Source organism: Nicotiana sylvestris, chromosome 8 (assembly GCF_000393655.2).
Source record: "Nicotiana sylvestris chromosome 8, ASM39365v2, whole genome shotgun sequence".
In the NCBI taxonomy this organism is placed as follows: Eukaryota; Viridiplantae; Streptophyta; class Magnoliopsida; order Solanales; family Solanaceae; genus Nicotiana; species Nicotiana sylvestris.
This window is the reverse complement of record NC_091064.1, coordinates 43,479,682-43,551,770: the sequence shown is the minus strand read 5'-3', so window position 1 is coordinate 43,551,770 and position 72,089 is coordinate 43,479,682. Positions and strand designations below refer to the sequence as shown.

At 39.0% G+C, this 72,089-nt stretch overlaps 1 protein-coding gene across 1 annotated transcript; it reads right to left on the bottom strand.

The window, feature by feature from the left end:
• Positions 1-30,114: 30,114 nt before the first annotated feature.
• On the bottom strand, positions 30,115-68,931 carry LOC104214832 (heavy metal-associated isoprenylated plant protein 4). The gene is made up of 4 exons (XM_070155583.1): positions 68,799-68,931; positions 66,321-66,487; positions 30,729-30,816; positions 30,115-30,626 (listed from the first exon to the last, which is right to left on the bottom strand). The coding sequence occupies exons 1-4, from the start codon at positions 68,905-68,907 to the stop codon at positions 30,316-30,318; spliced, it is 675 nt and encodes a 224-aa protein (XP_070011684.1). The 5' UTR covers positions 68,908-68,931; the 3' UTR covers positions 30,115-30,315.
• Positions 68,932-72,089: the final 3,158 nt, after the last annotated feature.

Genomic DNA, 72,089 nt, shown 5'->3' with positions numbered 1-72,089 from the left:
TTTGACCTTTTTGATCATCTCTTCATGCTCGGGATTTTTGGGCGGTTTCTCGGTCTCTACCGGGATATCAAGATGAGGGGTGTAAGGATATGGTTCCGGAACTTTGAAGGTGGGTTCAGGGGGATAATACTGGTTGTCGTGAGTTTGGAACAGGGGTTCACTGGACGATCGGTGTAATGTGGCAGGTGGAGGTGCCACAAAAACAGGTGTAATTAGTGGGGGAGGGTATGGGACTTGTTTGGGTGGTGGAGCTTGAGAAGTATGGGAAGTGGCGCCATGACATTGTTGGTAGAGGGGAAAGGCTGGAGATGAGTTCACAGTGGGAGGCTCCGGAGGTTGGGCTGATGGTGGGATATAAGCAGGGTTGGCAGGATAAACTGGTGGTGGATGTCCCTTCGCCCAGGCTTAGTACATTTCAGCCATTTGCTGCTTCAGCTTATACATTTCTTCCCTCATCGCATCCATTTCTTCCACTTCTTTTGATGGGTTGATAATACTTGTTTCCGGCTCCTGGTCGACCATATTCAGCCTGTCTTTCGATCGGGTGTTGTAGGAGTGAGTTGCCAGAATACCGATCAACTAACCACCTGCCTGGACTTAATACATCAAACAACAACCTTGTTAGTGATTAGGCTTTAACAGATTGGTAACCGCACATTGGGCATGAGTGCACCTAAACAGTTAATCGTCTCTATTATGTATTTGATCGGTTGCATGCGTCATTCCGGCCTTTTCTTACTTTCGATTGCAAACCTCCCCCTTTTCTTTCCTTTTCTTTTCCTTCCTTTCGTTCTCTCTTTGTTTTTATTCTCTCTTGATTTTTATTTTCTCTCTTTTCTTTCTTGTTTTCCCGCTCTATCTTTCTCTCTTTTATTTGGTTACGGTCGAATCCTATGGAGATTGCCTACGTATCATGACCCTGCATGAATCAGACCAAGCGTAGTTCTTGGAGATAAGTGTGAAATAAAACATTTTAGGATTTTCAGTTTTCATAAAATAAAATAAAAAAACAACAAATGCTTCTATTACAAACTCAAAATTAATAAATTCCAAAAGACTAACAGATTTCGATGCAAAGATGAAATACAGACTCCGAAAATAGACCTCAAACTCCAACAGAAGAAAATACAGACTTGAAAACAACTCGACGGACTCTAGCAGAAAGAAAATACAAACTCAACATGACTGACAGACGCTAACCAAAGGGAAATGCAAACTCGACCGGAAAAATCATGAATACATCAATGCTCCTGGTTCCCGCGGGACATCATTCGGTCTCGCCGCGGGCCTATATGCAAGCTCCCTTTGAAGTCTACCCAAGTCGCTCATTATCTATTTAACAAATGTCATTACTGCTGCAAAGAAGGTAGTGCAGATCATATCCTCACAAATCTGGCACTTTCTAACGATGTAGTCGGCAATGCTTCTAATTCTCTCTCTTATGGCGCCCTTTTCTTGTAACAAAAGCCCAATCTACTGGGCTCTGGCTTCCAAATTTTGCTCAGCCGCATGATTTTGCTCCTGAAGTTGTTGCAAATCTATCTCTAATTGCGCCAATGTTGTATAACAATGTTCCCTTTCAACTTTGAAGTCTTTTGCCTGTTTGATCATTTTGTTTTCCGTGGCGATGACCCTTTTCTTTAACCCTGCGACTTTATCGTCGTACCTTTCTCTCAATTGCTTAACCAGGCGTACTCGTTCATCTGTGTTGTTAGCCAATTGCTTTCGAGCCTTGGCTAATTCACTTTCTGCTTTATTCAAATCAAAACTATAGTCATTTACTTTCTTCCTCAGGTTAGCTATGAGTTTTTCATCTCTGCCACTTCGGGCTGGATTTTCTGCCGCTACTTTCATTTTCTGACTTTGAACTCGAAGGGCCTCATTTTCTTTGGCTAGCTTTTTCTTTTCTCCTTCATCCGCCGCGACTTGTAGGCTATTCTCGAATTAAAGTTCTCTGACTTGCTTTTCCAATTTTCTTATGGTAGCCCTATACTCGTTTTCTTTGGTCAGCCAGTCCCATTGCACTTGTGCTCCGTCGGTGAATTGTTGGACATGGGGTCTCTTTGCGGGCCTGTCAGGTTCATATTGAACTCGGGATCTTTTACCATACCAAGCAGTGTAACTAGGCTCCACCTCACCTCTGGGTAGGTCTCGTACTTGAGTATTAGGCCCTAAGAATCTGCATTGATGCCAAATTCAGCGCACTTTCTCTTCTGGGAAGGCAACTTTTGGATCTAACTCAATGACTTGCTGGCTCAAATCTTCATCGTGTGGGATGGTCTGGCATCGGACCAACTGACACAAGACTCTGTGCGGAGCATAAGGCTGGATACTCTGAAGACCCATCAACAGCAAGAAACACACCTCAACCGACATATAGATTACTTCGTTGACCGTGAGCCACCCGAATGTCCATTCGATCTTATTTGCGGTCAAGGATCTCAAATGAGCATGCCATGCTTCCGTACCATTCGGAAGCTCATAACCCTCTATTCGCTTTTCATGTTTTTCAATGCACTCAAGGCCAGTCATACCGCAACTCAAGTAGTCGGGACGGTGGCAGAGGTGTTCCTCCATCCATATTTGTAATAGCATATTGCACCCTTCGAAGAATTTCGCTCCTTCACGGTAGAGAGTGAGAGCTCGGTAAATTTCTGCCAAGATCAGCGGCACTATGGCCCCATTTGCCTTTTTCATCATAAAGTCGGCTATCCCTACTAGTCCAATCTCTATGTTCCCTTCTTTTCTCGGGCAAACCAAGATACCCAAGAACGCCACTATGAAAGCTAATCCTCTACGAGCTTCCCACTTGTCTTGATTTCCAGTATGAGTAAGACCAATATCTGGCGTTTCGGAGCCACGGGGATTCCCGTAACGTCGATTCAGAAAGTAGAAGGTACAAAATCCTTTGGCTAGATTTCCGTCTCGGACATCCCGACTGATGCTTAACAAGTCCAAAAATTTGTGGGGGGTTACTGTTCTTGGTGCTACCAGGTATTGACTTCTGAGATTCCCTTCGAAACCGGCATAGCCTGCTATCTCTTCTAGCGTGGAGATAACTCGAAATCCGCAAAATGGAACATATTATGGGCTGGGTCCCAAAACGGTATCAAGTCCTTAATCATGTCTTTTCTGGGCTTGACCTTCAAAAGCCCAATAAGACCGCCCAATGCTTTTGTCACAACTTTCCTGTTCTCGCCTCCCAGATCATGCCACCACATATGTAGCTCCAAAAGGATCTCTTCACGGACTGAGAAAGGTTCATTTTGATTTGTGCTCATCCTGCACATTTATTAAGGTGATTTTAATTAAAAGAAAACTATAACTCATTAAGAGAAAAGACCGTTTTCAAAATTTTCTACAAAACATCCGGCCTTGCCAACACGGCCTTTCGCACTTCGAAAACGAAGATTTTAAGGCTGTGTCGGCTAACCAGTCAAAACTTTTAAAAGTGACCAAAAGTGGTTGTTCTTGCAAAAACAGCCTTCTGGCGCCCTTTTTAGGGACATTCGGCTATTTCTGACAAGAATGGCATCGCCTTGATTATTTTCAAATTAAAGTAGAATTTTTGGGCTTTTGGGCTATTTTTGCAAAAAGGAAGTTGGACCCGATGGGGGTTGCCTACGTATCTCACACCTTGTGAGAATCAAACTGGCGTAGTTCGGGCAGATAAAATAAACTGTTTTTTTTTTTGAAAATAAAACTCTTTTTTCATTGGCAAACAAAACAAACTGTTTTTTTTATTTTGAAAACAAAAACTCTTTCTCTCTATTTTCATTTCATAAATAAAAACAAACTATTTTTCCTCTTTTTTTTCTAATTATTTTCTCAAAAATTCGGCAGAGTTTCGACACTATTTGGACATTGGTTTTTTTTCAAAACAGGCGATTAACTCTCTTTAGCCATACTGCCATTTCTTTTCCAAATTCTCTCCTTTTATTCAAAAGCCTGTCAACATGCAAATTCGAAGCAAATAAATGCACAAGTAGCAAGTAAGATGCATCAGGATGGTCTTTTTGTTTCGGGTGCACCTGTCCTAGACAGACCCAACCCCTGTGTTGAGTCTCCAAAGTCAAATATGCACATGATGCAAACAAACGCTCCTACTAGGGATCCGGCATGAGGTATTGTTATACTAGGTTCAAAACCCTGGGTTTATTTGTTCTAGACCTGGCTTACCCGAGCGGACAACTCGAGCCGAGGAGGGGGCTGCTTACCGGTAACCAAAGGATCATCCGGCTTTGCAACGTGTCCGAGCCTCGTTTTATTTGGGATTTGACACTAACAGAAAGAAGTCACGACCAGCGTGCACTACTCAGGAGAGAGAAGAGAGGGGTTTCGTAGCAGTTTATATATATAATTCAGATAATATCAAAGTGGTAAAAAGCAACATTTAACACATTAGGCCCAAACATGTAACAAAATCAGATAAAGCCAAATATAACAATTCATCTAAGCTCGAATTCTGAACCCTGAACCAGAGATTCTGGGTTCGATCCCCAGCAGAGTTGCCAGAGCTGTCACACCTCCTTTTTACCTTACACCCCGGAAGGGTATAAATAAAGGAGTTTTTCCAATTAAAGGACAATCGAAACGAGATTTATTGTTTTAAAAAAATTTAGAGTCGCCACTTGGGATAATTTTATGGTGTCCCAAGTCACCGGTTCAAATCCCGAATCGAGGAAAGAATGAATCTGTATTACAGTCCGCGAACCAGAAATCTGAGTAAGGAATTCTGTTAACCCGGGAGAAGGTATTAGGCATTCCCGAGTTCCGTAGTTCTAGCACGGTCGCTCAACTGTTATATTTGGCTTAATTATCTGATTATAAAACACTTTTAAAACCTATGTGCACTTTTAACTTTTGAAAACCGCTTTTACTTATTTAAAGAATTAACACAAGGTCATTTAAAATATATCGCAAGCCACACCACATGAAATGCACCCGTGGTTCATGACACGCTCTATTTAACCTTGTTGGAAATTAGAACCGGGTCACATGAAATGCACCCCCGGATTTTAACATGCTTATTTCATTATTATTATCCAAAATTATGGCAGGGTCACATGAAATGCACACCCGAGCCCATTTAATCTAATTGACATAGTTCAGCAATCCAGTTTCTATACTGTGACAAAATCACGTTCAGCTATAACCAATTCAAGTAAACACGAGCAGATAACCGAGCGAGCAAATTCAAAACCACGGAGATCAATTACAAAATCAACGGGATCATGTCATTAAACAAATAATTAATACCAAACTTGCATAAAACGAATAGAGGGTGAAAGAGGTGAACCTCAATATAGCCGGTTCATTATTTTGAACTCAAAAATGTGACGAGCCGTAGACGGGACTCGAATTAGCACCGGAAACTCGGACTCGAACGCCTCAATAAATCTCACCCCAGTCGAACTCGAATCCTATTCTAGCACCTATCTCTTTCCCTCGCTCACTATTGACACACTCTTTAACAAGCTTTACCTTCAAATTCAATTTCCAGAACATGATTCTATTCAAACGATGCATTGGCTGATAAATGAACATCGACATGGAAATGAATGGTGATGTCCTTTCCCTTGGTACTGTTTTACATTTTTATTTGTCATTTTGTGTAAGCTCGGGAAAAAGGAAGTCCTTACAAATGGTTTTGCATTGTCAAGAAATTCACAGCAGTGTTCTTTACAGGAATTTCATCGAACAACACGGCGGCTCTAGGTAAACAATGTGACTTGGCACGCAAATCAACCAAAATAGAGAACACATACATGCTTAAAACAAACAAGAATATCCATGCAAAAGGGCGTGAATTACCTTCGAATTTGTAAGAACATGTTGCCCGTTTACAAAGAAACTCAGTCCTATGAAGCTAAACACAGACGGACCTGACCGGGAACCTCAACAAAATAAACTCGACTCTTCGGCGATGATTGAAACCAGATCGGACAGAACTCAACAACGAGTTCAACAATTAACAGCAGCAAATTTTCGACCTCAACAGCTTTTGGAAACAGATCGCGACCGAGATTTTCGAATGGCAGAATCTTCGATATCAGTCGCTTCTATTCGTCTTTTCTTTGAGTGGATTCGTCGCTGCCAGTTATTATGAGAGATGGGAGCTCCGTTTGGTTTCTTTTAAGAAGATGAAAGGCTGTATCGGATTGAAGAGAGGGGGTCAAGGTTGTGGTGGTGACGATGTTGGGCTGCTGTTGGTAGCGTTAAGCTTCTCACATGGCTGTTTCGGGTGCCTGAAGAAGAAGCAACGCTGGGGTCATCTCTGTGTTCAGCGACTAATTTTCTTGGTTGGGTTTTTGAGTTTTTCAGTGAAGAAGGTGATGGGTGTCTCGACGGAGACCAGTTCAGGGGGGGTGGGTTCGTTTGGGGAAGACGATGCGCGTGGGGGGGGGTCTCATTTGTGCGCGCAGGGGTCGTCGGAGACGATGGAGTCGGAGGGGTGGGGTCATTTTCTGTCAAGGCTGCGCAGCCTTTGTTTTTTCTTGTTTTCAGCCTTCCCCCTTCTTTATTTTTTGTTCTTTTTTTTTTTGTGTTCTCTTTTTCGTTTTTCAGATATCCGATGGAGGGGAGGGTCGTTCTTAGAGGTAGGGTTTTTAGTTAAAGGGGTATGGACCTAGGAACTATGGGCTTGACAATTGTGGGCTAGGTCCAAAATTAAGCCTAAAAATGGGTTGCTCGAGCCCAAGTTCTATTCTTTCGCTGCAAACAAGATTAAAACTACGGGCCCATTTATTAATTATTACTACTATTCAAATAATTATTTAAAATAAAACTAACCATTAAAACAAATCTATTTTTGGTATTTTCAAATATCATATTAAAATAAAAATACGATACTATTGTTGTATATACTTTTTTAAAGATTTGTTTTTTAGATTAAAAATGACTACAAAACATTAATGAACCTATTTTTGTGATTTTTGTTTTCTTGTAATAAAATAGAGTAAAAGAGTCAAAATTACTTAAAATATCTATATTATGCCTAAATTAAATATTTACGCGCTAAAATATGAAAAATCTTGGGGAGAGTCAAAAATCACATGTCTACAGCTGCTACTTGCGTTAATTGACTTACTTGCACCTTCTAATTGTTATTTACTAGACTTGTTTTGCCGTGTAGTATTACATATGTGAATTTCCAAGTGGGTACAAGGTTTCTTTTCTGATTCAGCTTTATATTCATCAATCGTAGAGGTTCTTGTGATTTGAATTATGGATTTAATCATACTTAGTGAATATTTGTACTGATATGGTGGGATCAGGTTGCACGATGCAACAAGTGAAATAATGGTGGATTGATATATTGGAATAAGGGTGAATTTGTACTGATATGGTGGGATCGGGTTGCACGCTGCAACAACTAAAATAAGGATGGATTGATATGGTGAGATAAGGGTGAATTATGATACTGGTTATGTTATATAGTGGGATCGGGTCGCGCGCCGCAACATGTATTTATTTGTTTTTGATTGTTGATATTATTACAGTGGAACAAGGAAGGATTGTTTTGTACGATGGGATTAGTTTGCGGGCCACAACAACCTATGTGTTTCTGTTTCCCTGTACTGTATTGGTTCTCGGTATTTTTCATATGGAACTCTAAGGATTTGGTAATTTTGACCGGCATTGGTTTTTTTTGAGGATTTTTCTATTATCTTCAGTTAATTATCTTATTTCATTATGTATTTTCTTCTCTCGTCTTTATTATATACTGCGTACAAGTTGTAGTGTAAGTGGCCTATCTTAGCATCGTCACTACTTCGTCGAGGTTAGGCTCGGCACATACAGAGTACATGGGATCGGTTGTACTCATACTACACTCTGCACTTCTTGTGTATTTTTTTGAGTTGGTCCCAGTGGCGGTTATTAGCGTGCTCGAATTTGCCAACTTTGTGGAGACTTGAGGTATATGCTCAGCGTCCGCAACTCCTAGAGTCCCCTTTCGTATTATTTAGTTGTGTATTTTCCTTCAGAAAACTTTACGTTTATTTCAGACCCTTGTTTGTACTATCCTGGTAGCTCGTGCACTTGTGACAGCGGGTCTAAGGTTGTATCAGATATTTTAGTTGTTATAACTTCCACACTTTACTTTGGATTATTACAGTTATTTCAGTTCTTTCTCATTATTTAATTTATACTGTTGAAAAGTTGATAAATTATTCTAACGTTGGCCTACCTAGCAAGTAAAATGTTAGGCGCCATCATGGTCTCGAAGGTCGGTATTTCGGGTTGTGAAAAGTTCGTATCAGAGCACTAGGTTGCATAGGTCTCACGAGTGACAAGCAAGCTTAGTAGATTCTGGAGGATCGGTACAGAGACGTCTGTACTTATCTTCTAGAGGCTATAGAGTTAAGGAACAATTTCATTTATATTCTTCTCTATCATGCAATTTTATTCTATCATTAATATTTGAACTTTTCTATTCTTGGTCTCTCACAGATGTCGAGAAGACGCATCGCATCTTTAGCTGGACAGCAGTCAAAGCCTTCAACAGTAGCTCCTACAAGGTGCAGAGGTCGAGGTCGAGGTCACTCCAGAGGCCGATGTAGGGGTAGAGCTCAGTCTATAGCTCGAGCAGCAACACCAGTAGTGGAGCCTCAGGTAGATGTTGATGAGGAGGTTCCAACTCAGACTGTACCTGTTGGACTAGCTAAGGTCCCGGATGGGTTCATCACCACCCAGTACTTCAGGACGCTCTAGTCCGTTTGATAGGCCTTATGAAAAGTGTGGCCTATGCTGTACATTTCCTGTGGCACCAGCCATCTCTCAAGCTGGGGAGGAGCATAGACTCCCGCTACTCACACTCCGGAGTAGGTGGCTCCCCAATATTAGACACCCGCTGCCCCCGCTAGTTGTTACGGCATAGGCCGGTGATAGGCCTGCCATATCTTCTTTGGGCTTATTGAGATTGGATAAGTTTACCAAGCTCTTCCCAGTTCAATTCAGTGGTGCACCTTCTTAGGACCCCAGGATTATCTTGACCACTGCCATGAAGTACTACGGAACATGGGTATAGTTGAGACCAATGGGGTTGATTTTGTTGTGTTTTAGACGACGGGTTCCGCCAAGAGATGGTGGAAGGATTATGTGTCTACCAGACAAGATGGATCGCCTGCTCTTACTTGGAACCAGTTCTCTCAGCTATTTTTAGAGCAATTCCTTCCGATCATACCGAGGGAGGATTACCACATGCAGTTTGAGCGTCTCCAGCAGGGCAGTATGTCAGTCACTCAGTATGAGACCCATTTTGTGGATCTAGCTCGTCATGCCCTTATCTTGCTTCCTACTGATAGGGGGACGGTGATATGGTTTATTGATGGACTCATTCATCCTATCAGGCTACAGAAGGACAAGGAGATCAGGGGTGAGATTTCCTTTCAGATGGCTGCAATGTTGTTAGGTGGATCGAGATGGTTCTTGCACATGAGAGAGGGCAGGGGTCTGATAAGAGGCCTCATCATTCCGGTAGTTTTGGTGGTGCCTCCTCTGGAGGCAGGGGTACTTTTGGTAGGGGCCATCCTCCCAGGCCATTTCAGTCAGTGCTTTAGGCATCCCATAGTGCTTCAAGGAGTCGTGGTCCTTATGTGCCTTATTATGGGCAGCCAGCCTACAGTGCACCATCAACTCCTATTAGTGCACCTCTCTTTCATACTTATCTCCATGATTATCAAGCTCTTTTGGGTCAATCTCAGTTTCAGGCAGCCAGATATAGAGGTCAGGCCGCTAGAGGTGGAGGTCAGGCCGCTAGGGGTGGAGGCCATCCAGCTAGAGGCCTTCGTAGAGATGCAGTTCAGAGTGCTAGGGCCCAGTCCCGATGTTATGCTTTCCCAGCCAGGCCTGTGGCTGAGTCATCTGACGCTGTTATCACAGGTATTGATCCAGTTTGCCATAGAGATGCTTCAGTTCTATTTTATTCGGGTTCTACTTATTCCTACTTATCATCCTATTTTGCTTCATATCTAGTTGTGCCTCGTGATTCTTTGAGTGCCCCTGTATATGTGTCCACACCTATAGGAGATTCTATTATTGTAGATCACGTCTATTATTCGTGTGTGGTTACTATTGGGAGTTTCGAGACTAGCATAGATCTCCTACTTCTCAATATGGTAGATGTTGATATCACCTTGGGTATGGACTGGTTGTCACCTTATCATGCTATATTGGATTTTCATCCCAAGATGGTGACCTTACCCTTACTGGGGTTACCTCAATTAGAGTGGAGGGGGACTCCTGGCTATTCTACCAGCAAGGTTATCTCTTATGTGAAGGCTCGGCATATGGTTGAGAAGGGGTGTCTAGCTTATTTGACGTATGCCCGCAATTCTAGTGCAGAGGTTCTTTCCATGGATTCAGTACCAATTGTTCGTGAGTTTCTAGAGGTGTTTCCTACAAATCTACCGGGGATGCCATCCGATAGAGATATTGACTTCTGTATTGATTTGGCTTCGAGCACTCAGCCCATTTCTATTTTGCCATACTGTATGGCCCCGCCAGAGTTGAAAGAATTGAAGGATCAGTTGCAAGATTTACTTGATAAGGGCTTTATTAGACATAGTGTCTTGCCCAGGGGTGCACCTGTGTTGTTTGTGAAAACGAAAGATGGATCGATGAGGATGTGCATAGATTATCGTCCATGGGACAAAGTCATCATCAAGAACAAGTATCCATTGCCAAGGATTGATGATTTATTTGATCAACTTCAGGGTGCCAAGGTGTTTTCAAAGATTTATTTGAGGTCTATCTACCATCAGTTGAGAATCAGGGCATCCGATGTTCCTAAGACAGCTTTCGGACTCGATATGTGCATTATGAATTTTTAGTGATGTCATTTGGGCTGACGAATGCCCTGATCGCATTATGGATTTGATGAAGTGGGTGTTCAAGTCCTATCTGGATTACTTTGTGATTGTGTTTATTGATGATATCTTAATCTACTCCCGCAGTTGAGAGGAGCACGAGTAGCATCTTTGGATTGTATTTCAGACTTTTAGATATAGTCAGTTGTATGCTAAGTTTTAAAAGTGCGAGTTTTGGTTGGAATCAGTCTCTTTCTTGGGGCATATTGTATCGGTATAGGGCACAAAGTTGGATCCTAAGAAGATTGAGGCAGTTCAGAACTAGCCTAGACCCACTTCATCTAGGGGAGATTCGAAGTTTCTTGGATTTGACGGGATATTACCATCGGTTCGGAGAGGGGTTTTTATCTATAGCAACCCCAATGCCAGGTTGACCCAAAAGGGTGTTTCGTTCAGATGGTCAGACGAGTGTGAGGCGAGCTTTCAGAAGCTCAAGATTGCTTGACTAGAGCGCCAGTGTTGGTGTTTCCTACAGGTTTAGGATCTTACATGGTGTATTTTGATGCATCTCGTATTGGGCTTGGTGCACTATTGATGCAAGATGGTAGGGTGATTGCATATGTATCGCGGCAGTTAAAGGTTCATGAGAAGAATTACCCTGTTCATGACTTAGAGTTGACAATTGTTCATGCGCTGAAGATTTGGAGGCACTACCTTTACAGCGTGTCGTGCGAGGTATTCACAGATCATCGGAGCTTGCAGTATTTGTTCAAACAAAAGGATCTCAATTTGAGGCAGAGGAGGTGGTTAGAGCTATTGAATGACTATGATATCGCTATCTTGTATCATTCCGGGAAGGCCAACGTGGTGGTCGATGCCTTGAGTAGAAAGGTAGTGAGTATGGGCAGCCTTGCGTACATTCTAGTCGGTGAGAGACCGCTTGCATCAGATGTTCAGGCTTTGGCCAATCAGTTCATGAGGTTGGATATTTTAGAGCCCAGTTGTGTTCTAGCTTGTACAGTCACTCAGTCTTCCTTGTTTGAGCGCATCAGGGAGCGGCAGTATGATTTCCCTTATTTGCTTGTCCTTAGGGACACATTGCGGCATAGTGGTGCCAAGAAGGTTAGTATTGGAGATGATGGACTTTTGAGGATGTAGGGACGTATTTGTGTGCCTAACGTAGATGGGCTTCATGAGTTGATTCTTGAGGAGGCCCATAGTTCCCAGTATTCTATTAACCTAGGCGCTGCAAGATGTAATAGGACTTGCGGCAGCATTATTTATAAAGAAGGATGAAGAAGGGTATAGTTGCATATGTATCTCGGTGTCTAAATTGTCAGCAAGTAAAGCATGAGCATCAGAGACTTGGTGGTTTGCTTCAAAAGTTAGAGATTCCTGAGTGGAAGTGGGAGCTTATCACTATGGATTTTGTTGTTGAACTCCCATGGACTAAGAAGAGGTTTGATGCAGTATGGGCTATTGTGGACAGGCTGACCAAGTCAGCGTATTTCATTCATGTGGCAATTACCTATTCTTTGGAGCGGTTGGCTGAGATTTACATTCGCGAGATCGTCCGTCTTCACGGTGTGCCCGTGTCTATCATTTCTGACCGAGGTATGCAGTTCACCTCACACTTCTGGAGGGCAGTACAACATGAGTTGGGCATGCAGATTGAGTTCAGCATAACATTTCATCCTCAGACGGGCGGACGGTCCGAGCGCACTATTTAAATATTGAAGGATATGCTCCGCGCTTGTGTTATAGATTTCAGGGGTTCTTGGGATCATTTTTTGCCACTTGCGGAGTTTGCCTACAACAACAACTACCAGTCAAACATTCAGATGGCTCTCTATGAGGCATTATACGGGAGGCGGTGCCGATCGCTAGTTGGATGGTTCAAGCTGGGGAAGGCCCAGTTGTTGAGTATAGATTTATTACATGACGCCTTGGATAAGGTCAAGATTATTCAGGATTGACTTCGCACAGCTCAGTCTAGGCAGAAGCGTTATGCTGATCGTCGAGTTTGTGATGTTGCATTCATGGTCGGGGAGAGGGTATTACTCCGGGTTTCACCCATGAAAGGTGTGATGAGGTTCAGAAAGAAGGTCAAGTTGAGCCCTACACATATCGAACCTTTTGAGATTCTTCATAGAGTGGTTGAGGTCACACCTCCTTTTTACACACCCGAAGGTAGATATAAGAGAGTTTTTTCCAACTTAAAGTGACAATCGAAACGGGATCATTTTATTAAAAAATTCAGAGTCGCCACTTGGGATAATTTTATGGTGTCCCAAGTCACCGGTTTCAAATCCCGAATCGAGGAAAAGATTGACTTTGTATTACAGTACACGAACACAGAAATTCGGGTAAGAAATTCTGTTAACCCGGGAGAAGGTGTTAGGCATTCCCGTGTTCCGTGGTTCTAGCACGGTCGCCCAACTGTTACAATTGGCCTATTATCTGATTTTAATACATGTTTTAGCCTATGGTTCAATTTCAACTTTATAACCGCTTTTATTTAATCATTTTTTTAGGAAGGTTTCAACATTATCTAAAACACGTCTTGAACCACGTCACATAAATGCACCCGCGGTCCCCGACATATTTTATTCAACATTGTTGAGATTTGGATTTGGGTTACATAAATACACACCCAAATTGGGATTTACGTATCATGACCACGTCACGGGAACCGTACGTGTGATCACGATAATTATTATTAATCGCGCCTAAAGCAAACTACGATATCATGGGTATTTCTCAATCAATGTAAATAAACGATCTAATACAATATCCTAACAATTGTACGTAACATGTAATTTAACTCAAAAAGGTTAACAAGACTCTGTTTAAAATGTGTTAAACAACAGATATCAAACAAAACATGCCAACTTCCCATAAATTTACAATAAAGAAAAGATGACAAGAAAGAGGACTTAAGTCCAACAGAATTCGTTGTTCATCAGCTCAAGAAATTGGTCTACTCCTAAAGTCCTTAGAAAACCTTTATAGCTTCTGTTGTTAACCAATGTCCCATGAAATCTATTGCCACTCATAATATTAAGAATCAAAAAGCAAACATACATGAGAAGTGAAGAAGTAAAACTTAAGTAACAGGGATCTAAATATATGAATCATAGAGAAATGAAATAGAGTAGTAAATGAGAGAAAAAACTGGACCATTTCTAGGCATTCAAAGTACAATGCAAATGAAACAAAGGGTTCAAAGCAAGGACAACATCAGAGATGCTAAGTAACGAGAGCAAACGAAGCATTCAATCTAAACAAACCAACTAGAACAAATATAACATTGCATTTGGGATATGTAGATGAAGAATAGAACTTTATTGCTGAATATTTAAGTATTGAGATTCGTTCGAATCAAAGGATTTCGGATCGAACAACTGGACGTTGATCGGAGCCTCATCGGCGACCTCGACTTGGGCTAACAGAAGCTCCTCAACCAAACACTAGGCTCTTTTGACCGGATAAAACTCGACGAAGTGACTTCAACGAAAAAACTCGAAAAAACTAGAAAGGACGAAATCCAGATGGAAGCAATTGAATTTTTCGCCTCTTTTTTTTTATCTGTACTTTTCTTTTTGAATAAAATCAGTGAAGGATGAACGCTAATACTACACCATAAGTTTCCCATAAACTTTCTCCTCTCGATTTTCTATCCTCTTTCCGTTTCTCTATCCATGTGCGTCTGTGTTTGAGTGACATGATCAAGTTGGGTTTTGTGAGATGGGGTGAGGCTCGGCTGCTTCTATGAGAAAGGAGGTCCGGCAGCTAAGACGTGGAGATCTTCTTTGTAGGGGTGCTGTTGATGATTAAGGAAGTTGGAGAAATCAGAGGTCAAAAATGGGGTGCGGCCTGTCGAGGGAGATGAACGTCAGGAAGGGAGTCGTTTTTTTTTCGTCTCTTACTGCTGCATTTTTTTATCAGCTGTTGCGCAGCCTTTTTTTCTTTAGGGCTCTAGGGTTTATCCTCTCTTTTTGATATCCCCATGTGTATGAAAGAAGATATATTTATACACTTCATATAATATGTGTGCTTGGACACCAAGAAAAGGTTTTTGGGTCGGGTCATGTGCGCGTTAGACCCAACTAAGGATAAGGATGATGGAAAAATTGAACGGGTGAGGGAATCCTATGCATGTATAGAGTGAATGAGAAGATATTTCATGGAAAGGGTATATGCGGATCGAAATACCAAAAATATAGGACAAAACGAATAAATATAGGCAAGGAATATTCCTATTTTGGTAACTGCATATGTGTACGAAAAGGATAAGAAACCTTTTGCCCATGTGAATTGTGTTACGCAAGTTTGCCCATATTTTATGATATGCATGTGCACATATGGTTTGTTTTCTTTTAAATTTTTGATAAAATGCATGAAAAATTCATAACGAAAGAGAAGACTAACAAGATAACAAAAAAGATCTCAACTTACAAGAAAAACTAAACAGGAGAGATCCTACTACAAAATAAGGAAAAGCCGAGAGATAAAAATTAATCCTATTTTAAGATCCTAATGAGAACGGGACTATTTTGTGATTTTCATTTTTCTTGTAATAAAATAAAGTAAAAGAGTCAAAATTAATTGAAATAGCTATATTATGCCTAAATTAAATATTTACGTGCTAAAATATGAAAAAATCTTGGGGAGGGTCAAAATCACATGTCTACAGCTGCCCCTCTTTGACTGGAAACGTGAAGAGTTTTCGGACAAAGAACGATTAGATAGATTTTTTGACCCGACCCTTATTTAAGGAGACCAAAACTAAGAGAAAAAGAGAATGTGACCGAGCCCTGGTATCTGAGCTGCCTACATATCCTTGGCATTATGGAATCAGGCCACGTGTAGTTTAGAGGTGAGTGAGATGATGGATTATGCCGAGGTGAAGAGCCGGTCGAGGTGCCGTTCCGCTGAGGTTCCGGTCTGCGGTCCCGTTATAACATCAAAATAAAAAAATGAAAAAGACTAACTAAGCCTGTCAACTATGAGTTACAAGATTCCTATCTATAAGTCTTCTGAAGCTTGATCTTGAGTCTTGAATGGTTCTTCATGCAGACTTTGGATTTGAACCTTGACGCTTGCTAGTTGCAGGTGCTAGTTCATTCTTCTTCAGCTTTTCGGATCAAAACCAGATATACCATGCTTGTGACTTCAGTCATGTCTTGAGCAGCTCACATCTTTCATCAACTTCTGCATTTGGATTCATTTCTTGCCTTCTTTTTTTATTCTGGATTGTGACTAACTTCTGTTGATCATCTCGGACTATTGACTCGCATTCTTGCCGCGAGCTTCTTTTGCTGCTGACTTGAATTGCATTCTGAAGTGAATTCCCTTATTCTCCAAATGGACGCCTGATTGCCAATACTCGAATTGTCTTCCTCCAAAACTTGAACCGTTTTCTCTTGTTCTCCAGGTGGGCGCCTGATTGCTGAACTTGAATTGTCCTCCTTCAAAACTGCTTTCCCTTGAAACTTGAACCGTCTTCCCTTGTTCTCCAGGTGGACACCTGATTGCTAAACTTGAACTGTCTTCCTTCGAAACTGCTTTTCCTTGAAATTTGAATTGTCTTCCCTTGTTCTCCAAGTGGGTACCTGATTGCTGAACTTGAATTGTCTTCCTTCGAAACTGCTTTCCCTTGAAACTAGAACTATCTTCCCTTGAAACTTGAACTGTCTTCCCTTGTTCTCCAGGTGGGCGCCTGATTGCTGAAACTTTCTGTGTTCCCTTGTTTTCCATGTGGGTGTCTGCAATCAAAACCAACAAAACAAACGAAATTTTCTGCCCCAGTTTGCAGCAGGAAGATTTGTGAGTTGTTAGCAATATTGTAAACCACTTATATTATTGATGCAATGATGAAAGTACACTAAAGACTAGACTAGGATATGCGTCTCCTAAAAGTGATTGAGCTTGTGGAAAACTATAAACTAAGCTTGACTAAAGTAAAGACTGACCTTATTCTCCAGGCGGGGCCCTTGATTTCAAGAAAACTAAACATTCATTACTTAAGAAAACTAAAAATTGACCCATTTTTTTCAAATCCAGACATCCTTTTTTTTCAAATAATCCTAGGAGAAAATTCGTTAGACTAGGTTTTCTATCTTAGGAGAAAGATTCATCAGACTAAGACGTTTATCCTAGGAGAAAATTCATCAGACTAGGTCCTTTTTTCTCTTTTTTTTCTTTTGTTTTTGGTATCTTAGGAGAAAGATTCATCCGACTAAGACGTTTATCCTAAGAGAAAATTCATCAGACTAGGTTTTCTATCTTAGGAGAAAAATTCATCAGACTAAGATTTTGATCCTAGGAGAAAGTTCATCAGACTATGTCCTCTTTTTGTTATCTTAGGAGAAAGATTCATCAGACTAAGACTTCTATCCTAGGAGAAAGTTCATCAGACTAGGTCTTCTATCTTAGGAGAAAAATTCATCAGACTAAGATTTTGATCCTAGGAGAAAGTTCTTCAGACTAGGTCTTCTATCTTAGGAGAAAGATTCATTAGACTAAGATTTTGATCCTAGGATAAAGTTCATCAGACTAGGTCCATTTTTGTTATCTTAGGAGAAAGATTCATGAGACTAAGATTTTGATCCTAGGAGAAAATTCATCAGAGTAGGTCCTCTATCTTAGGAGAAAAATTCGTCAAACTAAGATTTCTATTGGGAGGAAAATCCATCAGACTAGGATGTATTACCCTAGGAGGAAAAATGTGAAGAGCAATGGCAAGATTTTATGTACATTAACAAGACAAATAAAGGCAAAAGTTTGAGAAACTTCCCTTCGCCGGCTCTTCTCTTCTTTTCTTTGTCTTCTTTTTTATATATATTTTTTCTTTCTTTCTTTTTTCTTTTCTTTTCCCTTCTTTCTTTTTTTTTCTTTTTTTTTTGAACCACTTTCCTTGCACTGCTTTGTTCCTGTTTCACACAAAGAAAATTTGTCAGTTTTGAAAGTGGTGGTCGGTTTGTGGCCTTGAGTCTTCGGCATCTTGGCTTTTGTTCGATCATCTTGAGTCGGTCTCAAGAGACTTTTGTTCTGCACCAACTCTGATTGTTTCACACACATTACCATTTGTATTTGTAGCTCAAACAGCCTTATCCCAACTGGAGATCTTTGCTTAGGGAACCTTTCCTGATATTTTGAATGACTTCCTGCTTTTTGAGCAATTTGTCTGTCAGAGAGAATGACAAGTTATCTTTGCTTGCTTTAAGTAGGCTGGCAAGAGTCTTTTGGGGAAGCCTTTGCATGAATCCTCAAGGCATGTTGAAAGTAACAACTGAGTGCGCTGGCCAAATTTACCTTGTGCAACTGAAAAGCTGGTAGCAGATTTTGAAATCTTTTCTTGCTTGTTTTGACAAGGACTGACTCGGAGTGAAGGACACAATGATACAAAAAACAAGTATTAACAAGAAATGCCTCCTGTCGGAAGGACAGAAGGAAGATTTTTTTTTCAATAACTAGCCTTAATGATCATGACATGCATTTTGGACTTAACGGCCAATCTACCAAACTAATCCAATCTTCCTTTTTACCATTCTTATGACCTTTGAAGTCGGGCTTGTTTATGCCAATTCTTCGCATCAGCTTCACGACTCACTTTCGACAAGTAGTGCCCGAGGGGTTTTCACCAACAAGTCTCTCTCATTTATTCATCTCTGCTTACTGTCGTCTTACAGTGCCCGTGAAGGTTTTCACTAGTAAGACTCTCTCATTTTCCTTATTTTTCTTTTTCTTTTACTTTCTTGTGCGAGCAACTTGACAGTGTTCTATGTCGCGTGACAGCCGTTGCTCATTGCATGCTTCTTTTGGCATTCTTGAAGGCATATTGGGAGGTTTTTATTTGGACGGTTTTTAGATAGGGTTGGACGAAAGGCCGACATGAAGCTCAACACAGACTAAAGATGACAGAGTTGTATACTTACAACTTTTGGAATCGAGTCTTTTAAAAATAAAATAAAATCTTTGCCCCAGTTTTAGCTATTGGGAATTTTTTTTGAATTTTTCTTTTTCTTTTTCTTTGAATTCTTATTTGGTTGGACCGAACCGTGAGACTGCATACGTATCCTTTTTATAAGGAATCAGGTCGAACGTAGTTCAAACATCTGACCTAACTATAATTTTTATCATTCTTTCTATTTTTTCTCCCTTTTTTTTGTTTTCAAAACAAGCTTCCCCAGCTTCTATTTTTTTTGGGCATGGACCTTTGCCAGTTCTTTTCTTCTTCATTTTTTTTCACTTGAACTTCCTAAGAATTGCCCCAGTTTGTACTCTTGGGATGTGGACTCTCTCTCTCTTTCTCTCTTTTTTTTCTTTTTCTTTTTTTTTTTTGTATTTTTTTTTGACTCTTGACTCTAAACTTGATTCCAAAAGAGGGTAGTCAAAGAAAATAACATAGGCTCAAAAGGGGTAGCGAAAGATATAAAGTGTTTGGAAAGCATAAAGTATTGTTTTCCCAGCCTCGACAACACCAATTATAGTATTTTTTCGCGATCACATCATTGATGAACATGCCTGACTTCTTGGGTCTTTTTCAGTGTAAAGTTGTATGAGCAATACTTTCCTCATTGTGAATGGCCCTTGTCAATTTGGGTGACTTTTCTTGGATTTTGTCTTGATGTAGAAGATGCATTTTCCACTAACTGATCCATTACAAGTTATCTGGAATACACCTTCTATTGAAAACACTTTCTATCTATTAGTGCTAAACAGACTTTAGCCTATCCGATTATTCTTAAGCCCGATCTTCTCAAATGATTCAAAAGGTAGAGATCCTTAACTTCCATGAGCATGACTGCTATGGTTTCATGTAAACTCAGCTCATGCTTATTTTCCAAATGTTTCACGTATCTATTCTTCTTCAAAAGTGTCTCTTTCTCACTTATCCAATTCAAGACTAAATCAATTTTCTAAGATCTGGCCAAATATTCCGCATGCATGTCGTGTCACTAAAACTAGCGTGAAAAGAATTATGCACAAAATGGACATAAAATGACTGACTACTTTTTATTGAATAAAGAATAGCAGGGTCCGATAACACAAAAGAAGAAGAAAAAATGATAAAATAAGCTACCATGCTAAAAGAGGAGTGACTTTCCAGTTACTAAACAACATCTTAGCCACACATTCGCACATCAACATTACTACGACATTTAACCATTTTGATTGCTTCGGATTCAACACTCAAATTTTGACGATCATCCCGAGCAGCCCATGTCCTATTGCTCAAATCTGGTAAAGTCACCCCCACATTTGCCTCCATTTTTAATTTTTCACCGCCAACTTGCCTACTTGCCTTTATGTGACCCTGAATCAACAACAATGGTGCTTATTCCCTTGGTTGAGAAGATATTTTTATTTTCGAGAGATCTTGGATTGTTCTTATGACTCGCCATTGCAAACCAACAAACCGACCACCTTTGACTAGCTTTTATTTCAAAACAACAACCATGTTAGAATAAACACTCTTTCTTTTTTTTCCTTTTTTTTTTCTTTTTTTTTCTTGTTTCTTTCCTTTCTCTTTTTTTTTTGGTTTTTCTTTTTCTTTTCTCTTTTTCATTTTCCCTTTTTTTAAACCATTCGATCGAACCTGATATGGGTTGCATACGTATCATGTGGGAACATGAATCAGATCTTGCGTAATTCGGGAAGATCAGGAATAAAGGAAATAAATTAACTCTTTTTTTTTGAATTTTTTATTTTATTTTTTCGAAAGAAAGACTTATAAAGAAGAAATGAAATATTTTTGGATTTTGATTTTTCTACAGCATTTTTGCAAAGAAAGATTTTTAAAGAAGAAATATTTTTTTTTTTGAATTTTTTTTCTGGAATTTCGAAAGAAAAACTTCTAAAGAATAAAGAAAATATTTTTGGAATTTTATTTTGAATTTATGAAAGAAATGCTTCTTAAAAAAGAAAATATTTTTGAATTTTGAATTTTCTTTTCAATTTTGAAAAAAGAATGAAAATATTTTTGGATTTTTGTAAGAAATTAAAATAAAATATTTTTGTATATTTTTTTTTAAAAAAACAATTAGGGTCTAAAAGAAAGGTTTTCTAAATAAGCAAGTAATAGAAAATATTTTTGGATTTTTTAAAAATTGGGGTCTAAATAAAAAAGACTTTTCTAAAGAGGAAGTAAAGGAAAATATTTTTGGATTTTTTGAAAATTATGGGCCGGAACCGATGAGGTTTGCCTACGTATCTCAAATTCAGTGAGAATCAGACCCGCGTAGTTCGCCCAGTTTTGACGGAACAAAAGAAAATATGACTTATTTTGAAATGACTTTTTTATTTTTTCACAATTTCAAAAGAATTTCAGGATAATTCAAATACCTACCTCTCACTCTCTTTTCTTTTCTTTTTTTTTCGATTTTCATTTTTTTTCATTTTCTTTCCCTATTCTAAAAGTTAGTCAGCATGCAAGCTGAAATAGACAGATACGCATGTAGCACGTAAGATGTATCAGGATGGTCTTTTAATTTGGGTGCACCTGTCCTAGACGGACCCAACCCCTATGTTGAGTCCCCAAAGTCAAATGCACATGATACAAACAAACATTCCTACTAGGGATCCGGCTTAGGGCTGAGTTATTCTAAGCTAAAAACCTGTGTATATTGTTCTAGACTTGTGTACCCGAGCGGACAACTCGAGCCGAGGAGGGGCTACGTACCGGGAACCAAAAGGCCATCCGGCTTTGTAACTTGTCTGAGCCTCTTTCTTATTTCAAGGTATGACACTAACAGAAGGAGGAGTCACGCCAGCGTGCACATCCCCGAAGATGAGAAGAGAAGGGTTTCATAACAGTTTATATACAGTTCAAATAATATCAAAGCGGTAAAAGCGGCATTTAGCACATTAGGCTCAAACATGCAATGAAATCAGATAATAAATAAAGCCAATTATAACAATTATTCTAAGCTCGAATTTTTGAACCCTGAACCAGAAGTTATGGGTTCTATTCCCCAGTAGAGTCGCCAGAGCTGTCACACCTCCTTTTTACACACACGAAGGTAGATATAAGAGAGTTTTTTCCAACTTAAAGTGACAATCGAAACGGGATCATTTTATTAAAAAATTCAGAGTCGCCACTTGGGATAATTTTATGGTGTCCTAAGTCACCGGTTTCAAATCCCGAATCGGGGAAAATATTGACTATGTATTACAGTCCGCGAACACAGAAATCCGGGTAAGGAATTCTGTTAACCCAGGAGAAGGTGTTAGGCATTCCCGTGTTCCGTAGTTCTAGCACTATCGCTCAACTGTTACAATTGGCCTATTATCTGATTTTAATACATGTTTTAGCCTATGGTTCAATTTCAACTTTATAACCGCTTTTATTTAATTATTTTTTAGGAAGGTTTCAACGTTATCTAAAACACGTCTAGAACCACATCACATAAATGCACCTGCGGTCCCCGACATATTTTATTTAACATTGTTGAGATTTGGATTTGGGTTACATAAATGCACACCCAAATTGGGATTTACGTATCATGACCACGTCATGGGAACCGTACCTGTGATCACGATAATTATTATTAATCGCGCCTAAAGCAAACTACGATATCATGGGTATTTCTCAACAACAACAACAACCCAGTGTAAATCTCACAAGTGGGGTCTGGGGAGGGTAATATGTACGCAGACCTTACCTCTACCCCGAGGGGCAGAGAGGCTGTTTCCAGGAGACCCTCAGCTCAAAGAGGCGACAAGAGACACTATATTAGTACTATCAATAGAGTCATAATAGAACAATATAAAATACCATAAAATCCATAACATAACATAAATACCATAAAAACAAAGTAACAGCAATATAAGAGATATATGAAATATGAGAATATGTAAGGTATTAATACACAGAAGATAAAGCCCATCATCAGTAGTTGATCAATAGCATCCTAGGACTAATTCCTAACTGGCTAGTCTCACTCTAGTGCGCTGTAAAAAAGACATCACAATTTCCCTAACCTACAACCTTAATGCTCGATCTCCACAATTCCCTGTTTAGGGCCATGTCCTCAGTAACCCTAAGTCGCGCCATATCCTGCCTGATCACCTCTCCCCAATACTTCTTAGGTCTCCCTCTACCTCTCCTCGTACCCACCACCGCCAGTCGTTCACACCTTCTCACCGGTGCATCAGTGTTCCTCCTCTGAATGTGCCCGAACCATCTGAGTCTTGCTTCCCGCATCTTGTCCTCCATGGGGGCCACACCCACCTTCTCTCGAATATCTTCATTTCTAATCTTATCCTTCCTTGTATGCCCGCACATCCACCTCAACATCCTCATCTCTGCAACTTTCATCCTCTGGATGTGTGAGATCTTCACCGGCCAACACTCGGTCCCATACAACATAGCAGGCCTAACCACTGCCCTATAAAATTTACCTTTCAGTAACAGTGGCACTTTCTTGTCACACAGGACTCCCGTCGCTAACCTCCATTTCATCCACCCCACCCCTATACGGTGTGTGACATCCTCGTCGATCTCCCCGGACCCCTGAATAAACGACCCCAGGTACTTGAAACTACCCCTCTTAGGGATGACTTGAGAATCAAGCCTCACTTCCACTCCCGCTTCCGTCGGCTCTGCCCCAAATTTGCACTCAAGGTATTCCGTCTTTGTCCTGCTCAACCTGAAACCTTTGGACTCAAGGGTATGTCTCCAAACCTCTAACCTCTCGCTGACGCCGCGTCGTGTCTCGTCGATTAGGACTATGTCATCAGCAAATAGCATGCACTATGGCACCTCCCCTGAATATGATGCGTTATAGCATCCATCACCAGGGCAAATAGGAAAGGGCTGAACGCAGACCCTTGGTGCAACCCCGTAATAATCGGAAAATAATCTGAATCGCCTCTTGCTGTCCTAACTCGAGTCTTAGCTCCATCATACATGTCCTTAATCGCCCTAATGTAGGCAACCGGGACCCCTTTAGCCTCTAAGCATCTCCATAAGACCTCCCTAGGAACCCTGTCGTACGCTTTCTCTAGATCGATAAACACCATGTGGAGATCCTTCTTCTTATCCCTGTATTGTTCCACCATCCTCCTAATAAGGTGGATAGCTTCTGTGGTAGATCGCCCCGGCATGAACCCGAACTGGTTGTCTGAAATAGACACCGTCCTTCGCACTCTCATTTCTACCACTCTCTCCCAGACTTTCATGGTATGACTTAGTAATTTAATACCCCTATAGTTGTTACAGATCTGGATATCGCCTTTGTTCTTATACAACGGGACCATTGTACTCCACCTCCACTCTTCGGGCATCCTATTAGTCTTGGATATAACATTAAGCAACTTAGTAAGTCATTCCAAGCCTGCTCTACCCACACACCTCCAAAGCTCAACCGGAATTTCATCTGGTCCGGTAGCTATGCCCCTTCTCATCTTACACATTGCCTCCATGACCTCATCGACCTCAATATCCCGACAGTCACTTAGTTCATGGGGGCTGTCGGCGTTCCTCAATTCACCGAGTACAATATCCTGATCCCCTTCCTAATTTAGAAGTTTATGAAAGTAGGTCTGCCATCTCCTCTTTATCTGGTCATCCCCCAACAAAACTTTGACGTCCTCATCTTTTATGCACCTCACTTGGTCCAAATCCCGAGCCGTCCTCTCTCTCACCTTAGCGAGTCGGAGTAACTTCTTCTCCCCGCCTTTGTTCCCTAGTTCCTCATACAAACGAGCAAAAGCTGCCGTCTTTGCCTCCGTCACTGCCATCTTTGCCTCCTTCCTAGCTACCTTATATCTCGCAATGTTCGCTCTCTTCTCCTCCTCTCCAGTGCTCCCCACTAACCGCAGGTAAGCCACCTTCTTCGCTTCCACTTTACCTTGTACAACTGCATTCCAGACAATATCATGGGTATTTCTCAATCAATGTAAATAAACGATCTAATACAATATCCTAACAATTGTATCTAACATGTAATTTAACTCAAAAAGGTTAACAAGACTCTGTTTAAAATGTGTTAAGCAACAGATATCAAACAAAACATGCCAACTTCCCATAAATTCACAATAAAGTAAAGATGACAAGAAAGAGGACTCAAGTCCAACAGAATTCGTTGTTCATCAGCTCAAGAAATTGGTCTACTCCTAAAGTCATTAGAAAACCTTGGTAGCTTCTGCTGTTAACCAATGTCCCATAAAATCTATTGCCACTCATGATATTAAGAATCAAAAAGCAAATATACATGAGAAGTGAAGAAGTAAAACTTAAGTAACAGGGATCTAAATATATGAATCATAGAGAAATGAAATAGAGTTGTAAATGAGAGACAGAACTGGACCATTTCTAGGCATTCAAAGTACAATGCAAATGAAACAAAGGGTTCAAAGCAAGGACAACATCAGAGATGCTAAGTAACGAGAGCAAACGAAGCATTCAATCTAAACAAACTAACTAGAACAAATATAACATTGCATTTGGGATATGTAGATGAAGAACAGACCTTTATTGTTGAATATTTATGTTATGAGATTTGTTCGAATCAAAGGATTTCGGATCGGACAACTGGACGTTAATCGAAACCTCATCGGCGACCTCGACTTGGGCTAACATAAGCTCCTCAACCAAACACTCAGCTCTTTTGACCGGATAAAACTCGACGAAGTGACTTCAACGAAAAAACTCAAAAAAACTAGAATGGACGAAATCCAGATGGAAGCAACTGAATTTTTCGCCTCTTTTTTTTATTTGTACTTTTCTTTTTGAATAAAAATCAGTGAAGGATGAACGCTAAAACTACACCATAAGTTTCCCATAAACTTTCTTCTCTCTATTTTCTGTCCTCTTTTCGTTTCTCTATCCATGTGCGTCTGTGTTTGAGTGACATGATCAAGTTGGGTTTTGTGAGATGGGGTGAGGCTCGTCTGCTTCTATGTGAAAGGAGGTCCGGCAGATGAGACATGGGGATCTTCTTTGTAGGGGTGCTGCTGATAATTAAGGAAGTTGGAGAAATCAGAGGTCAAAAATGGGGTGCGGCCTGTCGAGGGAGATGAACGTTAGGGAGGGGGTCGTTTTTTTTCGTCTCTTGCTGTTGCGTTTTTTATCAGCTGTTGCGCAGCCTTTTTTTCTTTAGGGCTCTAGGGTTCATCCTCTCTTTTTGATATCCCCTTGTGTATAAAAAGAAGATATTTATACACTCCATATAATATGTGTTCTTGGCCACCAAGAAAAGGTTTTTGGGTCGGGTCATGTACGCGTGAGACCCAGCTAAGGATAAGGATGATGGAAAAATTGAACGGGTGAGGGAATCCTATGCATGTATAGAGTAAATGAGAAGATATTTCCATGGAAAGGGTATATACGGATCAAAATACCAAAAATATGGGACAAAAAGAATAAATATAAGCAAGAAATATTCCTATTTTGGTAACTGCATATGTGTACGAATAGGATAAAAAACCTTTTGCCCATGTGAATTGTGTTACGCAAGTCTGCCCATATTTTATGATATGCATGTGCACATATGGTTTGTTTTCTTTTCAATTTTTGATAAAATGTAAGAAAAATTCATAACCAAAGAGAAGACTAACAAGCTAACAAAAAAGATCTCAACTTACAAGAAAAACTAGACAGGAGAGTATTAATTAATCCTACCACAAAATAAGGAAAAGCCGAGAGATAAAAATTAATCCTATTTTAAGATCCTAATGAGAACGGGACTATTTTTGTGATTTTCATTTTTCTTGTAATAAAATAAAGTAAAAGAGTCAAAATTAATTGAAATAACTATATTATGCCTAAATTAAATATTTACGTGCTAAAATATGAAAAAATCTTGGGGAGGGTCAAAATCACATGTCTACACCATGTGTCCATGCTCCGCAAGTATCATGGCGATCCGTCCCATGTGTTAGATTTCAGCTCGGTCCAGTTGGACAAAGATTTGACTTATGAGGAGGAGCCGATAGCTATTCTAGCCCGGCATGTTCGACAGTTGAGGTCAAAGAGTTATCCTTAAGTTTGAGTGTAGTGGAGAGGTCAACTAGTCGAGGCAGCTACTTGGGAGTTCGAGTCGGACATGCGGAGCACATATCCACACCTTTTTACCAGCCCAGGTACTTTTCTATGTCCGTTCGAGGATGAACGATTGTTTTAGAGGAGGAGAATGTGATGACTCGATAGCTCATCTAGAGTTTTAAACCTTAATTCTATGTTTTGAAGCCTCCAATAGCTTCTTTAATCCTTCATCGATTTGCCTGCGCAGTCCGGGTATTTTTTCGGAAGGCTTTTATGTTAAAAGTTGATAAAACATGAAATTTTGCCTTAAAGATCTATTTGAGTTGACTTTGGTCAACGTTTTAGGTAAACGGACCCAGATCTATATTTTGAAGGTCCCGATGGATCCGCATCATGATTTGGGACCTGGGCATATACCCGTAATCGATTTCGGAGGTCTCTAGCTCGAGTTATCGCTTTTTATTAAAAGTTGAAAGTTTAAAGGTTTAATGACTTTAAAGATTTGATGGATGTTTGACTTTGTTTATACCGGGTCTGTATTTTGGTTTCTGAATTTGGTATAGGTCTATTACTATATTTATGACATGTCTACTAAATTTGGTGAGAAATGGAGTTGGTTTGATGTAATTCGGACGTCCGTTTGTTAAAATAGAAGTTCTAAAGTTTTCTTGAAAATTTCATGTGATTTGGTGTCCGATTCGTAGATCTAGGTGTTATTTTGGCGATATAATCATGCGAGCGAGTTCGTATGATATTTTTGGACTTGTGTACATATTTGATTTGGAGCCCCGAGGGCTCGGGTGAGTTTCGGATAAGCTACGGAGTGATTTTTAATCTTAAATAGAATGCTGGTGCATCAAGTCTTTTGGAATGCTGGGTAAAAGAAGGGAAAAACGGGATTATGTTCATTCTTTCAAATTTTTAAAACTAGAAAATCTTAGAGGCGATATTTCCAAGAGCTTTTCTTCCCCAATTTGTTGGTAAGTGATTCTAACCTACTTTCTTTCAATTACCCATTACAATTCATAAGATTTCCACCTAAAATATAGAATACTTATGGTAGAAATTTGGGATTTGGGTAGAAATAGGAATTTTTGTAAAATTGGAATTTAGACCTTAAATTTGGGTCAGATTTTGAAACAAATTACATAACTGGGTTCGGGGGTAAATGGATAATCGGATTTTGGTCCGAATTTTGGGTTTGGACCAAGCATGCCCGGGGTCGATTTTTGACTTTTTTGGGAAAAGTATGAAAATTCTAAATTTATGCATTGTAATTGATTCCTTTAGCAATATTTGATATTATTGAGTCAATTGTGGTTAGATACGAGTGACTTAAAGGGAGATTCTAGGGGAAAGGCCTCGGTAGAGCTCTGAGTTAACTGCGGAGTGAGGTAAGTGTTGAGTTTAACCTCGATTTGAGGGAATTAGGAATCATCTGACTATGTGCTATGTGAATTTCATGCGTGAGGCGTATATGCAAGGTGACGAGTGCTTATACGCCGTCGAATTGCTTTTTTCTGATTTTTCGCTTTTCCTTAATTATCTATTTCCTTGCCTTAACTGTTATGTACTCTAAATGCCTTCCATGCTTTATTTGTTAGTACTTGTTAATCATTGTTTCTCCTGTTAAAAATGTTAGACATTTTCATGCTTTCATGACCCGCTACTACTTGCCTTAATTAAGTTTCTTGCACCTGGCTAATTGTCATTTATTGAACTTGTCTTGCCGTGTAGTATTACATATGTGAATTCTCAAGTGGGTACAAGATTTCCTTTCTGATTTAACTTTATATTCACCAATCATAAAGGTTCTTGTGATTTGAATTATGGATTTAATTGTACTCAGTGAATATTTGTACTGATATGGTGGGATCGGATTGCACGCCGCAACAGGTGAAATATGGGTGGATTGATATGTTGGAATAAGGATGAATTTATACTGATATGGTAGGATCGGGTTGCACGCCGCAACAGGTGAAATAAGGGTAGATTGATACGGTGAGATAAGGGTGAATTATGATACTGGTTTTGTTATATGGTGGGTTTGGGTTTGCGCCACAACATGTATTTATTTATTTATGATTGTTGATATTATTACGAGGGAATTAAGGGAGGATTATGTTGTAAGGTGGGATCGAGTTGCGCGCCGCGATAACCTACGTGTTTCTATTTCCTTGTGTTGTATTGGTTCTAGGTATTTTTCATACGGAACTCTAAGGATTTAATAATTCTGATCGGCATTCTTTGAGGATTTAGCTATTTTCTTCAGTTAACTGTCTTATTTCGTTATGTATTTTCTTCTCATGTCTTTATTATATATTGCGTACAGGTTGTAGTGTAAGTGGTCTGCCTTAGCCTCATCACTACTTCGTCGAGGTTATGCTCGACACTTACAGAGTACATGAGGTCAGTTTACTCATACTACACTCTGCACTTCTCGTGCAAATTTTGGAGTCGGTCCTAGCGACAGTTATTAGCATGCTCGGATTGGCCAGCTTTGTGGAGACTTGAGGTACAACTGCTCAGCGTTCGCAGCTCCTAGAGTCCCCTTTCCTTTTTAGCTGTTTATTTTCCTTCACACAACTTTATGTTTATTTTAGACCCTTGATGTACTATTCTAGTAGCTCGTGCACTTGTGATACCGAGTCCAGGGTTGTATTAGATATTTTAATTGTTATAGCCTCCGCACTTTATTACAGTTATTTCAGTTCTTTCTCATTATTTAATTTAAACTGTTGAAAAATGGATAAATTATTCTAATGTTGGCTTGCCTAGCAAGTGAAATATTAGGCGCCATCACGGTCCCTAAGGTGAGAATTCTGGATTGTGACAGGTATAGAGCACTGCCTTTAAGAGGACTTTATTACGAGATCACGTTGTGAGCAATAAAGACAAAAAAACATGATTCTCGTTCCTTATACCGGTTATACTAGTTATGGACTTCTCCGATTGAACCCGCTTGCACAAAATTCTGAGTCCGCCACTGATTATAATCCGTTCAAAATTCTGTTGAGTCAAGATGAACGGGATAATTTGAGCTGGACAATGAGTCCTAACTCAACTTGTCCAATTCAATACCATTTTTTATTTTATCTATTTTTCATAATTTCTTTAATTACCAATTCAAATTAACAAAAAAAAATATTTATCATGACTATATCTAACTAATTAAACATTACATATCTACTTTATTTTTATACGTTTCGATAAATTTTATCTGCTTTGAATATGATTTATCACAACATACACCAAAAACCTGACATGTGAAATGAATCAAGAAATTACTTATACACACGACATGTGCAATGAAAGAGAATTAGTTCGCACATCATTGTACATATCACGTTAAATGCTAAGTATATGCAAGAAGTTCATGTCGGATACATAATTTGAATTTTATAAGTATGAGTCCGAACCTCTACCACAGTTAAATTGGTTTACCATAACAAATACACTAGAAATATGTGCTCTACGTCCGTCCCCTGCATCCCTGCATGACATATGCATCTACATGACAGAACAAGCATTAGGATTTTCATCACTGAACCACTGAGGGGCATATACATAGTGAACAAAATATGAAACTTCACCCTCTTTATTTTTTGCTTCTACTTTCTTCACTTCATTAAGTTCAACAATTTTTTCTGTGGTTTTCACTTCAACTGTAACTTTTTCCTTTTTTTCCTCCTCTTTCTTCTTTATAATTTCTACGTGTTTGCGGAAATTTTTTCGCACATATGTCACAACTTTTTCTGACTCAAGGACTGTCTCAACTGTTATAGTTTGAGCTTTAAAGTCTATTTTCACATTATGAATACCTGCACAATCAAAAAAAACATACATAGAAATTGAAATTATTGAAATAAAATACTATCTCTTATAAAACTAAAGATCTTGGTGGACTATGCATAGATTTTTACCTTTGTGTTTGAGTAGCCTCTTCTTTAGGTCAAGTTCACACTTGTTGCAATGCATGTGAACTTTCAATGTTGTTGTCTTAATACTTTCCTTCAAGATCCAATAGAATTAAGTCAATCAAGGATCACTTCATAGTTAAATAAATTATGCTTCTTATCGTACAAAATAATCATCTAATTTGTCTTTCATGAATTATTGCATTATGAAGAAAATGAGAATAAGCGTATGTTGTATGGCGAAAGTCATTTTCCATGAAAATAATTTTTATGAGAAAGTTATTTTTGATGTTTCGTTACCACAAAATATTTTCCATAGAAACCATTTGTCATCGCAAGGGAGAGAATGTCTTCTCTTAGGATGTGTTTGGTACGAAGGAAAATATTTTTCGGAAAATATTTTTCAATTTTCCCATGTTTGGTTGGCTTATGTTTTGAAAAATATTTTTCTTAAGAACTCATTTTCCTCCAATTTGAGGAAAATGTTTTCCTTATTAAGAGAAGGGAAAACACTTTCCAAAACTCCTTCTCAACCTTCCCCACCCTCACCAACCCATGTCACCCCCTCTCCAAAAAAGGCTTTTTTTTTCTTTTCAAATTTTACTTTTTCTGTTACCACCCTCCTTACTACCCCTCCATCCCACCCTCACCCTAGCCTACCCCCCACCCCCACCGCAAAAAAAAAAATTTACCCTTAATATTTTTTTGTCAATTTTAAATTTCTATTTTTTCGTTTTTTTGCACCACCCACCTGCCCCCTCCCCCACCCTCACACAAAAAAACAAAATTTAACATTTTTTTGTAGTTTAAATTTATGTTTTTTTTTTCGTTTTACTGCCATCCCCCCCCTCCTCCCCCCAAAAATATTTTATAAATATATTTTTCAGTGTTAATTTTTTATTTATTGATTTAAAGGTTCAAAATTTTAGAAGTTTCAAAATTATGAGTTTGGAGGTTTATGTGTTTGGAAGTTTACGGGTTTAAAAATTATAAAGTTTATGGGTTCGAAATTCTGTGATTTTAAAAGTTTAGTTGTTCGAAAGTTTATGAAATTTGTGGATTCGGAAGGTTGTTGGTTTGAAAGTTTATGACTTCATATTTATTATATCTAAAGTATTTATGAATACTCTTGAGAAGTTATTTTCCTTAATTTGCGTGTCAAACACAAAAAAATGAATAAAATTACTACTTGTTTTCCAAAAAAACATTTTCTTGGATAACATTTTCCACGGAAAACATCTTCCGATATACCAAACACACCCTTAGTCTTCAATAGAAGTCATTTGCCTCCCTTATCGCATATATACATGCAGGCAAACAAGGTAGCAGATGTGTTGGCTCGCTTTGGAAGATCAAGGACCATGTTTTGGACTTGAAATGGATATACTATTTTGGACATTTCCTCCTCTTCATGTTTTGTTTACTTTGTGAATGGACCTCTATGCACTACCAGAGATTAGGCAATTTTGACTAATAATTCCGGTCGAGAAAATATTGTCCGAGTTTGGACGCCATTTTCGACCACCATGGTTGGAAATTTGTTCACATTTAATTTGCCATTTTTTTTTTAGAAATATGCGATCACCTTCTCGACAAAAGTAGTCAGAAATGTCCGCGTGAAAACCTGTAAATTAGCTTCCGACCGAGATGATCGGTTAGGAAAGTCAACTTTTTTCTTTGACCAAAAATTTTAAAAAATTAACTGCGCTACTTGACCGACCGATTCGGTTGGTCAATTTTAAAATACAAATTTTATTTTATTTTGTGAACTCCAATTCTGATCTATTTCATTCTCCCTCTTTCCCCTCTCTCTCTCTCTCGCTTTCCTCTCTTTCCCTTCTCTCTCTCTCTCGCTTTCAAGCGACCAATAGCTTTGTTTTTTTTACCTTACCTTTAGTTTTCTGTGTCTTTTTTAGTTACAGGCGGCGATGACACTCAAGAGGAACTTGGCAGATTTTCAGCGGACTCCGCCAGCAACAACGACAATGAGGTAAGCACTTTTTTTTTCTTTTTATTTGTTTTAGTACCTAATTCGACTTTCTTGCTAAAATTTCTATTTTCTATTTAGATTTAAAGAACATCTAATTTTTTTCTCTTTATTTGTTTTTAGTACCTAATCTAGTTTAATGGTTAGTGTCGCTCTCAGAAGCATCTTAGGTAGTGTATTTTTGAAAGGCTTGATATACAATGAGAAGCCAACCCTCCGTAGCTCTGCCTCTCTTCCCTTAGCCGGAGCTTTGCCCATTTAGTTTGCTAGATTAAAATGAATTATGTGAATTAGATCGGTCATTAGCCATATTTGGACTTTATGCACATACAAGCATAATTAGATTTAACTAGTATAATTAGATACATATATTTTAGGATAAATATGGAACTTTGAGAGTCAGATGATTTTAATTTGAAAGAACATGATATATTATGAAAGTGTGTGGCATAATGCTTTATATATTTCAAAATAGAAACCTTTCAAAGAAATTAATTTATTTATTTAAGTGTGTGACGTAATGCTATGTAAACTTTTAAAATAGGAACAATTAAAAATTAACTTATTTATTAATTTATTTGGTATAATACTATGTAAATAGTTACACCCCATACAAAGATAATGATGGGTTAATTTTTTTTAAGGAAGTATCGTGAGGTTTGGAAGGTTAAGAAGCTAATCGAATCGAAGAAAATAAGTGTGGTCGAAAGTCGACAAGTTGGGTATGTTATAACCCGTACTTGTGGGGTGAGACTAGGATACTTAAGGTGATAAGAAGGTAATTTTACGAGATATTTTAGTCGTATGATAGTCGTGTACTATCATTTGAAGCCAAGCGAGTTATGAAACAAAAGTCGACAAAAGTTGTCGCAAGTTACGTTCATAATTTTACTTAAAATTTAGGTATAAAGTTACTGAGCTTTTCACTCAATGTACTTGGATTTACGGGGTGATCTACCCAACAGATTGAAGATCTACGAGTCTAGTTTTCAATACATTAAATCGTTCATCGATACGATATCGGAGTAAAGAGATATTTGTATTTTTGCGAGACTGCGCAAGCAGCTCCCTATAGGACCCACTTAGGCGGTTGAGATATCTTGACATATATATGTGTGTGTGTGTGTGTATGACGCCTACATCCCATTTTCACTCATTCTTTTTACTCTCTTCAGACCCTAGACACCTAAAAATCTTCTCTCAAAATTCTCTCATGATCCAAGACCCAAACAAATGACAAACAACAGAAATCAAGTGTCGGGAATCCCATGGCGCTAATGAGTTTTTTTTGTTCTTCTTATGGTTCATGATTTAGTGTGGTTCCAGCCTGTGTGGTAGGTTGTTTTAAGTGGTTTAAGTTCTGGAAAATACTCTCCCAAGATTTTCATATCAACCCTAGGTTATTTCAAGTCTTCCAAAGTGATTCTAGTGCCGAGAAACCCGAAGTGCTTGCTAGTTTCGCTTCCTTGTTCTTGTGTTTGCGTTGGAAGGATACTTCATGGTGAAGTAATCTCAAATTGGAGTTGTTTTATCTGTTTAAAGGTAAGGAACCTCTCATTCTACATGTATTTAAGCTTATCCAAGTTATGGCTAAGTCGTAGAAGCTAGAACTTGTGAGATATCTATCGAAAGGCTCGTTAGTAATGTTGTTGATTAGTAGATTGTTTGGGAGGCGTAATATGATTATTATTGATGTTGTTTGGATTGCTTGGTAATTATTGTAACTTGTGGGACCCGTTTTATCGTAAAATAGGTTATGGTCGTAAAATAGGGATGTTCCCTCAATCCGAATTAAATAATAAGGCTAAGCGCTTCTATGAATAGTTAGAGAAAGGTAGTCATCCGCTGTATGAAGGCTCAATGCGTTCCAATTTTTGTGTTGCAATTAGATTACTAAATGTTATATCATATAGTTTTATTTTTCAAGCGCGTATGGATTCTATCATTGGGATTATCAATGAACTTAATCCGATTAAAACTAACTTATCCAAAGATCTTCATACGGCAAAAAAATTGATTTTCAAGCTAAGTTTTTCTTCAGAGAGGACTGATTGTTGTTAGAAAGGTTGCATGCTATTCTATAAAGATAATGCAAACTTTAGAGAATTACATATGTTGTAACCGGCCTTATTATAAAGAAGTCATAAGTGCCAATAGGAAGAAGATGATTTCAATTAGGGTGATGCATTACTTACCCATTATATCTAAGTTAAATAGGTTATATGCATCAATGAGCTCTGCTCCTCATATGAAATGACACATTGAACATAGAAGGTCACCTTATATTCTACGTCATCTGTCAGATAGAGAAACGTGGAAGCATTTTGTTAGGGAGTATCTGAAATGTAAACCAAGAAACATTAGGTTGAGATTATGTGCATATGGATTCACTTCATTTGTTGTCTCTCCTACACCATATTTATGTTGGCTAATATTCGTTACGCCGTATAATCTTCCACTCAAATTATAGCTTGGTGACGTGACCATAATGTCAGAAAGATAATTAAGTACTCTTTCACTGGGTACAATTTTCATACAGAAGAGTGATCTTAAGGGCATGAAAATCAATATTAGTGCGGTCTAGGTGAAAGGTGACGGGAATTTTAATTATTATGGTGTGCTTCAGAAGATTTTAGAACTCGAGTATTGTGTTGGTTGGTTGAAAAAAAGTTGGTACTCTTTTGATATAAGTGGTGTGGTCCAACACCTATTAGAGGTACAAAAGTATATTATCGGTATAAAATAGTTAAAATTAAGCACATAAGAGAATATGGACTCATGATCCATTATCATTGCACAAGATGCAAATAAGTTTATTATGCTCCTTACTTTTTGTGCAAGACCTTACTTTTTGAGCAAGAATAAGTTCGCATGATAGGTACTTTTAAAAACAAATATCGTGGTCGAGTGGAAATCGAGGATGCATTAGATATAGCATACCAGAATGACATTTCAAGTGTTGAAGAAATGGTAGAAGATGAATTAGCAGATGAATTGCAGCATAGCAAAAGTATCTATAAAGAATTTGAACATTCTGTCCTTGGATCAAATCAACATAAGTATGGAGAAGGAACATCCATTAGAAACAAGGATGAAGATCAAATGATGAACACGAAACATACAAGGAAGAGTTACTTGATGAAAATGAAGCAAGCAATGATGAAGAATTATATGATCAATATGAAAAAAGTAATGAGGATTGATTTGTTGGGGTTTTGTAACATATTGAACTTCTTATATTATTCCTTTAATTATCTAATATGTCGAAGAATTGTTTTATGTTTTTATGACATGTTGAATGTTTTATGTTATCCTTTAATCATTTCATATGTAGAATACATGTTGAGTTTTTTTATGGTATAATACATAAACAGATCTTCAAACTTGGCCTCAACTGGCAATTATGCCCTTCAACTTTGGGTGTGCACAAGTAGGCACCTCAACTTGTCTCCACTTTGTCAATTGAACACTCCAACTTACAAAATGATCTAGATACTACCTCCAAAATTTATGTGTCACGTCAGCATTTCTGTTTACGCGTTCAACTTTATACAAGCTGAGGTATCTACTTGTGCACACCAAAGTTGGAGACATACTTTCCAACTAAGGCTAAGTTTGAGGGCCTATTTATATATTATACTTTTTTTATTTTATAATTTATCATGCTTACACTATAAAGATGGCGTCTAACGGTAGCGAATCCTCCGAAGAGTAAATTTGAAAAGAAAAATTATCCTTTGCTGAGTACAAGTTACAATACCTCAACTATACCAAATATGAATCATCCACCTCATTCTCCTCATCCTCCCCAGTCGACTTTATTGCCACTTGCTTTTTTTTTTTACTATCTCTCCCCCCTCCCATCTAGCTCACTTTAGTATTACTCTATGCTTTTCAATGAAATGATACTGACTCTACCTTTAATTCAATGCCCTACTATACAATTTTCTTCTTCTGGTTTTCATATTAGTCAGCTTGGTGGCTCATTATTGAATACATCCCTGGTTTATCATGTTAGTCAGCATGATGGTTCATCATCTATGCCTCGATCGTCGTCAACTCCATTATCATCTGCGTCGTAATCCACTCATAACATACTGTAACGATGTGACCATTCGTTTTGAACATTTGCACTTCGCTTAGCAGTTTGGTGGCATGAGTAGCTCCGTATGATGTATTAGGACTTGTGTGCAAAATTTGGGTTTATTCGGAGTTGATTTGATATGTTTCGGCGTAAGTTTTTGGAAGTCGAAAGTTTGGAAGTTTATTAAGTTTAATTTGAGGTGCATTTCGTCGTTTCGATATTGTTATGTGTGTTTTGAGACCTCGAGTAGGTCCGTAATATGATATGGAACTTTTTGGTATGTTTAGACAGGGTCCTGAGGGGCTCAGGTGAGTTTCGGATAGGTTTGAGTTGTGTTACGCTCATTTTTCTTATGTTTCGACGTCGTTTCTTCAAGCATAAATGGTACCACATTGAACAAATGAGCTCATATTTCTGTTTTTATTGAAGCATTAGATCCGTATCATAATTACGTAGCCATAGCAAAAAGAATCATCAAATTTGGACATCGTAGAGGATTTTATGGTCATTTTACTAAGAAATGGATTGCCAGATTTTTTTCCAGATTAATTACGAAATTGCCACTACTGCGTATTTAAAAATCTGCACTATTTTAAAATATTGAAACCAACATATCTCCTTCAATATAAGGTCAAATGGAATGATTCAAGAGCCTAACTTGACTAGAATTTCACAAGGAATCCATTAGAGGTATCAAAAGTGAGTTTCGAGATTTTGTGGGCAAAAGAAACGAGGCAGACCAATGTTAAAACGAAGGTTTTATGCATTTAACATATTTTGAGTTGGGGAGCTCAGAATTGGGCAATTTTTCGAGGCGCTTTTCAGCATATGAATTGGGGTAAATATTCTCTACTCGGTTTTGACTATATTTCATGAATCTATCTTCGATTTTAGCTTTTGGTTGATGAATTTTAAAGAAAAAATTGAGAGTTTTGGCCTAAAGTTTTATAATATGAATTTTTGAGTTTTGAACACCGATTCGGAATCAGATTTGAGTGAAACTAGTTTGGTTGAACTCGTAATTGAATGGGTTGACAGATTTTGTGAGTTTTGTTGAGTTTCGAGGTGCGGGCCCGGGTTGGACTTTTTGGCCGATTTTGGGCTTTTGATTAAAGATTCGACCTTTTTTGATTGGTATTAGTTCTTTTAGCATTGTTTGATGTATTTGAGTTATTTTTGATTAGTTTCGAGCCATTCAGAGGTTGAAACGTGTGTGATGGGATTCTTGGAGCATCGCTTGGTGTCAGAATTAGCTTGTTTAAGATAAGTAACTCTTCTAAGCTTAATGCTGAAGGTATGAAACCCCGAACTACATGTTATGTGATTGGTATTGAGGTGACGCACATGCTAGGTGATGGGCGTGTGGGCGTGCACCCTGTGAAATGGGACTCTATTGTTCCCATGGCCCTGTATAGTGGCCCTATTTTGTTGATATTTTTGTTTTCGTCATGTGATAAAGTATATGAGGTGTCAATCATGCTAAATATCATGTTTAGGCTTTATGTTGAAATTGTTTGTACCTATAGTGGTTATTTCTTGCTGTCATCTCACTGATTTCCATTGATATTTTGTACTTAGTCATATTCATGCATTCATATCGTATCTCAGTCTCAACTGTTGTTGTTGATACATAATATCATTGTTGTCGGGCTAGTTTCATGACATTTTGAGCCCGTGAGCGAGACTGGAGAGAGTGATGATTGAGTGAGGCTGAGGGCCTGATTGTGAGTATATATATATATATATATATATGGACCGGCTTGCACACCGCAACGATCTAGCGCTTGGGCTGTAGGAGCCCTTCCGGAGTCTGTACACCCCCAGTGAGCGCAGTCGACTATATATATATATGGATCGGGCTACACGCCGCAGCAGTTATTATACAACGCTGAGTGATTTAGTGTATTAAGTATTGAGCTTAGCAAGAGAGGATGCAAGGTAATGAGATTGAGTATTCTGAGAGTATGAGTACATGTTTCATCTCTGAGATACGTGTCATTCAAATGCATATATGACATACAGGCATAGAGATGCATTCTTCCTCATGCTATATATACTATCACGTCATTCATGACTGTGAGCACGTGATTTTTGCCCTATGAGAACTACTCCCAAAAATTCAAAATAAAATGGTTTTGTGTTGTTTGTGAGTTATTTGTATTTTGTCTGTGCATGTTTATTTCTTGTTTTAATTAATTGAAAAATACCAAAAATACATTTTTTGCATGCATATTTAGGATTTAATTGTGCATTTTTTGAGTTAATTAAACCATGTCCTATCTTAAAGAATGAAAATCACAAAAATATGAATTTTGGGTAGCTTTGTCATTTTATTATTTAATTGTGTGATTTTATTTTTGTTTGATCTTGTGTGTTAATTGTTGTTAAGGGTTAATTAATATCGTTTCAAAATAATCTTGGTTTTACCATTTAATTTAGGAATTTTGGTTTTTAGGAATTAAAAGAAAATGAAAGGGAAAAAGAAAAGAGTGAAAACGGATTGGGCCATTATTTTGGACCAAAAAATCGAGCCCAAATTTTACCCCAAACCCGGTCCAGACAGCTCCTCTCACAGGATGGTGAAACGACGTAGTATAGGTACCAAGCTACGTCGTCTCAATGGCAAAAAATCTCAGCCATCCAATCAAGCCATATCCAACGGTCACAGATCAATGCCCACATCCAAGGACCAAGCCTGACCCGTTACCCGGTTCAAACCGACCCCCTACTTAAACCAAACGACGTTGTATGGGTTAATCTCCTTGATCCTGGCCGTTGATCGTGCTTGATCCAACGACCAGGATTAAAACACCCCCTCCGTATATAAGTCCAATCCCTTACCCCACGCCTCCAAAGCCATACCCCCCCTCACCTCTTCGACTCTAAGCTTCAGAGACCAAACAGATCCGCCGCCTTCAACCACCGTGCTCTGCCCACCGAAAATCGCCTCACGACGGTTCCGGTGGTCCAAACGACCCTATCTTCTCACCACTGATTCCCCTCGACCTCTCCATTCCGGATCCCTAAATCTTATCCCTAGAATCCCAGCCGTGTACCTCGAATGTTAGATCGAAAATCAGGCCGGAACCCTATCTCGTCCAATAGCCTCCAAATTCACACCACAGCCTCCCCAAGACTTCCTCGTTCCAGTCCCACGCTCAGTTTTCCTCGAATCATCCCCGGTTTTTTCGAATCTTCGATCGAAGCTTAGGACCCAAAACCCTAGTTCATCTAATGAACCCCAAACTCACACCAGCTATCCACCTGACCTCCCTCGTGCCTAAAACGCCCTTGGTCTGGCTTGAATCTTGCTAGAACTGGTCGAGTTTCAAATCAATTGAAGAACCCTAGAGAGCCAAAACCTGGAACCTGTCCGAGTAAAGGGAAAATTTGAGGTTCTTAATCGACTTTAGTCGAGTGTTTTCAGTCGAGAACACTCGATTAAGGTCCGTTTGGACCTCAAAAGTTCGAGTCGAAGTCTAAAATGGGAACTGTTCGGAGTTAGCCTGTAATTTTGAGGTATTTTTCTTCTTTTTCTTTTCTATTTTTGTTGTTATTTATCTGCTTAAGCTTCATGGTATTTCATCATCTATTAATTTATTTCTCTCTTCTCTTTCGGACCTTTTTCTAGTCCAGTTTTTCTCATATGGTTGGTTGACATATGCTGAATCGATTGAGTATGTTTGTCCGTTAGTTTGGTTGTAAGGGTCAGTGCCCATAATGTTCTTGCACAAAAACTGTGTCTAGTCTTGTAAATTGGTTACTAGTATTACTAGTTCAAATGATCTCACTTTTTGTGATGTCTGATTCCTTGTTTGTTTTGTTGTTCATCATTTTACATATAAATTCAGTTATGTTCATCCAGTATGTGACAGTGTTTCATTCATTTTATTTGATTTAGAATTGTGAACATAGTTAGTCATTCCCATGTATCTGTGTCAATCATGGTCTGAAATTTGACCTTGGTAGTTCAATGTGATTTTGTTCAAATGCATTGGTCTTTATTTTTATGCTATTTGATCTGACCCGAGTTCTAGTTTGAATTACTGATTGAATTAGATAAGTTGAATTGGTTATAGCTATTGTAGTTTGTTGGATTCAGCTTAGTTAGTTGGTAGGTTTGAATAGGTTAGAGTTGAAAGGTTCAATGCAGAGTGAAAGGGATTGGGTAGGACAGTAATTTCAGGAACTTTAGGAGGGTAATTTGGGGTATAAAGGTTTAGCAAAATGGTCTTGCTAAGTGGGCTGACAGTAAAGCACTTAATTAACCCTTAATCTAATGTGTTAGTGGGAAACACAACATAATGGTATGGGGAGGGTCACAAGGACTTGATATAGAAAAATAGGCTGCCCATACCCGCGTGAGATTAATAAACAAAAAGAAGTTTAGTGGGGAACAAATGAATTAAAAAGAGGGAAAACATAATATAGTGGGGTTTGAGAGATGATGGGCAGAATTAGTTGAAAAATTCTGCCTAAAGTGCTTTTGAGAGTTGAGGGGGGCAGGCCTGCTTTGGGGGGTTATATATAGAGTCATTTTTAGACAGAAAAAAAGGATTTTTTTTCCTGAAAATCTTAAGAGAGTGCTGGAGAGTTTAAAAAGAGAAAAAAAGAAGAAGAAAGATATGGTTTCATTGCATCTGTAGGAGTAACTTGAATCCTGGACAGTGAATCCGATTCCCTTTGATTGCTTAAGTGGTTCAGTGGTCTACTGGTTCAGTTTCGGGTTTAATATACGCGTGGTTGAGTTTGTTTGTGGTGATATTGGTTGCTGCTGTTTGGTCTTTTACAAACTTTCTGGGCTGTGTCAGTAGCTGTTTGGAACTCCCAACTGCTGTTGTTGAACTGCTGTTGTATTGCTGCTCGTATTACTGCTATTATTGATCTCTCTTCTACTTTATCTCTGTTCCAATTTCAGGTACACTTTTCAAATCGCCTTGATGTAGCTCCTTGAAGTTGGAAAAATGGAAATATTCACAGAATTGTGTTCATTTGTAGGCTGCCTGTTGTTTACAATTGGATGAATTGTTAGTTAATTATACCTAGTCGATATTGATTATGTGTTTTGTATTATGTGAATAGTGGATACACACGGATTGTAATTAAGAGCTACTGAACTGCTATGCTCATGTTGACATACTGCTAGTTTACAAATTTAAGCTGTTAGGTTGTCAATTTGCTTTACCATAACAATTAGTACTAGATGAAGTTATTTGAACTCTTGATTTGTTCTGTTATATGTGATTCATGTCAAAGTGGGCGACTAGTTAGGGACAATAATTTAATTAGAAACAGAAGCATCAGAATGTTCGAATGTGCGCTGGTTTGTTTTGGGACTACTTGAATTCATGGTTATCTAGCAACCGCTTTAGTATAGATAGTGCCCACTTTAGTATAGCACTATTCTGTTAAAAAATCAAATTCAGAAACATGATTGGGGTTGCAAGTGTATGATGGGTCATCAAGTTTGATTTCGAATTAAACTTAATATCAGTAGGCATCAACAGTTTAGGCTAGTAATATCAGTAGACATCATCAATAACTTGTTTAAAATAAGCAGGCACCATTAGCACTGACTAAATAAATTGGTCATGATAATTGGATATGAATAAGTAGTTAATTTGAACGAGCGTACGTCGTAGTATTTTATTACTATTCGGTAAACACACTCTGGAGAGTTGGAGTAATTGTGGTGTGCAAATGCTTATCCCGCGATCTTCTCGGCCTGATCCTGTTCATTTGAACTAGGCTAGTCCTAGGCCCACTTTGGGCCACTAAAAATTCACGGTTGGCCTGCACGAATTTTATGGCTTGGGCTCTTTGGGTCCAAGACTGATATGGCAATTGGCACGTTAGCACTCAAGGATGGACTGGGCTTTTAAGTTAGGTAGTGGATTCAAATTAAAAGGTTCGTCCTTTCGTTTGGATCCGGACTTGAACTTGAGGCCCGATTTTGTAATATTAATTAATTAGGACTTTTCCTTTTTTTATTTTTTAGAGACAAATAAATTAGAAAATTATAGATTGCTTTAGGTTTGCCCTTTTAAAATAAAAATGAGACGAGCCTCGTCGAACAAAATAAATAAATCACGGGGCCCTCGTTAAATGTATATATTGATTGCTTAGATTTCGGGACGGGCCGTTTAGCGAATTTCATGGCTTTCCCAAAATAATAACGCGCTAGTCACTTCAGGCGCGCTTTTAATAATTTACTTTATGAAACTCGGGTGCACATTTATGTGGCCCAAATCCAAATCTCGACGGAGTCGAAATGTGTCGATAACCACGGGTGCATTGATGTGACGTGGTTCGAGATGTATTTTTGCGACGTCACAATTCTTATTAAAAATAATAATAATAAAGGAGGTAAAGAGTTTAAATTTGCACATAGGTTCAACATGTATTAAAATCAGATAAATAAGCCGAATGTAACAGTTGAGCGACCGTGCTAGAACCACGGAACTCGGGAATGCCTAACACCTTCTCCCGGGTTAACAGAATTCCTTACTCGGATTTCTGGTGCACGGACTGTTAAACAGAGTCAATATTTTCCTCGATTCGGGATTCAACCGGTGACTTGGGACACCAAATCTCCCAAGTGGTGACTCTGATCATTTAATAATAAATCTCGTTTCGATTGTCCTTTAATTGGAAAAAACTCCCTCCTGGCCCGTTTGCGGTGGCGCGGGTAAAAAGCAGGTGTGACAGCTCTAGCGACTCTGCTAGGGAGATAAGGAACCCAGAATCTCTGGTTCAGGGTTCAGAATTCGAGCTTAGATAAATTGTTATATTTGGCTTTGTTTATTATCCGATTTTTACATGTTTGGGCCTAATGTGCTAAATGCTGCTTTTACCGCTTTGATATTACCTAAACTGTATATAAACTGTGCCGAAACCCTTCTTTTCTTACTGCCGGGGATGTGCTTGCTGGTTGAGACTCCCTATTCTGTTAGTGTCAGACATAAAATAAGAAAGAGGCCGGACAAGTTACTAAGCTGGATGACCTTTTGGTTCCCGGTACGTAGCCCCCTCATCGACTCGAGTTGTCTGCTTGGGTACACAGTCTAGAACAAATACCCAGGTTATGAACCTAGAATAACTCAGCTTCATGCCGGATCCCTAGTAGGAAAGTTTGTTTGCATGACGTGCATTTGACTTTGGAGGCTCAACACAGGGGTTGAGTCTGTCTAGGACAGGTGTACCAAAAAATGGAAATGACCATCCTGATACATCTTACTTGCTACCTGTGCATTTATTTGCTTCGGACTTGCATGCTGACCGACTTTTTGAGGAAAGCAAACTAGCAGTATGAGGGTTAAGGAAAGTTAATCGCCTGTTTTCGAAAAAAAACAATGTCCAAATAGTGTCGAAACTCTGCCGATTTTTTTTGAGAAAATGGAAAAAAAAGAAAAAGAAAAATATAAGTTTTATTTGCCAATAAAAAGAGTCCGGTTTTCAAAAAAAAGTTTGTTTTATTGACCCGAACTACGCCGGTTTGATTCTCACAGGGTGCGGGATACGTAGGCAACCCTCATCGGGTCCAACCTCCCCTTTTACAAAAATAGCCAAAAATGTCAAATTTTAATTGTCAACATAAATAAGTCGGGTGATGCCGTTTTTGGCAAGAATAGCCGAATGTTTCCGAAAGGGACGCCGGAAGGTTGACTTTGCATAAACGGCCACTTTTAGTCATTTTTGGATTTTTGACCGGTTGACTCACCCAACTTTGAAATCTTCGTTCCCGAAGTGCTGAAAAGTCGTGTGCGGAGCCGGATCTTCCTTTTAATCTGTGAAAAATTAAAAATAGTCAATTTGTTGAGTCAAATAAATTTTATTTCTTAATCACCTTAATAAATGTGCAGGATGAGCACGATGCAAAATGAACCTTTTTCAATAATGACTAAAATCCCTTTCAAGTTGCGGCTATGGCGGGATGACTTAGGTGGTGAAGGGCAAGATGAGGTCAAGAAATATCTAAAAGGTCTTATGGTTTTATTGGAAATCCAGCCTCAAGGGGATATCATAAGAGCTTTGGTCACCTGCTGGGACTCGGCACACAATGTCTTCCCTTCTCTGATTTCGAACTCACTCCGACTTTGGAGGAAATAGCCGGGTACATCGGAAATGCTGAAGTTCCGTTGAGGCAAAAATACCTGGTTACTCCAAGAGCTGTCACTGTCCATCGGTTTTTAGATTCGTTAAAGATACCCAGGACGGTCCATAACCCAGATTTGGCCGCAGGTTTTTGTAATCCGCGCTTCATATACGACAGATACGGTCATGTCGGAGGATTCAACAACTTGGGTAAAAAGTTATGCAGCAAAAGTAACCGTCAGAAATGGGACGAGCATAGACGAGTGGCTTTTATGATAACCTTTTTGGGCCTTTTGGTATTTCCAAGGAAAGACGGAAACATTGATCTAAAAATAGCCGGGATCGTCAGTACCTTGCTCACTCAAGATAAAAGCACTCTTGCGCCTATGATAGTATCTGATATCTTCCAAGCTCTCACAGCCTGCAAAGCCAGAGGGAACTTTTTCGAGGGGTGTAACTTGTTTCTACAAATATGGATGACTGAGCATCTCTGCCACCATTCCCAGCTCTTGAGTTATGGTTCCTCGAAGAAAACTTGCATATAAGAGTTCTACACAAGAATCAAGGGGGTCAGTCTACCCGAGGGAGTTACGACGTGGACATCATTCTTTCGGACCCTCACCGCCAGCCAAATACAGTGGACACTAGGATGGTTGCCTGTGGATGAAATCATATATATGCCAGCCACTGGACCCCATTTCCTTTTGATGGGACTCTGGAGTATTCAGCCCTATGCCTCGTATCGAGTCTTGAGACAGTTGGGGAGATGCCAAATAATTCCGAAAGATGAAGATCTTAGTGGCAAAGTAGTCGAGATCGGGCCCAACGGACAGTTTCCTGAAGCAGTAGTCCGACAAATTTGGAGTAAGTGTCAATACCTAACAGCCAATACATGTGTACGCGATCGGTTCAAGGGTGAAGTTTCGCCGGGATACCTTGCTTGGTTTAGGAAAGAAATCGAGTTTGGGAGACCGGCCAAAAGGCCCCATCTCCAGGAGTTCGTCCAGACGTCGCAAGAACAGTGGGATTGGTTGGCTAAAGAAGAGAGTTGCAGGGCAGAAATAGGCAAGCTGAGGCAACAAATTAGAGACCTGGAATTTGAAAATAGTATGCAAGTTGATGCTGACCGGGGAGAAAGGAGCAAACTGGCCCAAGAAAATGAGGCGCTGAAAGACCAAATCCGACAAATGCGGAGAGATGCTGACAAACAACAAAGGAGTCGGTCAGATGAGCGGTTAATAAAAGGATTGGAAAGGGAAATCGGTTAGTGCCGGGATGATTTAAAGAAATCTGAGGATACCATAGCACAACTCCAGGCACAATGGGCAAAAAGAACGAAAGAGCGCACATAGTACTTACAACAGGCGAGGAAAGATTATGGAAAGACCATTGCTAGTCTAAAAAGGAAGGTGACCACCCTAGAGAGCAAGACAGCTAAACAAGCCAAGGCTTTTGAAAACGAGAGTAAACGCTGCTATAATCTGATGGCCTCAATGGAAGATGAAATACAGTAGTTACGGAAACAACATCTGCATGATTCTCGGGTTTTGAAGGCTAGAGGGGATCAGATGGAACGCCTACTCCTAGAGAAAGACCGAACCAGGAACAAGATTCTGACTATTGCTCGTGCTATTACTAGTAAATGTCGGGAGTGTGAAAACATGACCCGTACTACCTTCTTCTCGGCGGTGATGATATTCGTGAAGCACATCATGTATGAATTGGAACAGCTGGAAAGGAACCTTGCACCTAAACCCGCGGCGAGGTCGAATGACGCCCCGCGGGCACCCAAATTTAAAACTTTAATGTATTCATAGTTTGAATCTACATTTTCTTTTTCTTAGAGTCTGTTGTCTGTTAGAGTCTGTCTTTATTTCACATCAAAGTATGTCAGTAGTTATTGAATTCGTACTTGGTTTGGTTTCAAGTCTGTTATTTTCCTTTCCAAGAAGCGTCTGGTTTGTAATGGAATGTTTATTTATGAAAAATCGAAAATTCCAAAAAATTATCTTTTTGCTTTTCGCACTTGTAGGGCAGAACTACGCATGGTCTGATTCATGCGGGGACATGATACGTAGGCAATCCACATAAGATTCGACCACCACTAAAGAAAAAGTGAATAAAAGAAAGGAAAAGAAAGAAATAAAAAGAGAGATAAAGAAAGTTTTAGAAACACTTAAACGAGGCACAAACAAAGTAAGCTAGAATGACGCATGCGGTCGAAGCAAAGACATGTTAGAAATGGTTGAACTGCCTTGGAACATTGCATCCCCCAACGTGAAATGGCAATATGTATTAAACTCTAACGCTAACGATTTTGTTGTTTATCCAGAGATTTCGAACCAGTTAGTTTGTTAGAACGTTCTGGCAGATTACCATTACCAAACAAGATCCAAAGGGCCTGTACTAAAAAGCATGACTAGTTCAGACCAAAGTGTCGAGGATGAAAGGACGGAGAATCAAATGCTGAAGGAGGAAATGGATAAGATGAGACAGGAGATGAAATAAATGCAGCTGGCCTTAGCTAGGGTACAAAAGGTGCCTAACCCTCCCGTTATTCCCACTCTTCCACCAGGACACACGCCGGAATACCCTCACCCCGGACCTTCAACAAGCTTCCCCAGTCACCAATACTATCAGGGAAGAAATGCCTATGATCCCCAAGCTTTACAACCCAATCAGAACCCTCCTCCACCAAATGTTCCTATTTTCGTGGCACCCCCACCAGCCACGCTGCAAAGATCATCCAGCGAGTCGTTGTTTCAGGCTCACGATAACCAATATTACCCCGTGAACCAACCTTCAAAGCACCCGAGCCTCATACTTATAATACTCACTTCGAGATCCCGGTAGAGACTGAAAAGCCGGCTAAGAGCCTAGAGCAAGACGAAGTGCTTCGAAAGTTTAAAAGCCTGGAGCAGTACTTCAGGAATATCCATGGATTAAGCAACCAAGTCAGTGTGGCCTACAAAGATCTATGCCCATTCCCCAACATTCAATTGCCGACAGGGTTCAAGATGCCCATGTTTGATCTATACGAGGGGCACGGTGATCCAATGGCACATCTGCGAGGTTTTTGCAGCAAGATGAGAGGAGCAGGTGGTAAAGATGAGCTGCTAATAGCTTACTTTGGTCAAAGTCTAAGTGGGTATGCACTGGAATGGTACACAAGACAGGATCCGAGCAGGTGGTACACCTGGGACGATCTAGCACAAGCCTTTGCAGGTCACTTCCAGTACAACTTTGAGATCGTCCCTGACCATCTCACATTGTTGAAACTTGAGAAGAATCCAGGGGAAAGCTTCCGAGAATTCGGGTTCCGCTGGAGAGAGCAGGCGGCAAGAGTCGATCCTCCGATGAGAGAGGGGGAAATGGTAGACTACTTTCTGCAGACTCTGGAGCCAACTTACTTCGGCAACCTGGTGACGTCAGTTGGCAAATCTTTCAACGAAGTAGTAAAAATGGGCGGTATGATTGAAGAGGGACTTAAGTCCAACAAAATCCTGAGCTATTCGGCGATTAAAGCAACCACTCAGGCCATTCAGAGCGGCACGGGAGGTGCGCTCGGAAAGAAGAAAAGGGAAGATATCGCAACAGTCGAGGCAGGTGCTTGGTCTAGATCCAGAGATCCCCCACCTCACTACCAACCTAGACCCCATCACTAAAATTACCCACACATTCCATACGGCCCTCCACAACCCTACTATCCACTACAAGAGCCACATTTCTCTGTCCATCACGCCCAAACTTACACCCAGCCCCCGGCTCACCCGCAATGGCATGCGCTGGCTCCCCAAAATACATATCCACCTCCACAAAATACATATCCACCACCAAGGGCCTACAGGAATCCTTCGGGACCAGGTTTCTGTGGGAATTAGACTTTCAGGAACGAAAGGGTGCAGAGGCCGAGAACATTCACTCCGCTGGGAGAAACCTATACTACTCTGTTCCACAAATTGAGGCAGTTAGGCCTATTGAGTCCTGTGGAGCCCAAATTGCCAAATCCCCTTCCCAAAAATCTGGACCACTCGGTAAGCTGTAATATTGTTCGGGGGCTCCCGAGCATGATATTGAGAAGTGTTGTAAGTTGAAGACTACCGTACAAGATCTCATTGACACAAATAGGATCGAGGTCCAGGAGCCAGAGGCACCTAACATCAATCAGAACCCGTTGCCGGCACACCATGAAGCCCACATGATCGAACTAGTGCACGAAGGAGGGAGGCTCAAGAAGCCCTCACAAACGGTAATGATGATCTGTGCCAGTCCGAAAGAAAAGTTGATCAGTGGAAAAACGGTAGTACAGTCGGAAAGGGTAGAAGGCAAGCCAGTGGTGATGATAGGAAAGAGTTCGTCTCATGTTGCCAAGAATCCAGATCCGGTCAAAGTAACGGTGCAAGGGATATCAAATAAGCCAGTAGCCGTGAAAGGGGCATGCATAGGACCAGTTGTTATCAGGCCAGTAATGCAGTTGCCGATAATCAGCGAGAAAGCTGTGCCATGGAGCTACAATCAAGTAATGGTAATGCACAGGGGGAAGGAAGTTGTGGAAGAAATATGTGAGGCACAGGGGTTAACTCGTTCGGGAAGGTGTTTTGCTCCCGCAGAGTTAAGAAGGGCCAATCCGGTAGCGATAAAGAATCCAGTTACCGAAGAAGAGGCGGAAGAATTTTTAAAGAAAATGAAGGTGCAAGATTACTCCATTGTGGAGCAGTTGAGGAAGACCCCGACACAGATCTCATTGTTATCATTGTTGATCCATTCAGACGAGCACCGCCGGGTATTGATGAAAATTCTGAATGAAGACCATGTCCCGGATAAGATTTCCGTGAATCATTTGGAGAAAATATCAAACAAGATTTTCGAGGTCAACAGGGTCACTTTTTCAGACGACGAGTTGCCCGTGGAGGGTACAGAACATAATAGAGCCCTTTATTTGACCGTGAAGTACGAAGACTCGGTAGTCACTCGAGTACTGATTGATAATGGGTCCAGTGCCAATATTTGTCCTTTGGCCACATTGAACAAACTGAAGGTCGATAATGACAGGATTCACAAGAACAACATCTATGTTCGAGGGTTTGATGGTGGTGGTACAGACACAGTGGGTGACATCATACTTGAATTAACAATTGGTCCAGTCGATTTCACCATGGAGTTTCAAGTGTTAGACGTGGCAGTGTCATATAATCTTCTGTTGGGGCGACCCTGGATCCACGCCGCCAAAGCAGTGCCTTCTACATTACATCAGATGGTCAAATTCGAGTGGGACATGCAAAAGATCATAGTACATGGGGAAGACAATACAAGCGCCGTAAGTGATGCCATGTGCCATTCATAGAAACTGATGATGATAAAGGTCCATGGGTGTACCAGGTTTTCGACGCAGTTTCAGTGGACAAAATTTCTGAAGGCGAGGACCTTCCACTTCCCAGGATCGCAACTGCGACCTTCATGGTAGCCTCGGAAATGCTAAACAGCAGGTTTGTACCAGGAAAAGGTTTGGGGGTTGATCTGTAAGGTATTGTTCAACCGGTTTCTTTGCCCAAAAATCTGGATACCTTTGGGTTGGGGTTCAAGCCTACAGCGGCGGATGTAAGGCGGGCCCGAAAGTTGAAGAAGAAAGTTTGGGTTCTTCCCAAGCCAGTTCCACGTCTTTCCAGATCCTTTGTCAGAGCAGGTATCAGAAAGTTGTCGGTCCCGAAAGTTCTCGGACCACTGATTGGGCCAGATGGAGATTTGAATGAGGGCTTTGAAAGGCTGTTCGCCGATGTCAACATGATAGAAGCTGGAGAAGGGTCCAGTAGGTTAGATGTACAGTTTGTGGGGCCTAGGGCAAATATCAACAATTGGATGGCCACTCCCATTCCTACCCGGAGGGAGTCTTGTAGTAGGCTCTGATTTTTCTTTCTTGTTTTTGGATTATTCCAGGGTTGTAATCCAGTTTTGTTTTGTATTCGGCAAAGTGTGAAACTCTGTTATCCCGTATTTTAATAAAGTGAAAGCTTTTGTTCTTCTTATTTTGTTTTTACTTTGTTTTCTTCTTTTCTCTTTCTGAACAGTTCTCTTTATATTGGTTCTAATGACATGGCATGCACAACGGATCTTCAACCCAGGCTAAAAAATCAATCTGATTCCGAGCTAATTGTACAAGAGGTCGATTATGATGATGAATCAGAATACGATGAGGATGAAGCCTTCGAAGAGATAAACAGAGAGTTAAGCCAGTTTGAAGAGAAACCCAAGCCCAACTTAACTGACACAGAAGCCATCAACTTAGGGGATGCAGTTGGTATCAGGGAAACTAAAATAAGCATCCAGATTGCACCGAATATCAGGGAGGAACTAATCAAAGCACTCATTGAATTCAAAGATGTTTTTGCATGGTCGTACGATGACATGCCGGGCTTAAGCACCGATATAGTGGTTCACAAATTACCCACTGACCCGGCGTGCCCTCCCGTCAAGTAGAAATTGAGGAAGTTCAAGACAGATATAAGTGTGAAGATTAAAGAAGAAGTAACCAAGTAGCTGCAGGCAAAGGTTATTCGGGTCACTCGATATCCTGATTGGTTGGCTAATGTGGTGCCAATGCCGAAGAAAGATGGGAAGATCAGGGTGTGTGTCGATTACCGCAATCTGAACAGGGCAAGCCCAAAGGATAACTTTCCATTACCCAACATGCATATCTTGATCGATAATTGTGCCGTACGAGAGATCGAGTCTTTTGTGGATTGTTATGCTGGGTATCATCAGATTCTGATGGATGAAGAAGATGCGGAAAAGACGGCTTTCATTACGCTGTGGGGGACTTATTTCTACCGGGTAATACCATTTGGTTTGAAGAATGCTGGGGCAATGTACATGAGAGCAATGACTACTGTGTTTCATGACATGATACACAAAGAGATTGAGGTATACGTGGACGATGTGATCATAAAATCCAAGCATCAGGGAGACCACGTAGTAGACCTAAGGAAGTTTTTCCAGAGACTTCGAAGGTACGATATTAAGCTCAACCCGGCCAAATGTGCATTTAGTGTTCCATTTGGAAAGTTGTTGGGATTCATCATTAGTCGGCGAGGTATTGAGTTGGACCCGTCAAAGATCAAATCCATCCAAGATTTGCCACCGCCGAAGAACAAGACAGAAGTAATGAATCTGTTAGGAAGGTAGAATTATATCAGCATGTTTATTACTCAACTCACAACAACTTGTGAACCCATTTTTCGGCTACTGAAGAAAGATGCTGCGGTAGAATGGACGGCAGAATGTCAAGAAGCATTTGACCAAATCAAAGGATATTTATCAAATCCACCTGTGTTGGTTCCACCTGAGCCGGGAAGACCGTTAATTCTTTATCTAACGGTCCTGGAGAATTCGTTCGGCTGCATACTGGGGCAGCACGACATTACGGGAAGGAAGGAGCAAGCCATCTATTATCTCATCAAGAAGTTTACAGGCTATGAGGTTAAGTACACTCAACTCGAGAAGACATGTTGCACCCTAACTTGGGTGGCCCAAAAATTGAAGCATTATCTGTCATCATATACTACTTATCTCATTTCACGCTAGGATCCACTGAAGTATATTTTTCAGAAGCCTATGCCCACAGGGAGATTGGCGAAATGGTAGATATTACTCACAGAATTCGACATCGTCTATGTGACGAGGACGGCCATGAAGGCCCAAGCATTGGCTGATCACTTGGCCGAGAATCCTGTTGATGAAGAATATGAGCCCTTGAGGACGTATTTTCCTGATGAAGAAGTGATGCATGTAGATGAAATGGAATTATCTGAAGAACCAGGTTGGAAGCTCTTCTTTGATGGAGCCGCAAATGCGAAAGGAGTTGGAATAGGAGCAGTACTTATTTCTAAAACAGGACATCATTATCCTGTTACGGCACAACTACATTTCTATTGTACCAAAAACATGGCTGAATATGAGGCATGCATTTTGGGTTTACGGTTAGCTGTAGACATGGACGTCCAGTACGTCTTGGTCATGGGAGACTCGGACCTCCTGGTGCATCAGATTCAGGGTTAATGGGAAACAAGGGATTTGAAGCTCATACCATATCGACAATGTTTGCACGATCTGAGCAAGCGATTTCGATCAGTGGAGTTCAGACACATCCCAAGAGTTTATAATGAGGTTGCCGATGCTTTGGCCACCTTAGCATTGATGTTGCACCACCCAGACAAAATTCATGTTGATCCGTTGCATATCCAGGTTCGTAATCAGCATGCTTATTGCAACATGATAGAGGAAGAAATAGACGGCGAGCCATGGTTTTATGATGTCAAGGAATACCTCAGGATGGGGATATACCCAAAGCAGGCCACCGGAGATCAAAAGAGAGCCATTCAGCGATTGGCAAATGGATTTTTCCTCAGTGGGGGAGTGTTGTACAAAAGAACACCAGATTTGGGATTGCTGAGATGTATAGATGCTAGTCAAGCCACGACAGTTATGACAGAGGTACATGCTGGAGTTTGTGGGCCACATATGAGCGGATATGTATTGGCAAAGAAGATTCTTCGAGCAGGGTACTATTGGCTCACTATGGAGCGTGATTGTATCGGTTTCGTGTGGAAGTGCCATCAGTGTCAGATACACGGAGATCTGATTCATTCTCCGCCGACAGAATTGCATACAATGTCAGCACCATGGCCATTTGTTGCCTGGGGCATGGATGTCATTGGGCCAATTGAGCCGGCAGCTACCAACGGTCATAGGTTCATTCTGGTGACCATCGATTATTTTACTAAGTGGGTTGAAGCTAAGACTTTCAAGTCGGTAACCAAGAAGGCAGTGGTAGATTTTGTTCATTCCCATATCATCTGTAGATTGGGATCCCAAAAGTGATCATCACGGACAATGGTGCTAATCTTAACAGCGGTTTGATGAAAGAAGTGTGTCAACAGTTCAAGATTACACACCGTAATTCCATACCATATCGTCCTAAGGCGAATGGAGCGGTCGAGGCGGCCAACAAGAACATAAAGAAGATACTGAGGAAGATGATAGAAGGATCCAGACAATGACATGAGAAATTACCATTTGCATTGTTGGGTTATCTCACTACTGTCCGTACTTCAGTAGGGGCAACTCCTTATTTGTTGGTATACGGAACTAAAGCAGTAATACCGGCAGAAGTTGAAATTCCATCCCTTCGGATTATCGCTGAGGCTGGGATTGATGACGATGAATGGGTCAAAGCCCGATTGGAGCAGTTGAACTTGATTGATGAAAAGCGATTGGCAGCAGTATGCCATGGCCAATTGTATCAAAGGAGAATTGCAAGAGCCTACAACAAGAAGGTGCGCCCCAGAAAATTTGAAGTGGGGCAGCAGGTGTGGAAACGAATCCTGCCACATCAGACCGAAGCAAAGGGCAAGTTTGCCCCGAATTGGCAATGACCGTTTATTGTGACCATAGTGTTATCCAATGGCGCTTTATGTTTAACAGAAATCGAAGGGAAATGCGTCGACATGGCTATCAATTTGGATGCAGTTAAGAGATATTATGTATGATTTCTTTTGATTGTAATTGTTGTTTGTTTGTACTTGGCATTTATCGGAGAATGAAATGACGGAGGCAATTCTTTCTTCTATCCAAACACTTTAACCTTTGCTTCCCCCTTTGAGCCTTATTTATTCTTTCATATCCCTCTTTTGGAATCAGTAATGAAAATGAAAAGAAAAGAGAAGAGAAAAATAATGATAATAAAGACAAAAAGAAAAGTCACAAGAAAAACAAAGGAATTGGGAACTACGTTTGACCTGATTCCTCAAAGAAGGATACGTAGGTGCCTCATGGCTCGGTCATGGTGTAACAAAAAAAAAATAATAAAATCCCCAACCAAGAAAAACTGGGGCAGAAGTTTGTGTTTGTAATATTGGGAAGAAAGTTCGATTCCAAGAGTTGTAATGTTTTACCCATCAAAATGATTTTGAACCCTTTTGATACCCCTTTTCTTTTAGCCATACACAAAAACCCATATTGATGTCCAAAAAGACCTCCCGATCAGTATCCGAGAAGTGCCAAGTCATGCAAACGGAAGTCGGGAATAACACTCTGATCCCCAGCAGAGAAGAAGATCATAAGCTGGAAATGAATTGGTAGCCGAAAGAATCCCCAACAGAGAGAGTCATATCGGTAACACTCCAATCCCCAGCTGCAAAAAAATAAAATAAAATGAGAGAGTTTTATCGATGAAAACCTCCGCAGGCACCATAAGGCGACGTAAGTTGAGAGAAATAAAACGAGAGAGTCTTATCGGTGAAAACCTTCACGGGCACCATAAGGCGATGGGAGTTGAGCGAAATGAGAAAGTCTTAGTAGTGAAAACCCCTCGAAGGGCACTATGAGGTGACAAGACAAGATTGGCGGAAAGGATCCGCATTTGGCAAAGAGTTGAGTTCCTGTTTATACCCAGCAAGATGAGGCCGCCCGAAAGATTGATTGATACAAGTAGACTGAGTTGATTAATCCAGAATGCACGACATGATCGTTGGGATCGGTTATATCATTCAGATAAGTTCTTTGCTTTCTTTTTCCCCAGTATTTGTTCAGAAAGACTCCTTCCTTTTCTATCTTTTGAAATCATCACTTTTTCATTTCTTGGTCTAAAGACTTTATCTCCCCAACAGTTTATTTTTGAAAAGGATTTTTCAGAGCTTATTACTAGTTGCCAAGATGGTGCAAAAACACAATGTGGATAGGACGGGCCAAAGATAAGGCAACAAAGCGAAAAGAAGTTTGTCACAAGACCAAATGATGAATGGGTCTAGATTCCAGGAGGACCGAATTTCCAGGGGAAATTGGAGAAAAACAGAAAAAAAAACAACAGTTGAAAAGTTATGGATCAAATTCCAAGAGGATCCCCAGCAGATTTGTGAGATGCAGGAACAACTCCGGCAGATTATCGACGAAGTTCCGCGATGGTCGGACAACACAGAGCGGGGAAGGAAGAGAAAAGAAAAACCATCCCCAGCAGGAATATCATCCCCAGCAAGTTTTGTAATAAAGCGCATAGCAGGGAAAGGAAAAGAGGAAAAACCATCCCCAGCAGGAGTGGCGCGACCACTCACCATGTTTTAAACTAACAAATTTTTCTTTGATTTGAAGCAGGGGAAAGGAAATGTTATTGACAGCGGGAAGACATGGCCACAAAGAAGATTATCGAATTGGGGCAGAAAATTTTCTTGAAATCAGATACCCACTTGGGGAAGATGGAAGATAACACAAGTTTTTAAGGAAGTGGAATCCCAGCAGTATACGGGAGAAGGAAATACAAGTTTTAAAGAAAGCAATCTTGGAAGAAGCAAGATAACCCGAGTTTTAAGGGTAGTGGTCTTTGAATCAGTGCCATCCCCGCCATTGTTAAAAGGAGGAAAGTAACTAGTCTTAAAGAAGGAAGATAATTCCCCCAGCAGTGTTATCCTCGGCAGGTTTCAGAGAAGTGAAAGCACCAGCTTTAAAGGAAGTAGTCTTTGAAGAAGGAAAATAACATATTTGTGATATCAGTGTTATCCCCAACAGTTTTCAGAGGAATAAAACACCAGTTTTGAGGGAAGCAGTTCTGAAAGAGGATGATTCAAGTTAGAAGGAAAATGGTTCGGGAGGCAGGAAGGAACAACAATAATAAAACGCATTCTTTAAGAAGTAGTTGAAGTCAGGAACCCGCCTGGAGAATGGAGGTATTACATTTTACGAAATAGTTGAGGTCAGGAGCCCGCCTGGAGAATAGAGGTGTTATATTTTAAAGTTTGTTGAAGTCAGGAGCCCGCCTGAAGAATAGAGGTGTTACATTTTAAAGTTTATTGAAGTCAGGAGCCCGCCTGAAGAATGGAGGCGTTACATTTTAAAGTTAGTTGAAGTCAGGAGCCCACCTGGAGAATGGAGGTATTATCTTTTAAGTCGTAGTTGAAGTCAGGAGCCCGCCTGGAGAATGGATGTATTATCTTTAAATTGTTTATCGAAGTCAGGAACCCGCCTGGAGAATAGAGGTGCTATATTTTTAAGAAGTAGTTGAAGTCAAGAGCCTGCCTGGAGAATGGAGGTATTATCTTTTAAGTCGTAGTTGAAGTCAGGAGCCCGCCTGGAGAATGGAGGTATTATCTTTAAATTGTTTATCGAAGTCAGGAACCCGCCTGGAGAATGGAGGTGCTATATTTTTAAGAAGTAGTTGAAGTCAGGAGCCCGCCTGGAGAATGGAGGTATTATCTTTTAAGTCGTAGTTGAAATCAGGAACCCGCCTGGAGAATGGATGTGCTATGTTTTAAAGTCAAGTTGGAGTTAGGAGCCTGCCTGAAGAATGGAGGTGTTACATTTTAAAGTTAGTTGAAGTCAGGAGCCCGCCTGGAGAATGGAGGTATTATCTTTTAAGTCGTAGTTGAAGTCAGGAGCCCGCCTGGCGAATGGAGATATTATCTTTAAATTGTTTATCGAAGTCAGGAACCCGCCTGGAGAATGGAGGTGCTATATTTTTAAGAAGTAGTTGAAGTCAGGAGCCCGCTTGGAAAATGGAGGTATTATCTTTTAAGTCGTAGTCGAAGTCAGGAGCCCGCCTGAAAAATGGAGGTGTTATATTTTGGAAGTTGTAGTTGAAGTCAGGAGCCCGCCTGTAGAATGGAGGTTGTTATATTTTAAGTTGAAGAAGTCAGGAGCCCGCCTGTAGAATGGAGGTTGCTAAATTTTAAGTTGTTGAAGTCAGGAGCCCGCCTGTAGAATGGAGGTTATTATATTTTAAGTTGTTGAAGTCAGGAGCCCGCCTGTAGAATGGAGGTTGCTAAATTTTGAGTTGATGAAGTTAGGAGCCCGCCTGTTGAACAGAGGTTGTTACAATTTCAAGTTGCTGTTGAAGTCAGGAGCCTGCCTGTAGAATGGAGGTTGTTAAATTTTAAGTTAATGAAGTCAGGAGCCCGCCTGGAGAATAGATGTGTTATCTTTAAGAAGTTATTGAAGTCAGGAGCCCGCCTGGAGAATGGAGGTGTTATATTTTAAGAAGTAATTGTTGTTGAAGTCAGTAAAGCAGAGGGAAACAACAAAAATCCCCAGCGGGAAACAACAAAAATCCCCAGCAGAGGAAGGCAGTTCAAGATTCGAAGGAAAAACAATGCGAAGCTCACAAGGAGGAAATAAGCAGTTCGAGATCGGAAATCAAGGGAGAATACAAGTCAAATCAGAAGTAAAGAAATACCAGAGGAAACACAAGGCAACACGGCAGCAACAGTCACATGACCAAGTTGAGAATAAATCTTTGTAATTCATAGATCATAGCTTAGTATAACTTCTTTATCTTTCATCAAGGTGTAATAAGGAGGTCGAAAAGCAGTAGCAACAGCATGCAGCAGCAGTAACGGCAAAAATGCAGTCTCATGGTAGTCCCAGCTACCAAAACTTCCCGAACTACATTAACCTGATTCCCTTCTAGCCAGGGATATGTAGGAAACCTTTGAAGCAAAGGTTCGGTTAAAACTATCCAAAAATGCTTCACACGGAGTATTCCAACGGGCAAAAATCGCTCGTATCCGCTCACTTTATCTTTGCGCGAAAACTCTTTGTGTTTTCGGACAAAGAGGGGTAGCTGTGAGCACGTGATTTTTGCCCTATGAGAACTACTCCCAAAAATTCAAAATAAAATGGTTTTGTGTTGTTTGTGATTTATTTATATTTTGTCTGTGCATGTTTATTTCTTGTTTTAATTAATTGAAAAATACCAAAAATACATTTTTTGCATGCATATTTAGGATTTAATTGTGCATTTTTTGAGTTAATTAAACCATGTCCTATCTTAAAGAATGAAAATCACAAAAATATGGATTTTGGGTAGCTTTGTCATTTTATTGTTTAATTGTGTGATTTATTTTTTGTTTGATCTTGTGTGTTAATTGTTGTTAAGGGTTAATTAATATCGTTTCAAAATAATCTTGGTTTTACAATTTAATTTAGGAATTTTGGTTTTTAGGAATTAAAAGAAAATGAGAGGGAAAAAGAAAATAGTGAAATCGGATTGGGCCATTATTTTGGACCAAAAAATCGGGCTAAAATTTTACCCCAAACCCGGTCCAGGCAGCTCCTCTCACAGGATGGTGAAACGACGTAGTATAGGTACCAAGCTACGTCGTCTCAATGGCAAACAATCTCAGCCATCCAATCAAGCCATATCCAACGGTCACAGATCAATGCCCACATCCAAGGACCAAGCCTGACCCGTTACCCGGTTCAAACCGACCCCCTACTTAGACCAAACGACGCCGTATGGGTTAATCTCCTTGATCCTGGCCGTTGATCGTGCTTGATCCAACGGCCAGGATTAAAACACCCCCTCCGTATACAAGTCCAATCCCTTACCCCACGCCCCAAAGCCATACCCCTCCACACCTGTTCGTCTCTGAGCTTCAGAGACCAAACAGATCCGCCGCCTTCAACCACCGTGCTTCGCCCACCGGAAATCGCCTCACGACGGTTCCGGTGGTCCAAATGACCCTATCTTCTCACCACTGATTCCCCTTGACCTCCCCATTCCGGATCCCTAACTCTTATCCCTCGAATCCCAGCCGTGTACCTCGAATGTTAGATCGAAAATCAGGTCGGAACCCTATCTCGTCCAATAGCCTCCAAATTCACACCACAACCTCCCCAAGACTTCTTCGTTCCAGTCCCACACTTAGTTTTCCTTGAATCATCCCCGACTTTTTTGAATCTTCAATCGAAGCTCAGAACCCAAAACCCTAGTTCATCTAATGAACCCCAAACTCACACCAGCTATCCACCTGACCTCCCTCGTGCCTAAAACGCCCTTGGTCTGGCTCGAATCTTGTTAGAACTGGTCGAGTTTCAAATCAATTGAAGAACCCTAGAGAGCCAAAACCTGGAACCTGTCTGAGTAAAGGGAAAATTTGAGGTTCTTAATCGACTTTAGTCGAGTGTTTTCAGTCGAGAACACTCGATTAAGGTCCATTTAGACCTCAAAAGTTTGAGTTGAAGTCTAAAATGGGAACTGTTCGGAGTTAGCCTGTAATTTTGAGGTATTTTTCTTCTTTTTCTTTTCTATTTTTGTTGTTATTTATCTGCTTAAGCTTCATAGTATTTCATCAACTTTTAATTTATTTCTCTCTTCTCTTTCGGAGCTTTTTCTGGTCTAGTTTTTCTCATATGGTTGGTTGGCATATGCTGAATCGATTGAGTATGTTTGTCCGTTAGTTTGGTTGTAAGGGTCAGTGCCCGTAATGTTCTTGCATAAAAACTGTGTCTAGTCTTGTAAATTGGTTACTAGTATTACTAGTTCAAATGATCTCACTTTCTGTGATGTCTGATTCCTTGTTTGTTTTGTTGTTCAGCATTTTACATATAAATTCAGTTATGTTCATCCAGTATGTGACAGTGTTTCATTCATTTTGTTTGATTTAGAATTGTGAACATAGTTAGTCATTCCCATGTATTTGTGTCAATCATGGTCTGAAATTTGACCTTGGTAGTTCAATGTGATTTTGTTCAAATGCATTGGTCTTTATTTTATGCTATTTGATCTGACCTGAGTTCTAGTTTGAATTACTGATTGAATTAGATAAGTTGAATTGGTTATAGCTATTGTAGTTTGTTGGATTCAGCTTAGTTAGTTGGTAGGTTTGAATAGGTTAGAGTTGAAAGGTTCAATGAAGAGTGAAAGGGATTGGGTAGGACAGTAATTTCAGGAACTTTAGGAGGGTAATTTGGGATTTAAAGGTTTAGCAAAGTGGCCTTGCTAAGTGGGTTGACAGTAAAGCACTTAATTAACCCTTAATCTAATATGTTAGTGGGGAACACAACATAATGGTATAAGGAGGGTCACAAGGACTTGATATAGAAAAATAGGCTGCCTATACCCGCGTGGGATTAATAAACAAAAAGAAGTTTAGTGGGGAACAAATGAATTAAAAAGAGGGAAAACATAATATAGTGGGGTTTGAGAGATGATGGGCAGAATTAGTTGAAAAATTCTGCCTAAAGTGCTTTTGAGAGTTGAGGGGGGCAGGCCTGCTTTGGGGGGTTATATATAGAGCCATTTTTAGACAGAAAAAAAAGGATTTTTTTTCTGAAAATCTTAAGAGAGTGCTGGAGAGTTAAAAAGAGAAAACAAAAAAAAGATATGGTTTCATTGCATCTGTAGGAGTAACTCGAATCCTGGACAGTGAATCCGATTCCCTTTGATTGCTTAAGTGGTTCAGTGGTCTACTGGTTCAGTTTCGGGTTTAATATATGCGTGGTTGAGTTTGTTTGTGGTGATATTGATTGCTGCTGTTTGGTCTTTTACAAACTTTCTGGGCTATGTCGGTAGTTGTTTGGAACTCCCAACTGCTGTTGTTGAACTGCTGTTGTATTGCTGCTCGTATTACTGCTGTTGCTGATCTCTCTTCTACTTTATATTTGTTCCAATTCCAGGTACACTTTTCGAATCGCCTTGATGTAGCTCCTTGAAGTTGGAAAAATGGAAATATTCACAGAATTGTGTTCATTTGTAGGCTGCCTGTTGTTTACAATTGGATGAATTACTAGTTAATTATACCTAGTCGATATTGATTATGTGTTTTGTATTATGTGAATAGTGGATACACACGGATTGAAATTAAGAGCTACTGAACTGCTATGCTCATGTTGACATGCTGTTAGTTTACAAATTTGAGCTGTTAGGTTGTCAGTTTGCTTTACCATAACAATTAGTACTAGATGAAGTTATTTGAACTCTTGATTTGTTCTGCTATATGTGATTCATGTCAAAGTGGGCGACTAGTTAGGGACAATAATTTAATTAGAAACAGAAGCATCAGAATGTTCGAATGTACGCTGGTTTGTTTTGGGACTACTTGAATTCATGGTTATCTAGCAACCGCTTTAGTATAGATAGTGCCCACTTTAGTATAGCACTATTCTGTTAAAAAATCAAATTCAGAAACATGATTGGGGTTGCAAGTGTATGATGGGTCATCAAGTTTGATTTCGAGTTAAGCTTAATATCAGTAGGCATCAACAGTTTAGGCTAGTAATATCAGTAGGCATCATCAGTAACTTATTTAAAATAAGCAGGCACCATTAGCACTGACTAAACAAATTGGTCATGATAATTGGATATGAATAAGTTGTTAATTTGAACGAGCGTACGTCGTAGTATTTTATTACTATTTGGTAAACACACTCTGGAGAGTTGGAGTAATTGTGGTGTGCAAATGCTTATCCCGCAATCTTCTCGGCCTGATCCTGTTCATTTGAACTAGGCTAGTCCTAGGCCCACTTTGGGCCACTGAAAATTCACGGTTGGCCTGCACGAATTTTATGGCTTGGGCTCTTTGGGCCCAAGACTGATATGGCAATTGGCACGTTAGCACTCAAGGATGGATTGAGCTTTTAAGTTAGGTAGTGGATTCAAATTAAAAGGTTCATCCTTTCATTTGGATCCGGACTTGAACTTGAGGCCCGATTTTGTAATATTAATTAATTAGGACTTTTCCTTTTTATTTTTATTTTTTAGAGACAAATAAAGTAGAAAATTATAGATTGCTTTAGGTTTGCCCTTTTAGAATAAAAATGAGACGAGCCTCGCCGAACAAAATAAATAAATCACGGGGCCCTCGTTAAATGTATATATTGATTGCTTAGATTTCGGGACGGGCCGTTTAGCGAATTTCATGGCTTTCCCAAAATAATAACGCGCTAGTCACTTCAGGCGCGCTTTTAATAATTTACTTTCTGAAACTTGGGTGCACATTTATGTGGCCCAAATCCAAATCTCGACGTAGTTGAAATGTGTCGATAACCACGGGTGCATTGATGTGACGTGGTTGGAGATGTGTTTTTGCGACGTCGCAATTCTTATTAAAAATAATAATAATAAAAGCGGTAAAGAGTTTAAATTTGCACATAGGTTCAACATGTATTAAAATCAGATAAATAAGCCGAATGTGACAGTTGAGCGACCGTGCTAGAACCACGGAACTCGGGAATGCCTAACACCTTTTCCCGGGTTAACAGAACTCCTTACTCGGATTTTTGGTGCGCGGACTATTAAATAGAGTCAATATTTTCCTCGATTCGGGATTCAACCGGTGACTTGGGACACCATAAATCTCCCAAGTGGCGACTCTGATCCTTTAATAATAAATCCTATTTCGATTGTCCTTTAATTGAAAAAAACTCCCTCCTGGCCCCTTTGCAGTGGCGCGGGTAAAAAGCAGGTATGACAATGACTTATTATATATATTGATATGTGGGTATGAAGAGGCACTTTATACTTTTTAGTTAGAAAGAAAATGAAACATTTTATATATTGTGGAAAGGGTATTTGGAAAATTAAAGTTTTCAAACTTACTTGTACTTTTGGCATTTTCGGTAAGAGATCTGGGATTTTCTTTCATTAAGATATTTGAAAAGCATGATCATTTTCTGGAATTGTGAACTAGCTGAGTATTTTACTTTTGAGATATCTTTTTTATACTTGCATTTATGTTGTTATGAGCTATTGTGGAAATATAGGTTTTGGACTCAATCATATGTTAGCTCGTCACTACTTTCAACCTGAGGTTAGGTTTGTTACTTTTGAGTACATGTGGTCGGTTGTACTCACACTACATTTCCTGCACACTGCGTGTAGATCCCGGATGCTGATGTTGCTGCGTTCGATGGTTGCTGGATTTGAAGGTTCACCTGCGTCCTTGATGTAGCTGCCTCTTGTTCATGATAGCCTTAGCTTTGTAAAACTCTATTTATGTACTTTTCAAACAGAAGATGTATTTTCTTCATATCGGCTTTATGAACTCTATTCTTAGAAGCTCATGATTTGTACTACTAGTCCTTGGGGAATGTATAAAATTCAGTTAACTTCTCTATTTAATTGTTTGGTTGACTTTAATGGATTTGGATAGTTATTAGTTGACTTACCTAGCGGGTTGGGTTAGGTGTCATCACGACTAGTGAATTTTGGATCGTGACACACACCTAGGCTGAAAATTATAGGCTCTCACATATCTACATCTCTATCTAGTGGTATATCTACACCTATTGATTCACACAGTTAGAATGTTGGAGGGTCTGTACAGTGTGATACTTATCATCGGTTGCTTATCGTTCCCTATAAGGACGAGCAAGCAATTCTTATGTTATTTTTAAAAATTTTAATATAGTTTTATATATGTTAAGGAAGGTTATTACATATGTTAAATTTAATACAGATTTTTGACATCCTATAAGTCTACACATGCGATTGTGAAGTCTATGAAATTATTTTATAATAAGCCATGGAATTCCTGCAGATAGATACCATACAATGGTAGAGAGCATATGTGCAACCAATTTAGGTAAAAAGAAATTAAATTTATATATTACTTATTATATTCAACTAATATTAGTAGTTATTTTTCGGACGAAGTGTACATGGCAATATTAATATGAAAATAAATAAGTAATAAATTCGAGAAAAAAGTTGGTCATCAAATTAAAGATACTCTATGTTGCTCGAAGAGGTGGTAACAAGCCCGAATGATTACGAGCATATGTTTGGCATAAAAGGACGAATGCTCCTGATTGGAAAAAGAAGAGTGAACAAGAAAAAGTAGCTTGAGCCTCCAGTAAAGGTGGCTCGTTGCACGCTGGAGGTTCAATTAGTTATGAGGCCCATCAATTGATATTGATAACTTATTTATAAAAAATTTCTTAATTTTACACATATGCGATCAAAATTATACCCAACTCATAATTTTTTATTTTGGAGGAAAAGGAAGAAGGGAGAGATGTGACTCATGCTAAGGTCTTCCGGGAGACACATAAAAAAAAGGACGATACAAAAAGAGACCGGGTCGAGCAGCGTGCGTCGGAGACATATGTAAGATCGTAACTTCAAGGCTATTTTGTTTTTAACTAATAGTTTGTTATATAACATATTTATCTCAAGAAGGATATCATAAAAGTTTGGACAAGCAGCGTCAGACTCAACCTATTTTAACCCAACTGTCACCGATGATATGACTTTAATATGGATAGAGATGGAGGTGGATAGAGTCTATGGACTTGGATCGTACGATATTCCTCACATTATTTTTTGGGTGCTTCTACTTTGCAAAATCAAGAAGAGATGGAATCTATCCGAAAATAAATTTACGATTTGATGCAATAATGGGAAACATGTTATGAAATATTTGCTAAGAGGTAGAATTTCGTGAACAAACATGCCAAAGATCTATCTGCGGAGGTGACTTAATCAGACGACGAGGATTAGTGTTTTGATTATGGATGTGGTGTTTAGACCTGGTTGTGACAGACATATCTTTGAAGATTTTTAGACTTGATTGTGGTTATGAAGTTTAGACTTGGTTGGCTGTGAATTGTGATAGACTTGATTGTGTTTTGATTGAAGTGTTTAGATTTGTTTGAATATTTTTTATGCTTAGGCTAGTATTTGGACGTTTTTAGGTACAAACGTTATGTTTAATAATTTAATAATTCGTGTTTTATGGGTTTGATTGGTTGAAATTGTAATATTTATTGTTTGGCTGGATTTTTTTGGTTGTTTTTTCTTTTGACAAGTGGTGTATTTTATATAGTTTTTCGACGGATTTTTTACCACTTTAGTTGAAAAAATTACTTGAGTTTTTTTAGTTTTCCTACCGAAGTGGTCAGTATATTAAAAGATGTTTCTGAAAAATGTCCAATTTTTCGACTTGAAAATTTTCTGACGTCGATCGTTGGATAGAAAAAAATTTGGTCGTCCTCCATTTTAGGTTGTCTGACCATGTATGTCGGAAATTTCTGACCGATCGAAAAAGTGATTCCGACCAATGATTTTTTGACCGATCAAATTTTGTCAAAAAATGTCGAAAAAATCGGAATTTTCAACCCTTTTTCAACGGTTCTGGTGGTCGAAAATGCCTAATTTCTGGTAGTGTGTGACTATTTCAAATCGATTAATCCCAGTTTGTAATAGTCTTAGTTAAGAATACTTTTCCTGCTTTCAATTAAATCTGCATATCCTTCAGAAAAAAAACTTTCTATTTCGTACTATTTATTCTAACTAACACTTAAACATTTTTATTAATCTTATTTCCGATTTGATAACTATAGATAACTGCTCATAAAAAGTCAGATTACTTACTTGAGAAATAAGATTGATTACTTGCAACATGTTAAAATATTCTAATAATATATATATATATATATATATATATATATATAATTTACTACCAAAACAATACTAATTTCAGATGGAAATTTCTGATTGAATTTGTCGGTAACTTCTGACAAAATTCATAGGAAATTGGCTTGAAAAGCCCTTCCCAACAAGCCAATTTTCGACGAAATGTCAATGTGACTTGTTTTTGTTTTTGGGTAGCGATTAGATCCATAACAAATGTAATAGCTTTAGGTTTTATTTAGAAGATATATGGCTTCTTACCTTTTTCACTTCCTTTGCCTTTTCAACGTCTTTAACCTTCGCCTGGGATACAATTTCGACTTTCTTTTTACTCCATTTCTCTAAGCGTTGATGAATTTTCTTTGCGTCGATAGCACCTTTTACTGTAACTTCATCTTTCTCAAGTTTCACATCCACGGTATGAACTCCTGGAGCCATGTTAAATTGTCATGTCAATGTCAAACCAGTGGTGACTGATGAAAATACAGAAAAATTGCAAGAGCAATCTTCCTGGAAGAAAAACAGGAAAAAGATCCAATTGACCAAATTTCATATTTTTAATCAATAAAGGAAAAAAAGGTCAAAATTACTGCTCTACAGTATGAAATGTTTTGTTTTTCCCCTCCAATATACTTTGAGACTATTCATACTATCTCCGTTAGTCAATCATCTCGTACATTAAACTATAGTCAAAGGCAAATGAGTATATTTGGACCTTTTTAAAAAATATTTTGACATTTGAAATCCATGTCCAGTCCACTCCGGAACTCCGTTAAGAACAAGGACAAAAACTTACAAATTTAAATATTCCGTATAAATTATAATAAAGGGATCAAATTGGACAGCCTTTTCCATTAAAGAATCTTAGAGCTGTCTCTTTTCAATACATTGTTTTCATCTTTTTAATAGAAAATCTTTATAAATGTTCTCGTAGCCTTAAAAAGTGAAGACCACAGTTCAAAATAAAGCTCTATCAAATGTTTGCAGATTAGCATCCTAACTGGAAAAAACACCTTATTTTGAAAAGTATTTTTCATAAAAGTACATTTGGAGAGAAACTATTTGTGTTTGGCTAATCAATTTGAAAATCACTTTTGAATAATAATTTGTGTTCGACCAAACTTTTCAAAAAATACTTTTAAGTATTAAATTACAAATAAGGACATAAAGAGATTTATTTAATAGTTAATATTAAAGTAAATAAATAATTTCAAAAATTTATTAGTAAAGACAATAATTAAGTTTTTTCATTTTATTTAAGTAAAATATGAAAATAAAATAAAAAAGTACTTTAATTCTTTCAGGATGATTTAAATATATCAAAATATTATTCAACAAATATAAAAGCATTTATCCCAGAAGTTACTATATATTAGAAAGCTATTCTAAAAATAAGAAGAAATATTTATACATTAATATCCTATGTGTTAGATTTAGAATAAGTAAGATTATTTTGGTATATACAACATTTTGCTAAGGGTATTTTTGTAATAAGAAAAAGTAAAAATTGTCTGTGCTTTTGGAGAGAAACTATTTTTTTCTGCTTCTCAAAAAGTGCTTCTGCTTCTTCCCAAAAGCACTTTTTTTTGTGATAAAAGTTTGGCCAAATATTTTAGGCTTAGAAAAAGGTACTTTTTAGAAAGAAAAAAAAAACATTTTTGGACTTGGGAGAAACTTGGCTAAACATACTATTAACTCAGGTAAAACTAGTTATTATTTTGGCTAGGGTATTCATAAAAATCCGAAAAACCGAACCAAACCGAAAACCAAACCAAATCGACCAAAAAAATCGATACTTTTTGGTTTGGTTTGGTTTTGGTTTTGAAATTTAAAAACCGATCAAATTTGGTTTGGTTTTGGTTTTAATAAAAAAACGAACCAAACCGAATATAGGAGTAGCTCTTTTAAATTTAGAATTACACCTATATATATGTATACTTTTATACAAAGTTTCAAATTTTTTATAGTAAATGTTAATCGTTTGCACTTTTAGTACAGTTCTTTACCTTTACATTCTAGTTTGATTGATAATTTTCTTTTGTTAAGTGTAAGAATCTATTTCATGTTAAAAATAATATATTTTTAATTGAGTCCTTAAATTATTCATCACTATTTGATTCAATTATCATTAATATATCTTGCTAAATAATAGATTTCTCAAAGGGCAATTGATTTAATAGTGTTACATTAAAAATGTGGTTGCCGAAATATGTGTTTAGTAGTGTATGTCTTATATTTAAGGAAAAAAAATAAAAAATAACCGAAAATACCGACATAAACCGAATCGAGAAAAAACCGACTTAATTGGTTTGGTTTGGTTCTAATATTTGAAAAACCGACTTACTTGGTTTGGTTTCTTTTTAGGGAAAAACCGATCCACACCGAACCATGATCACCCCTAATTTTGGCAAACGTATCAGACCAATTGGCTCTCTTTCTCCCTTTCAAACACAAATCCTTTTTTAACCTAACCTATTGGTCCTAGTATTATAGACGACAGAGCGGCTGCCCGCTAGCGCCAGTGATCATCCCTTGCTTGGTGTTCCCTTGAGCGAAGGTCTAATATACAATTTTCTTCTTCTTGATCGAAGCTCTATCTCTCATTCAACCCTTCAAGGCTTCCTTCAAAATAGGAGTCCATAGGGGTGAATACTTGGATTGGACTTGGAAACCCCCTCGGTAGTACAAATAAAAATATTTAAAAAATTAAGAAATAAGTAAGTTAAAATGTTTAAGTACCTTGGGTCCTCAATAGAGGTTTTCTAATATCATGAGCACATTTTGGGCAGTGGAGACGAACTTTGTAAACTGCAGTGATTACCTCTATCTTTTTCTCTTCTTTAGACATGGCAACCCCTCAGCATTTACTAAAAAGAAGAGATCAGAAAAGGGATTGTTCATTCCTTTGATTTCGTTAAAGTACTTGGCTGAAATTGGTTGGTGGGAATTAGCAGCCGGTGGTTTACTAATATGTGGAAACTTGATGCATGAAAATTTGAATTTAATTAGTAGATTATAATCTTTTGTACCTCAAAATGGTCATTGGAAACAAAAAGATTTGACATCTTTTTTTTTCTTCACCTCCCTTTTCAGTTTAATTTTTATTTATATAGCTATTTTTTATTTTTCATTCGGCGTCAGTATCCGCTGTAGGGTCCTGACAAATTGAACTTGCCTCAAGTAAGCCCCATTAAAAGAGGAAAATGCTTCATGCCAAAAATAAAAAAAAATTACAGAAATAAGTCACAAATAGGAACTACTTGTCATGACCTAAAAACTCAACCCACGTGATGACACCTAATACCGCTTGTTAGGCAAGCCAACACTTAACGATAAATAAAAGAGAAAAGAAACTAACAGTTAAGAGCAGCATAAAGGTAACTCCGAAATATACAATACGAGTCTAAAATCAGACACTAATGGTCAACCATCTCAAGATATGGAGTCACGAGTACATAAGCTACTAGAATTTTTTTAAAATACATTGTCTGATAAAAAAAGAAACAATATAAATGAACAAGGAATTGGTGGTATTTTTCGAAATCACCAAGGCAACTGGATTATATGATTTGCAGGAACATCAAAACACGGGACAAGTGTTCAGACAGAACTTCTAGCACTGCTCATGGGACTGAAAATTGCTGTAAAAAGCACCTCAAACCACTCATCATTGAGACAGATGCACATGCAATAATCAGTATGTTAAACTTAACTACAATGCAATAAACTATTTAATTAACAATTGCAGGTTATTACTCTTACAGCTGGATAGTCCTTCTCTCCAAAGCATCTACAGAGAGTAAAATTGTGTAGCAGATAGTTTAGCTAAATATGGAGCCATGCATGCACAGGAGAGCTGTCTACTTTTTGGAAGTCCACCACCTTTTGCCACACCTTCTTACCAACAAGATCAAAGTGGAATGCTAAGAAGAAGGCTGATTAAAACTAAGTCTACTTTGTATAATAGTAGTGTTTTAACTAGTATTGTACCTAGTATTCATAGTAGTGTTTTATCTATTTCTACCTTTGTTACTAGCAATGGTTCCCATACGGGGGCCTTGGTTCCAAACTCTACTTTTGTAAATCTGATGCCAGTGATGCATCTGCTTAACAGCTCTACTATAAGTGTTTGATTATCTATAATATAACTATATCCTTTCGACCAAAAAAAAAAGAAATGGGAAGATGACCCCAGGCCTACGAACTATATGCAACTCTACTTTGAGTTGCCTATTTGGTATCGCTAAGCACCTCTCGGGACTTTGTTGGTACTAATATTCGAATCTGCATAAGAAGTGCAGAAGTATAGTATAAGTACAACCGACCCAATGTACTCCATAAGTGTCGAGCCTAACCCCGACGAAGTAGTGATAAAGCTAAAGCAAGAAACCTACGTATACGTATGTATAATTAAGTGACAAGAAATAACGAGAAATAACGAAGTAAGATAACAAGAAAAATATATATAACATGTCCCCACAATAAGCCATGATGGTGCCCAACGATGCCGTTAGGCAAGCCAATAATAAAATTATCATAACAAAAGCTAATCCAAATGCATTTCGAAACAATTAGAGAAATAAAGAGTGAAATTATTCGTTTTTATAGAAAATATAGATATTATTATTATTATTATTATTATTTTAAATGTTCGAATAGGGCCAAAATATAAATCAAAAAATCATAGCCGAATACAATCAAGAGCAAAATCTAAATCTAAAAAATTTGGGGTTACAAGTGCATGAGCATCTTCTAGGGAGTACAATACTAATACAACATGTCTAAAATATAACATAGACATGATAAAATAAATGAATAAGATGGAGACTCCGTGTCCTGCGGATCGTAACAAGACTCCGTGTCCTGCGGATCGTAACAAGACTCCGTGTCCTGCAGCTCACTATAAAGTCCCCTCAGTAGCCGTTCCTATGCACCAAGATGACCGCCAAATGAACCTATCTTACTACCTGCACTATTAGTGCAAAAGTGTAGCATCAACATGTAAATCAACACATACCTAGTAAGTATAGTAACACTATGTAAATTCGGATTAGGTGTAAATTTATTAAAGGAGTATTAATGTAAAATTTTAGGCATGTGAAGTCCTATTGGGATGAGTATGGTAAAAATAGTTATTTCGGAATCAAGACAGAGAGTCAGGTGCATAAGATTTAATAAAATCGACTAAGTTTATGGAAGGTATGTCTTCCAGCCTGATTTCAAGTGAAACTCTTTTCAGAATTTGAGAAAACAAAAAATATGAAAGTTATAGCCAATTGAAATACCTTTTCAATTATATATTTTGAAGCTTGAACGGATCTCTGTGCAAAATGTTATGCATATTTTACTGGACAATGCACAACCTGTGCGCTCAGATGCATGCCCAACTCTCCCGTGCATGACAACACACTTGTGGCAGTGCTATTGCCCTTGCTGCAGATTTAAGTGTGTGGTTGAGCCTTCAGCTGCATGGACACGCACCTAAAGGGCCATTTTAAAAGCCCTACCTCGTTCCCCACACCCCAAAATACGAAAACATGCTCTAGGAAGGGAAGCTCTCAAGAACCTAACTTCCTCCAAGGTCCCTTCATCATCCAAGGTAAGTTCTAATTATGACTCTAAGTTAATTTTAATTCCTCAACACCTTATTAACATGGGTAATAATTGAGACTCTAAGTTCTAATTGAGATTTTTAGAATATATCTAGGAGTAAGAGGATGGGTTGTTGGGTGTAGAAACATCACTAATAAGGGCTATGAGGTTTTACACCAATAAGGTTTTTGATAAAATACCTAAGTGACTAAAATATGAGCATTACTGCTAATATTGGTTCCACTTGATAGATATTTCCATAGATTATCGTTGAAAGAGGCGATGAAAATTATGATGCGCTTAAAAAGGCTAACATCAAGGTATGTGAGGATAACTCTCTATGTTTCAGAATGTTTGGGATTCTACTTACATCTCATTCTTATGACTATTACGAATTGCCTCAGAAAGTAAATATGCCTCAGTTCCATGAATAGTTAT

Bases quoted from the DNA above. Each gene is read 5' to 3' on its own strand.
- LOC104214832 (XM_070155583.1), bottom strand. From the start codon at position 68,907: ATGTCTAAAGAAGAGAAAAAGATAGAGGTAATCACTGCAGTTTACAAA. The intron at 66,488-68,798 runs GTACTTAAACAT...ACATGGCTCCAG, and splicing joins ACCTCTATTGAGGACCCAAG to GAGTTCATACCGTGGATGTG. The intron at 30,627-30,728 runs GTAAAAATCTAT...TTGATTGTGCAG, and splicing joins GAGGCTACTCAAACACAAAG to GTATTCATAATGTGAAAATA.